The sequence below is a fragment of the Rhinoraja longicauda genome, unplaced genomic scaffold (genome assembly GCF_053455715.1).
Source record: "Rhinoraja longicauda isolate Sanriku21f unplaced genomic scaffold, sRhiLon1.1 Scf000806, whole genome shotgun sequence".
NCBI lineage: Eukaryota > Metazoa > Chordata > Chondrichthyes > Rajiformes > Arhynchobatidae > Rhinoraja > Rhinoraja longicauda.
In genome coordinates, this window is record NW_027602022.1 from 1 (window position 1) to 54,679 (window position 54,679).

The 54,679-nt window shown below is 42.6% G+C and overlaps 1 protein-coding gene across 1 annotated transcript; it reads right to left on the reverse strand.

The window, feature by feature from the left end:
* Window positions 1-9,426: 9,426 nt before the first annotated feature.
* Window positions 9,427-46,686, reverse strand: LOC144591289 (adenylate cyclase type 1-like). Its single transcript, XM_078395547.1, has 4 exons — window positions 46,549-46,686; window positions 39,811-39,929; window positions 25,081-25,192; window positions 9,427-9,660 (listed from the first exon to the last, which is right to left on the reverse strand). The coding sequence occupies exons 1-4, from the start codon at window positions 46,660-46,662 to the stop codon at window positions 9,610-9,612; spliced, it is 396 nt and encodes a 131-aa protein (XP_078251673.1). The 5' UTR covers window positions 46,663-46,686; the 3' UTR covers window positions 9,427-9,609.
* Window positions 46,687-54,679: the final 7,993 nt, after the last annotated feature.

Below are 54,679 nucleotides of genomic sequence, written 5' to 3' on the forward strand. Positions count from 1 at the left end.
TGCCAGGATTTATTGAGGATCTTGAAAGCATCCTTGGCAGCAAGGATAGTGATATTTCTGCGTCTGTGAGGCATCAGCTTGGGGATTTCTCAAGGTTCCTCAAGGAGGATGGTTCTGTGACCAAGAGCAATGTGAGGAAATAATTCCAACGTGTTTGCAAATTCACAGTAGTTACATTAAATTTAAATGGCAGTAGAGCGAGCTTTCGCAGATTTCAGCATTTACAAGTCCTGAGAGAGGGGAAATACGCGGTGTGTTTTCTGCAAGAGACACACACTGTTGTCGGTGACGAACCCACCTGGCGACTGGAGTGGGAAGGGGGGGTTTACATGAGCCACCTCAGCACAAACTCGAGCGGGGTGGCTTTTCTGTTGGCCCCGACTTTTCAGCCAGAGATCCTGAAGGTGCAGGAAGTGGTGCCAGGTCGTTTGCTCTATCTGGCTGTGAGTCTGGATGGCATGCCGTTGCATTTTATTAACGTGTATGCCCCCAGCAGTGGCACGATGCAGGCCTGCCTACTTCAGGAGGTGACTGCTCTGTTGAGCACTATTGAAAGAGGAGAGTGTGTCTTTCTGGGGGGAGATTTCAACTGCACACTTGAGGTGCGAGATCGTTCTGGTACTCAGTGTGCCCCTGCTGTAGCAAAGAAACTGAGAGGCTTGCTTGATTCCTTTGAGCTAGTGGATGCATGGCGGAACCTCCACCCTGACTCAAACGCATTCTCGCGGAGGTCTGAGGGGGGCGGTTCCCGCATTGATCGAATGTATATCTCCGGTGCGTTTGTCTCCCGTGTCTCAGCGGCCTCAATGCGGCTGGTGCCGTGCTCGGACCACTGTCTGGTGCGCGTGGACTTCAATCCGGGGCGCACGCGGGCTGGGTCTGCTTACTGGCATTTCAATAACAAGCTGCTGGAGGATCGGTGTTTCCGGGAGTCATTCAGACGGAGTTGGGTGAAGTGGAGAGAGAGGCAGGGGAGCTTTTCTTCACTTAGGCAGTGGTGGGATGTGGGGAAAGCTCACATCCGCCTCTTTTGTAAGGAATATACGTGGAGGTCGACCGGAAGGCGGGACTCAGCGGTTGAGAGGCTCGAGAGGGAGCTATCGGGGGCGGAGTCTCGCCTGGGTCGGATTGGTGAGGACTCCTGTGAATGGGGAGAGTTTCAGGGGAAGAAGGAAGCCTTGAGGAACCTGCTGCTTGAGCGGTCCCGAGGAGCTTACGTGAGGTCGCGGGTCCAAATGCTGCACGATTTGGACCGAGCGTCACCTTTCTTTTTCTCTCTGGAGAAGGGGCGGGGAGCCCGCAAACAGCTCGTGGAGCTGCTCGCGGATGATGGCTCCTCTGTCACAGATCCAGAGAGGATCAGTGCTTTAGTCCGGTCCTTTTATGGGACCCTGTTCTCCGCAGATGGTTGCAGCGGGGAGGCTCAGCGGGTCCTGTGGGAGGGTCTACCGACTGTAGATAGGGAAGTGTCCGATCTTCTGGATGACTCCTTATCACTGGAGGAGTTGACACGTGCCCTGCACCAGCTCAGGAGGGGCAAGTCCCCTGGGCTGGATGGGTTGACGGTAGAATTTGTTAGAGCCTTCTGGGATGTCCTGGGGGATGATTATATGAAGGTTCTGGGGAAGAGCCTGGCGACCGGGGAGATGCCCCTCTCGTGGCGCAGAGCAGTCGTTGTCCTGCTGCCCAAGAAGGGTGAACTCCGCCTGTTGAAGAACTGGCGCCCGGTCTCTCTCCTCTGTACAGAGTACAAAATCTTTGCACGGGCGATGGCAAATCGCCTAGGCTCTGTGCTGTCTCAACTGATTCACCCTGACCAGTCCTATACAGTCCCTGGTCGGTCCATTCAGGATAACATCCACCTGGTTAGGGACCTGATTCATCTATCTCAGGGCACTGGTCAGTCAGTAGCCTTCCTGTCTCTTGATCAGGAGAAGGCTTTTGACAGGGTAGACCACGACTACCTACTCGGGACGCTGCAAGCGTTCGGATTTGGACCGCATTTTGTAGCCAGGGTCCGGCTCTTGTACGCTGCAGCGGAGTGTCTTGTGAAGGTTAATGGGGTGTTGTTGGCTCCCATTCATTTTGGGAGGGGGGTTCGTCAGGGGTGCCCCATGTCCGGTCAGTTGTACTCGGTCTGTGTAGAGCCATTCCTGTGTCTTCTTCGGAGGAAGCTGACAGGCCTGGCTCTACCAGGTCCGGGGGTGGAAGTGGTTCTTTCAGCCTATGCCGATGATGTGCTCCTTACGTTCACTGACCCTGGTGACCTGCGGAGGATGCGTGACTGCCAGAGGACTTTCTCGGCTGCATCATCCGCCAGGATTAATTGGAGTAAATGCTCTGGACTATTAGTGGGTCAGTGGCAGGTAGACTCCCTGCCGGAGGAGATGGCGATGTATGCGTGGAGCACCACGCACCTCCTCTATCTGGGGGTGTACCTGAGTCCCACTGAGGATGCCTGGCCGGCGAACTGGCAGGAGCTGGAGATGAAAATCGTCGCCCGGCTGGGACGCTGGTCAGGCCTGCTTGGAGTCCTTTCCTTTCAGGGGAGGGTGCTGGTCATAAACCAGCTGGTGGCCTCCATGTTGTGGTACCGGCTGGCTACTCTTGTCCTGCCCTCCATCTTTTCAACTACTTTACAGAAGAAGCTGGTGGACTTCTTCTGGGGAAATAGGAAGCATTGGGTTACCGCAGCAGTCCTGAGTCTCCCGTTGGAGGAGGGCGGCCAGTCCTTGGTATGCGTGCGTACCCAGGTGGCGGCTCTCCGTCTCAGGACTCTGCGGAGGTATATGTACACGGAGAACCCCCCCAGGTGGCACGCTCTGGCCACGTATTTTTTTCGTCGGGGTTGTTGCCTACGGGGGGTTTCGTGGCTGCCGGTGGCGGGCATCAGTCGACCCGCCTTACGGGGTCTGCCTAGTTTCTATCGGGACGTGCTTAGAGTGAGGAATTTGGTTGTTTTCAGCCGACGTGTTGCTCCACAAAGGGAGGGGGACGTCGTGGCTGCGGGAGCAGCTGGTCCTCACCCTGTCATGGCGGGTGTCGAGGAGAGGCGTGTGCCTAGAGTAGTTCTGACTGAGCTTACCCCCGCTCCGTCAGATTTGCTCATCGGGCCTAGGCTCCGGGATCTCTCCCGGGCGCCGGCTCCGCACAACTTGAGCCGCCTTTCCGAGATGCCCAGCGTGCTGTTTCGTGATGCGAAGAGACGCACACTGTACAGAATGCTCCTGCACATTCTACACCTCCTTGTTTTCGTACACCGCCCTGATACATCTTGGCGGTCTGTGTTACCACCTGAAGACGGGGACGGTCCTCAGTGGGGGGCTCTCTATAAGGGAGTTGTTCCCCTTTACATCGGGGACCTGGGGTGGAGAGTGCTGCACAGAGCGGTGGTGTGTAATAAACTGTTGAGCCGGTTCACGGGCTCGCCGACCGCCTGTATTTTCTGCGGTGACGAAGAGACCGTGTTCCATGTCTATATGGAATGTGAGAGGTTACTGCCCCTGTACCAATATCTGAAGGGGTTGTTCCTCAAGTTCTGGTTACACTTTAGTCCTACGATTCTAGTGTTTGGACACAAGGCAGGGGGAGGGGAGGGTCTTTCGGGGGGGTGGGACCTCCCTGTCGGTTTGCTCTTGGGCCTGGCCAAGTTGGCCATTCGCGGGTCCAGGCAGCGGGCGGTCGATGGTCTTGCCAGAGTCGGCTGCCTTCCCCTTTTCCGGGCCTACGTCCGTGCGCGCGTGACCCTAGAGAGGGAACACGCGGAGACCACGGGGACTATGGAGGCCTTCCGTGGGCGCTGGTCACCGCGGGGGGTTGAGAGCATTGTAAATAATGAAGGCAACATTGTATTATAATGATTATTTGATGACTTGTAACCCCTGAATGTGGTTTTGATGTGATGTATCATGTGAATGTGCTGAATAAAGTCTTTGAAAATGAAAAGAAAAAAAAAAAAAAAAAAAAAAAAGAGAGAGAGAGAGAGAGAGAGAGAGAGAGAGAGAGAGAGAGAGAGAGAGAGAGAGAGAGAGAGAGAGGCAGTGAGACAGAGGCTGTGAGACAGAGGCTGTGAGACAGAGGCTGTGAGACAGAGGCTGTGAGACAGAGGCTGTGAGACAGAGGCTGTGAGACAGAGACTGACACAGAGACACATGGAGACGCAGAGACACAGTGACAGAGACATAGGGAGAGACATAGGGAGAGACATAGGGCGAGAGAGAGAGAGAGAGAGAGAGAGAGAGAGAGAGAGAGAGAGAGAGAGAGAGAGAGAGAGAGAGAGAGAGAGGAGAGGAGAGAGAGAGAGAGAGAGAGAGAGAGAGAGAGAGAGAGGGGTGACAGGGAGAGACGAGACAGAGAGAGAGGGGAGAGAGAGAGAGAGGGGAAGGAGACAGAGCAGAGAGAGAGAGAGACAGAAGAGAGAGAGAGACAGAGGAGAGAGGGGCAGAGAGAGAAGAGACAAGAGAGGCAGAGAGAGAGAGACAGAAGAGAGACACAGACAGAGAGACAGAGGAGAGACAGAGGAGAGACAGAGGGAGAGACAGAGGGAGAGACAGAGGGAGAGACAGAGGGAGAGACAGAGAGGAGAGAGACAGAGGGAGAGACAGAGGGAGAGACAGAGGGAGAGACAGAGGGAGAGACAGAGGGAGAGACAGAGGAGAGAGACAGAGGGAGAGACAGAGGGAGAGACAGAGGGAGAGACAGAGGAGAGACAGAGAGAGAGAGAGAGACAGAGAGAGAGGGAGAGACAGAGGGAGAGACAGAGGGAGAGACAGAGGGAGAGACAGAGGGAGAGAGAGGGAGAGACAGAGGGAGAGACAGAGGGAGAGACAGAGGGAGAGACAGAGGGAGAGACAGAGGGAGAGACAGAGGGAGAGACACAGAGAGAGAGACAGAGAGACAGAGGGAGAGACAGAGACAGAGAGAGAGACAGAGAGAGAGAGAGAGAGAGAGAAACAGAGAGACAGAGACAGATAGAGAGAGAGAGAGAGAGAGAGAGAGAGAGAGAGAGAGAGAGAGAGAGAGAGAGAGAGAGAGAGAGAGAGAGAGAGAGAGAGAGAGAGAGAGAGAGAGAGACAGCAAGAGAGACAGCGAGATTGAGATAGATTGAGGTAGGTTGAGGTAGGTTGAGATAGATAGAGAGTGAGAGTGAGAGAGATGGCAGAGGAAGGGACCAGCACAGTCATTAAATGCCCTAATCAAGGAACAATTGAACTTAAAGTAAGATGTGAAATGGTGAACAAAGTAAAAAGAATACCAGCTTTTCAAAATATTAGCGGGTATTAAAATATTAATGGCTAATTGAATACGCAAGTCACCGCCATAATTACATTCATCACAATCAGTCTTGTGGTTATGATTCAGACAGATGATCTCCAGGGATTCTGCTGAGGATGAATAAATGCCAGCTCTCTGAGGAAGACATCCACGATTCTCAGTTGTCAGCAGCACCCGGATCTTTTACATCCACATCACCGAGCAGACAAAAGTTTTATTTAACATTTTGTCATCGAGAGAATAGCTTCAAAATTGTGGGGTTTTCAGTGCATTGAAACAACATGTACAGATCAATGAAGTAAATATGAACAACAGGAATTAGAGCAGGAGTTGTCCCTATCTCCCCTTAAGCCTGCTCCAGCCAGCACACAACAAAATGTTGTCTTCAACATCATTCCCTTCCATCTTGTATACACTGGAATAGGCTTGTATACACTGGAATTTAGAAAGATGAGAGGTGATCTTATCGAAACGTATAAGATTATTAGGGTGTTGGACACGTTAGAGGCAGGAAACATGTTCCCAATGTTGGGGGAGTCCAGAACAAGGGGCCACAGTTTAAGCATAAGGGGTAGGCCATTTAGAACTGAGATGAGGAAAAACTTTTTCAGTCAGAGAGTTGTGAATCTGTGGAATTCTCTGCCTCAGAAGGCAGTGGAGGCCAATTCTCTGAATGCATTCAAGAGAGAGCTGGATAGAGCTCTTAAGGATAGCGGAATCAGGGGGTATGGGGAGAAGGCAGGAACGGGGTACTGATTGAGAATGATCAGCCATGATCACATTGAATGGTGGTGCTGGCTCGAAGGGCCGAATGGCCTCCTCCTGCACCTATTGTCTATTGTCTATTGTCTATCTTCACCTTTACCTTTTGATTCTTCTACAGACTAAATGTCTATCTGGGCCTTGAAAATATTCTATGATGCAGTCCCACAGCTTCCTTGGGAAGATAATTCCAAAGATTTACAATACAGAGACAAGACCCCCTCCCATCATTACTCCAGTATTTTGTGTCTTTCCATGTCCCCATCGATGCTAGTCCCACCTGCCTGTGTTTTGTCCATATCCCTCCAAACCTTTCCTATCCATGTCTAATTTATAAATGTTTTTTATACATACTATAAATGATTTTTATAGTCCCTGCCTCAACTACCTCCACTGGTGGCTTGTTCTGTGTACCCACAGCCCTCCGTGATAAATTGTGCTTTTTCCCCTCAAGATCCTATTAAAATCTTTCCCCTCTCACCTTAAACCTGGTTCTCAGCTTCTTGATTCCCCTGAAGTCTTAAAGACTCTGTGCATTCATGTATCTATTTCCTTCATGATTTTATACACTTCTATAAAATGTTTCACTGTACCTCGGTACCTGTGACAATAAACTAAACTCAATTCAAACCTCCCATTCGCTGCGTTCCAAGGAATAAAGTCCTATTCTGCCCAACGACAAAGATTCACCTGCACCTCCTCCAACCTCATCTATTGCATCCGCTGCTCTAGATATCAACTTATTTACATCGGCGAAACCAAGCGCAGGCTCGGCGATCGCTTCGCTGAACACCTGCGCTCGGTCCGCATTAATCAAACTGATCTCCCGGTGGCCGAGCACTTCAACACCCCCTCCCATTCCCAGTCTGACCTTTCTGTCATGGGCCTCCTCCAGTGCCATAGTGAGGCCCACCGGAAATTGGAGGAACAGCACCTCATATTTCGCCTGGGCAGTTTGCAGCCCGGTGGTATGAACATCGACTTCTCCAACTTTAGATAGTCCCTCTGTCCCTCCCGTCCCCTCCTCCTTCCCAGATCTCCCTCTATCTTCCTGTCTCCCTATATCCTTCCTTTGTCCCTCCCCCCTGACATCAGTCTGAAGAAGGGTCTCGACCCGAAACGTCACCCATTCCTTCTCTCCCGAGATGCTGCCTGACCTGCTGAGTTACTCCAGCATTTTGTGAATAAAAACCTTCGATTTGTACCAGCATCTGCAGTTATCTTCTTATACTACTTGTTGCTTCTCTTCCTGTAAGTCAAGTCTGCCTGGCAACATCCTCGTAAATCTTCTCTGCATTCTTTCCAGTTTAACAACATCCTTCATGCAGCAAGGTAACCAAGACGCTCCAGAGCAGCCTACCATGCGGAACCTTATGTCTGAAGACAGTCCCCAGGAATCTGAAGAACGGTCCTGACCCGAATCGTCACCAATCCTTTTTTCTCCAGAGATGCTGCCCAACCTCCTGAGGTACTCCAGCATTTTGTGTCTACCTTATCAGAAGACTTGCAGAAGTCCAATGTCTACAGCTTTGCCCTTGTCAAACATTTTGGTTACTTTTTTTAAAAACCCAATCAGATTTGTAAGACACGGTCGGCAACAAACGAAACCATGCTGACTATCTCTAATCAGCCCCTGTCTATTCAATCACATGTATATTGTCCCTCAAAATCCTCTTCCGTAATTTGCCTACCACAGGTTTTCAATTTGTTTTCTAATGACTTGTGTACCTGAATGCTTACTTTCTGTGTCTCATGAACAAGGACACCCAGCTCCTTTTACACCACAGCATTCACACATATAATCCATTTTAACTGCATTTTGCTTTCTCTCCCTCCTCACCAGGTGAATATGTTCTCAGTTTCTCATTAGTGTTTGGTTTAGAGATACAGCATGGAAACAAGGCCTTTGGCTCTTTGAGTCCATGCTAACCATCAATCACCCATTCACACTAGTCCCATGTGATCCCACATTCGCATCCACACACTAAACTCTGAGGGCGATTTACAGAGGCCAATTAACCTACAAACCCTCACGCCGTTGGTATGTGGTAGGAAACAAAAGCACCCAGAGAAAAGCACTAGTGACAGGGAGAACATGCAAATTCCACACAGACACCACCTGAGATCAGGATTGAACCTGGTCTCTGGTTCCACCAGCTGCACCACTCTGCCGTCATTTTCTCGTATTCTCATTATCACAATTGATACTCACTCACTAAAACTTTCGTCAATAAAAAAACATTTGAACTTTTAAGCCATTGTTGCTCCGAGGAGGCAATTTTCAGATGTTGTACTTGCTAAACTGGTTCCAGAATGGTCTAAGGCACACATATGCAACGTGGCTCATTACACAGGACACAATTCTGCAATTCTAATCTCAGATACTCTGCAATCCAAAATGATTCATCTTCCCTATTGTACAATTATAGCACTCATGAGTTGAAAGATGCTTGTTTTTTGAGCCAAGATAATGAAGACATTTAAATAATGTTCTTAATTCCTGAAAAAATTTGTTTTAGTTTTTGTTTTGACCCTGTTTTCTTCCTACTTTTCTTTCTGTCAGACTTTCTTCATGTTGCTTTGCCATGTTCTCTCCTGTATGTGACTATGGTGATTCTACATGAAGGTCAACACTTATATCCAGGCCAAACCACTGTGCTGCAGGGACTCAGTGTGTCAGGCTTCATCTGGGGAGGGAATAGACCAAATAGGCCTGGACAGAATCGATGTGGAGAGGATCCTATCACTAGTGGGAGAGTACAGGACCAGAGGCCAGAGCCTCAGAATAAAAGGACATACCTTTAAAAATTAGATGAGGAGGAATTTATTTAGTCAGAGGGTGGTGAATCTGTAGAATTCATTGCTACAGATGGCGGTGGAGGCCATGTCATTGGGTATTTGTAAAGCGAAGATTGACAGGATCTTGATTAGCAAGGGTGCCAAAGGTTATGGGGAGAAGGCAGGAGAATGGGTTTGAGAGGAAAAGATAGATCAGTCATGATTGAATGGCAGAGTAGACTCGATGGACCAAATAGCCAAATTCTACTCCTATGACTTATGAACTTATGAAGTAGATAGGTGACGATTTGCATCACAAACCATCTTCACACTGTTTAGCACTTTATGTTTTGCTCAAGATTCCGGTATCTATAGTCTCATGTGTCTCCACTTATATCCTGGCAGAAGTAATCATGCATTTCTATCTGCCACAGGCTGCATTGCTAAACACATCTGAGCCACTACAATCAGACAGAAGGGTGGCAATGGGGTAGCTTGGGTTCTTCACTAACAACATACCACTTCAAGATTCAAGATTCAAGATTCAAGATATCTTTATTTGTCATCCAAAACACAAGTTTTTTGGATGAAATGTAGTCACCCACAGTCCAATAATAAAAGCAATAAAACAAGCAAATTACACAACCCCAACCAACACACAAAAAAAAGAAACATCCATCACAGTGAGTCTCCTCTAGTCACCTCCTCACTGTGATGGAAGGCCAGAATGTCTTTTCCCTTCCCCTGCCGTCTTCTCCCGCGATCAGGCTGGTGTCGTTGCCTCACTTGACTCACTTAGATCATCTTGACACATGACGTGCAAGCATATGACAAAAGCCACGCTGCCTACACAAAATATGGAAAAGCAGATCATTTTCATCTGAAAACCACACTGCCAGAATAATCTGGAAGAAAAGCTTTGTAATGATTGCTGGGATAGGTGTCAACAGTCATGATTATCTGCTTGACTTTGCCACCATGTGGACTCGATCTTTCCCACCTTCAACAGGAACCCAAAGAAGAAGAAAAAAGAGAGGAACCAAGCTAGACAGGACCATAAAAAGTCATTTAACGGAAATACCGATAAATGGAACCTTAATTCCTCATTCACCAGTCCTCTTATACTTTAACTTCTCCCAAATGTAGACGACCAGAATGTCGTTTTTGCAAAAATAAAAGCAAACAATGAAAATCTGTGACAAATTTCAAACAAATCTGCACGTTCACTGCAGCACCTAAATATTGGGCAGTCACTGCTTGTTCTCCAAGGGTATATAGGTTGATTTGCCTGTAAATTGGTCTGGAAATTGTCCCTAGAGTGTAGGGAGTGGGTGAGGAAGTGGACTATCATAGAACTAGTGTAAACAGGTGGGGATGTACTCAGTGGACCGAAGGGCCTGTTTCCAAACTAAACTCAATCAAAAAGAGATCAGCCATCAAATACTTCATCAGGTCACATCCGATTGGCCCTTGCTACAAGCAGAAATAATTTAAACGAGTAACTAACACAATGTTGGCATGGTGCATAAATAAAAAGGCTTGGATTTATTTCATAGCTGGAATTTGGGGCCAAATGAACTTAACATCCTTAGGGTTCAATATCTTTGGGGATTAACTTCGGCAACGTTCCAGTCTCCATGGTCAGGAATCTTTTTACCTGTCAACTGTGTCAAAAGTTTGCAGTGCGCTCAGGAATGAAAGGGAAACCCTTACCTATGTATTTTGATTTAGTAGTTATATCACCTCTCTCATGTAATCTTCTTTGGCAAGCAGCAGAATAAATCCTCCACGAGACTGATACTTAAGTCACAAGTTGCCAAACAGATAAGTTAAACAGAAAATAGCCAAGTGCAGATAACACGGCAATGGCGCAGAATTGTAGTAGTTACAGCTATAATAACCTTCATCAAGAGATAATTCATGAAGTGTAACTGTTCATTCTTTTTATGAACTTTACTGTTTACAGGAGCTGGCTGGTAGATCTCCCCCTGGTTTAACATATACAAGGGTGATTTACCATGAAGGCATCCTGGCCTAATTAATCATAGCTAATGTTTTGCCTTTATTTAATGCAGCAGGGGGAAATAAACAAAGAACTACAGGCCGGTGAGCTTTGCATTAGTGTTGAGAAAGTCACTGGAGGAATTCTGAGAGGCAGAATCTATCTGCATTTGGAAAGGCAAGGACTGATTGGGAACAATCAGCATTACTTTGTGCATGGGAAATAGTGTGGCAGAAATTTGAGTTTTTGAAGAGGTGACTAAGAGGATTAACGAGGCCAAGACAGTGGACAATGTCTCAACGTAGGCTGCTCCAGAAGATTAGATTACATTTGATCCAGGGTGCACTAGGTTTTTAGATGTAGTTTTTTTAGAGATATAGCGTGGAAACAGTCCCTTTGGCCCACCGAGCCCATACCGACCATCGATCACCTGTACACTAGTTCTATGTTATCTCACTTTTTCATCCTGCACACTACGAGCAACTTACAGAAGCCAATTAACCTACAAACCTGCACATCTTTGGAATGTGGGAGAAAATGCATCACAGGGAGAACGTACAAACTCCACACAGACGACGCCCGTCGTCTCCGACACTGTGAGACAGCAGCTCTACCACTACACCACTGTGCCGCTCTTTTAATTAATATCCCCACTAATGTTATTGGATACAAAATTGCTTTGGTGGAAGAAAGCAGAGGTGGTAGTGAAGGTTTTTTTTCCAGATTAGATGCTTGTGACCAGTGGTGTGTTGCAAGGATCAGTACAGCGTCCCCTGTTATTCATCATCTATGATTTGAATGAGAAGTAGACGGCATGATTAATAAGTTGTCAGAAAACATTTGCGGAGGTTTACGAGAATGATCCCAGGAATGATTATGACGTTAACTTATGATGAGTGTTTGAAGACATTGGGCCTGTACTCGCTGGAGTTTAGAAAGATGAGGGGGGACCTCATTGGAACGTACCAAATAGTGAAAGGCCTGGATAGAGTGAATATGGAGAGGATGTTTCCACAGGTGGGAGACTAGAGGACCAGAGGGCATAGCCTCAGGTGAAAAGGACGTACCTTTAGAAAGGAGATAAGGAGGAATTTCTTTAGTCAAAGGACGATGAGTCTGTGGAATTTATTGCCACAGACAGCTGTGGAGGCCGTCAATAGATATTTTTCAGGCAGAGGTTGACAGATTTTTTATTAGTACGAGTGTCAAGGATTATGGGGCAAAGGCAGGAGAATTGGGTTGAGAGGGAAAGATAGATCAGCCATGGTTGATTGGTGGAGTAGACAATGGGCCAAATGGTCTAATTCTCCTCCTATAACTTATGAACTATGACATCAAAATCGGTGGTGTAGTAAACAGTGAGAAAGGTTGTCTTAGATCACATGACATAATTCAACTGGAAAATTGTGCAAATAGCAGAAGCAATTTAACTCAAACAAGTGTGACGAGATAAATTTGGGGGAAATATAACGGGCAGGACATACACAGTGAATGGCAGGGCCATGGCAAATTCAGTTTGAATTTGCTACCTATCGGCACAAGTACACAAGTATAGCCATGATCACATTGAATGGCAGTGCTGGCTCGAAGGGCCGAATGGTCTCCTCCTGTACCTATTTTCTATGTTTCTATGTTTCTATTACACAGTTCTCTGAAAATTGCAACACAGATAAACAGAGCAGTGAATAAATCCTATGGCATGCTTGGCTTCATGGACCGAGGCAAAGAGTTCAAGAGTTGGTATGTCCTATTACCAACTCTGTTGGGTAGACTTCACTTAGAGTATTGTGTGCAGTTCAGGTCATCAGGCCACATGGAAAGATGAGAATATGCTTGAGAGGGTGCTAAAGGATTCACAAGGATGTGGCCTGGTCTGGAAAGTTTTTGTAATAAAAAGTGGTTGGATAAGCTGAGGACACAAAGAATTGCAGATAGAAACATAGAAACATAGAAAATAGGTGCAGGAGTAGGCCAAATGGCCCTTCGAGCCAGCACTGCCATTCAATATGACCATGGCTGATCATCCAAAATCAGTACCTCGTTCCTGCTTTCTCCCCATATCCCTTGATTCTATTAGCCCCAAAAGCTAAATCTAACTCTTTCTTGAATACATCCAATGCCTTCACTGCCTTCTGTGGCAGAGAATTCCACAGATTCACAACTCTCTGGGTGAAAAAGTTTTTCATCATCCCATTCCTAAATGGCCTACCCCTTATTCTTAAACTGTGACCCCTGGTTCTGGACTCCCCCAACATCGGGAACATTTTTCCTGCATCTACCCTGCCCAATCCCTTAAGAAGTTTATATGTTTCTATAAGATCCTTCTAAATTCCAGTGAATACAAACCCAGTCGGTCCATTCTTTAACCCAGTCTGATAGTTTACAAAAAAAGACACAAAGAATTGTCTAATTTTATTGATTATTTCTAACAAGTTCTTTCTGATTTTAATGGTATTATTAATTTAATCTGTTTGCATTCGCCAATTGGATATTAGACTGACAACAAATACGTTCCTCTGGAAAAACATCTGATGTTTATAACTTTGAAGAGCAATGATCTGATGCTCTTATCAGGTGTGATATCATTGAGACATCTGGCCAAAGCAAAAGCCTTAATTATTCCAGATTATAGCTTTGAAACCTGGCACAGATGTAACAGTAATGCTTCACTTCCACACGACTAAATGTTTTGAAGTGAAAAGGAAAGGGAAACATGTTTTTCTTGCCCTTCTGCAGTGGCATTAAACATAGAACAGCAAACAGTACAGTACAGGAACAGGTCCATCTGCTCAAACATGAAGCCAAGATAAACTAATCACATCTGCCTGTATATAATCCAAACCCCTCCATACCCTGCATATCTTATCTTGCACCAAATGTTACTCACGTTATTCCCTTCATCGTGCATCTGTACACTGTGAATGGCTTGATTGTACTTATGTATCGTCTTTCCACTGACTGGTTAGCACGCAACAAAAGCTTTTCACTGTACCTCGGTACACGTGACAATGAACTAAACTCAAACTCAAAACTCAAATTCATGTGCCGATCTAAAAGCCTCTTAAACAGCAGTAAAGGACTGTCATAGCAGTTGCTAAAATATGACCAAAGGCATGTAAATAATTCAGACTCTTCCAAAAATCCATGATTTGTAATAATATTTAAGCACGTTCATTTTTAATCTTGACTGCATAAAATCTCTGGCAATATTCTGCATACCAGCTGAGATTTTGGATGAGTACCTTACTTAGATCCTGTGGTACAGAAGGGTGGAAGATAAACAGACCAAAGGTTAAAGCTTACTTGCGTTTTCATATTCTGCTCCCAGAACAGTAGACATTGAGCCAAATAGAAATTAATCCATTTGGGATTGACTGACCTTACATTCCTCCCTCAGTGCCCATACACAGGCATGCACAAGATATGTACCTGCAGGGCACATGTATTGTTAATTATAAAAGGAATGCATCTGACGAATGATCGTGATCTACCCAGGTTCCCCCATCATTAAAAATGTTGTGGGACAGATGAAGATCCTTAACAACATCTATTCCCTCCCCAGTTATTATTTTGCTCTAAATAAACTAAAAGAATCTTTTAGGATTCGCCTTTCTTTTTATCTTCCAATGACGTACAGGTATGTAGGTTAATTGACTGGGTAAATGTAAAAAATTATCTCTAGTGGGTGTAGGATAGTGTTAATGTGCGGGGATCGCTGGGCGGCGCGGACTTGGTGGGCCGAAAAAGGCCTGTTTCCGCGCTGTATATATATGATATGATATGATATGATAAGAAAACACAATCAACCATTATTATATGCTGATTTTAGTGGATTGCCAAGGATACCTGAATACTCGTCTAATGTAGCATTGGATATATTTCACGCACCCATGACAAATAGAAGGCAATAGTGGGAAATTAATATGCTTTGCTAATATTCTTATGATCCAAATTTTCCCCATCATTTCTTTCATTTTCAATGCAAAACCCGAGGGGATATATTTCAACGGTCTCTCATTTGCAAAGTGGAAGTAAGTGACTTAAAATAAGCTCTTTTATCATCTCTGTCAAATGTGTGCCTTCTTAATAGAAGGCACAACTCATTGGAATCAACTTATCAAAAGGAAACAGTATCAGAACAAATATTATGTAACATTGACACTCTCAGCTAAGTGTGCACCTGCTCTACGTGGGATGTAATCTCCAACAAATTTTATTCTCATTGGATACTGTCCATTTTTCTAAGAACAATTAAATGAAATCACCATTTACGACAGCTTTTACAACTTAATGTAAATTCATGGAGTTGTTTTTCTCTTGTTTATCCTAATCTATCGACATTTATAAACAATGGAATATAGTTCACACCAGAGTTCGAGGGGAATCCTAATAGAAGTCTAAAAAAAACATAGAGTCATAGAGTGATACAGTATGGAAACAGGCCCTTCGGCCCAACTTGCCCACACCAGCCAACATGTCCCAGCTACACCAGCCAACATGTCCATACCCCTTCAAACCTGTCCTATTAATGTACCTGTCTAACTGTTTCTTTAACATTGGGATACTCCCAGCCTCAACTACCTCCTCTGTCCTTTGGTCCTCGATTCCCCTACTCTGGGTGAGAGACTTTGTGCATCTACCCAATCTATTCCTGTCATGATTTTATACACCTCCATAAGATCACCCCTCATCCTCCTGCGTTCCAAGGAATTGGGTCCCAGCCTACCCAACCTCTCCCTATACCTCAGACTCTCTGGTCCTGGCAACATCCTCGTAAATCTTCTCTGTACCCGCTTCAGCTTGACAACATCTTTCCTATAACACGGTGCCCAGAACTGAACACAATACTCTAAATAAGATCTCACCAACGTCTTATACAACTGCCACATGACCTCCCAAATTCTAATGAAGGCCAATGTGCCAAACTACCTGCGACCACCTTATCTACCTGCGATTATGGGAGGCATAGGTAGGATAGGCACAGATCCTTTTCCCCAGGGTGGAAATGTCAAAGACCAGAGGGCAGACCTGTAAGGTGAGAGAGGCAAAGTTTAAAGATGCGCCGGGCAAGTTTTGTTACACAGATGGTGGTGGGTACCGAGGACACGGTCCCGAGGCCACAACCATGGGTTGTGGTGGAGGTAGGCAAGATAATGGTGTTCAAAAAGCTTTTAGATTGGCACATGGATATGCAGGGAGTGGAGGGATATGGATTATGTGAAGGCAGATGAGATTAGCTTATCTTGGTACCATGTTCAACCCAGACATTACGGGCTATAGGGTGTGTCTCTGCTCTGTTCTTTACATGTTCACATTCAAAAATTAAAATATGTAAAAGAACTCAAAATAATGTAAATAATTAAAAAACATTAAGCTAACTACAAAAACTTATCATTCCTATTTCCCCTCAGTCTCACACCCCATTTTGAAATAAATGTACTCATCAATGGTCAGGAATCTCAGCAAGATTGTGGCTCCAAGGATGCCACTCCTTTTGCATGGGGAATCTAGCAGTAAGGCATAAAGAACATTATGGCACCAGTAACTAGTGTATTCGTTTCGGATCTCTGCAGTTGTCTAGGCTTGGAAGCCTGAGCATTTTTTTGAGTTCTTAAAATACAGGTAGTTCTGCCATAATGTTTATTTCCTTAATGCTAATTGTATATCTGATATGACTGATAAATTTGTGAATACAATTTGTATTACCCAGGCCAAATGATTTATAAACAAATTTTGTTCTGGAACTAGAGGACCACTTAAAAATTACTTTGGAAATTGATAAGCAGAAAAAAGGTTGTCTTGAAAAGAAAGCAGACTAAAGGAAAAAAAATCTGCATGTAACATCCCCACAGTAATTGAATGCCATTGTCCCTTAAGCTGCTAGTTTCACTGCAAGCAATCATTGGAATTGGCAAGTGATCACAATTGACACTAGTTCAATGATACTCTATTAAACAAGGTAACATGCAGGCTTCAGTATTTTTAATTTGTTGTAACAAAAATAAATTATGGCTATTAAAAATACTTTTACTTTTGAAAATTCTGCAAGAAAAATAACTTTGTTTTGCAAAGCTGAAACTCTCGAGCTCCTTGCTGCTGGTTGAAAACAAAATTAATGCATCGACTGGGCACAGCACAAGTTTAATGTTGAGTAAAATCTCCCTCTATTCTGTTGCAACACCTACAACTCAATTCAAAATGATCCTAATCCTTGATGTTGTCTCTCCAGGTGGCATTTTTGTTTTATTGCACACAGTTCGAAATCCGATTGATTAGGATTATGAATGTTTAAAAATAGAATATGCAGTTCTATTTGAACCCATTGTTCACGATATATTCATACTGAAAATTAACGAGGGCTCTGAGTGGAAAAAAAATCTCCCGTGGTTCTGATGCTTGCTTTGTCGGCAGTTACAAGGGTTTTCTTTCACACCTGGTGAGTTAATTATTCTTCCCAATGCAAACATAAACTGTGCTTCTTCTGCTTGTAGTCAGAGAGACCAAAGCACATGGCATCATTATATACCCATTATATTATGTTCACACAAATGTGCCATCTTTTAAAAAACCGGGAAGCACTATTAAATCCAACTAAGTGATGCCTCTGAACTGATCCCAGTTGCACCAGAAGCTGATTAAAGGAGCTGATCTTTGTAAAAAGCAGGCCGTCTACTGAGATGAATGGCATTTTTCTTTCAGGTAGGCCAAATGTTCACAGCCATCCTCCTACGTATTCTAGCCCAATATCTTCCATCTATTTTAGTACCTTCAAATGTTTCTATAAACTATTTGCATGAACATCATTCCCATGTAGTGAGTCCAGAAACTTTATGTAAAACCACCATGTGCGATTTATTTTCTTGCTTATAACTTTGAGGTTCCCCCTGGAATTCAGATCAATCATCATTGGTGAACAACGATCCTGAAACAGCTATGTGAATCATTTTAATTGGATTGAAACGTCACCAAACTCAACTCAGTTTTCAGGGAGAAAACAAATCAGTAGCAGCTCAACACAAAGTGGTGGAGGAACTCAGTGGGTCAGGCGGCATCTGAAGAGGGAATGGCCAAGTGACATTTCAAATCAGGACCCTTCCCTGAAAAGCCTCCCATCCATTCCCTCTACAAATGCTGCCTAACCTGTTGAGTGTCTTCAGTACTTAGTGTTTTGCTCAGCATTACAGCATCTGCAGTTCTTTGTATCTCAGTAGCAACTTATCCTAGTCTCAATTTTATTTTATGTGTCTTTTTGAACATTAAGCTGAAGAAAACATCATTTTACATAGTTGCCACTTTTAACGTATAACCGTTCACACAGTTCTTTTGAGAGTGAGAGTGAACAAACACTGGCAGCAGACAAAAGAGGAGATATTAGAATGGTGACTAAAATTATTGTTAACAAGTTATGTTTTAATCAGATTTAGAGGAGATTGGGGCATCAGAAATAGAGATTTATGGACATTTAGGGAGGAAATTACAGAGCCTAGCACCAAATGCCTGAAGGCTTGGCAAACAGTACAATGATGGAGCAGTTGGAATGTCAGGAAATTGTTGGACCAAAGGGTCAGTGGATAAATGTTCCTTGTTCAGGACATTCAGCTGAACTTTAGATGAGTTCACATTTCTACAGGTTGGAAGACAGGAGGCCAGAAAAGCACTGGAATTCTGGAGCCTAGACTCATGAAATCACATATGAGGGTTTCACCCACTGAATCCATCTACACTTCACGCTGCCTCGGCAAGGCTGCCAGCATAATCAACAACGAGTCTCACCCCAGTTGCTTCCTCGTCTTCCCTCTCCCATCAGGCAAGAGGTACAAAAATGTGAAAATGCAATCTCCAAATTCAGGGACAGTTTCTTCCCAACTCTTTATTGGGCAACTGATATCTTTATCAACAACTAGAGAGCAGTCCTGACCTACCAGCTACCTCATTGGAGACCCTCAAACTATCTTTAATCAGACTTTGTGGGACTTTATCTTGCTCTCTACGTTATTCCCTTTATCAAGCATCTGTGCAGTGTGGATGGCTCGATTGTAATCATGTATAGTCTTTCCACTGACTGGATGGCAAGCAACAGAAAGCTTTTCACGGTACCTCAGTACACGTGGCAATAAACTAAACTGAACTAAACAGCAACAGATAACCAAAGAGCAGAGGCGGAGATGGAAGATTTCTGATCACAAATTCAGTTCGTGGTCAAACAGGGTGTTAAGGTTACAAATCAAAATGATGGCAATGATTTTTAGGGAGAAGAAAAAAAGATTAAATTCTTGCTAATTGTAAAGTTATGGAAAGTAATTGTTGATTGTAAAATCTTGATAATTTTAACATTGTAGCAAAGAAGAATATGAGTTAATCAATCATGCCATGTTATTATTAAATGTAATTCCACCCCACTTTCAGACATTGCATGAATAGAAAAATATACTGCAAATGCTAGTAATCTGAAATAAAATAGAAAATGCTAGAAACACCAAGCACGTCAAGCAGTATCTGAAAAAAGAGAAACCGAGTTTGCTTTTCAGGTCAGAGACCCTTTGTCAATAGACAATAGACAATAGGTGCAGGAGTAGGCCATTCGGCCCCTCGAGCCAGCGTGATTGGTGATTCAACGTGATCATGGCTGATCATTCTCAATCAGTAGCCCGTTCCTGCCTTCTCCCCATACCCCCTGACTCCACTATCCTTAAGAGCTCTATCTAGCTCTCTCTTGAATGCATTCAGAGAATTGGCCTCCACTGCCTTCTGAGGCAGAGAATTCCACAGATTCACAACTCTCTGACTAAAAAAGTTTTTCCTCATCTCCGTTCTAAATCGCCTACCCCTTATTCTTAAACTGTGGCCCCTTGTTCTGGACTCCCCCAACATTGGGAACATGTTTCCTGCCTCTAACGTGTCCAACCCCTTAATAGGAGGAGGGAGGGAGGGGGTGCAGGGGGGGAGAGAGGGAGGGGGAGGAGGGAGGATAAGGGGGGTTGAGTGGGATGGAGTGGGGGGGAGGGGAAGAGGGAAGGGGGATTGAGGGCGAGGGGGGAAGGGGGAGGGGAGGGGAGGGGGAGGAAGGGGGAGGAAGATGGGAGGGGGAGGGAGGAGAGGGGAGGGGAAGGAGGGGGAGGGGGACAGGGAGGGGTGAGTGGGGGGAAAGGGGAGGCGGAGGGGGGAGGAGAGTTTGCTGCACCAATGCAGGAGAGGTTTGGGCCCAATGGGTCCACTTGGTCTAGTAAAATATTATTTCTCACCACAGTTAGAAAGCAATCTGGAGGACACAGATCAAAACACAAAAATATAAATGCAACCATCACCTCATATTTTTGAGAAACAGTTTAATGGATAAAGTCAAATGAGGTATATAATTAAAAGAGACAAGGACCTAAATTGAAACTAAAGATAGACACAAAAAGCTGGAGTAATTCAGCGGGTCAGGCAGCATCTCTGGAGATGGTGACGTTTTCGATCAAAACCCTCCTTCAGACGTCACCAATTCCTTTTCACCAGAAATGCTGCCTGACCCCCCGAGTTACTCCAGCTTTTTGTGTCTATCTTCAATTTAAACCAGCATCTGCAGTTTCTTCCAACACCTAAATTGAAACTTTTGTACCCGCTTTGCAGATATAGAGTGGGCGTTACTAACTAATTCAGTAAATGTCTGCACCATATGGGGTGTTTGAGCCACTGCTAAATTGGACAGCCATTTACATTAATGACTTTGTTTGAAGTTAGTATGGGCCATATTTAATTTCAAAATAATGTTCTGGTGGCCCTATGGAGCAGAATCTGTTTGACAATAGACAATAGACAATAGGTGCAGGAGGAGGCCATTCGGCCCTTCGAGCCAGCACCGCCATTCAATGTGATCATGGCTGATCATTCTCAATCAGTACCCCGTTCCTGCCTTCTCCCCATACCCCCTGCTCTAAATGAAGCTTCCAACATCCTTAAAGAGGATTCAATTTTGAAGTATTTCAAGAAAGACTTAAAATTGTACTAAATGTTGTTTTACGTGGAGTCACAAAATTAAAACCTGTGAGAATTATTCACTGTAAAGCCTACAAGTGGTGATTTCATCAGTCATGGAATTAGAAAAAAACAAATTCTCATTTTGGCCTGCCTTGTGGAGTCAAAAAGATTTAAAATCAAATAATTACAAATTTGTTCAAAGTGGTTACTGTTTCAAAAAGACAATACTTCCTATACTTAAGAAAAATAAAAGTGTTACCTATTGAGGTGATTCTCCACTAAACAAAGGATGGAGTAAGTTGAAACATCGGCCTACACATGCTGGTGACATTGCAAGCAGTTCACAGATGGCAATAAACTATCCATAAAAACAAATAAGATGACCATTTGGAGCCCAACAGTTGTGAACAGCACTGCATGATCTAATTCACTTTAGTTTAGAGATGCAAGCCCTTCAGCCCACCGAGCCCATGCCTACTGTCGATCACCCATTCACCTTAATTCTTTGTTATCCCACTTTCTCATCCATGCCCTACACATTAGGGACAATTTTACAGAGGGCACATTACCTATGAAGTCACACATCTTTGGTGCTGCAGGACAGCAGCTTTAGCAGCTATGTCATTGTGCCGTCCCAGTTCCTGAGAACCTGAAAATCAGGAATCTCTACAATCTTATGAGACATAAAAGCAAACAAAATATTGTGCATGGGTATGGCACATGTCACCGGATGAAAACTATGTCAACATTTGGTGTACAAAACTTAAAATCTCACTACGCAGCTGCTTTGTGAGAGTACCTTCACCAGAAAGGTATCAGTGGTCCAAGAAGGCAGCTCAACACCATGTTCTCAGGGCCAAGAGGAGGGGCAAAATATACCAGCCTAGCCAGGGGTGTCAGGGGCTATGGGGCAAAGGCAGGAGAATGGGGTTGAAAGGGAAAGATAGATCAGCCATGATTGAATGGCGGAGTACACTCGATTAATTTATCAACTTGCTAGTAATCCCAGAAACAGAAAAATAAATAAAAAGCACTGCCACCCCGGCATCTATCGACATGCACTTCAAAACGATCCAGAATCCAATGCTTCTGAAGCACACTGCAATTTTGCAGAAACGGAAGGAAATAAACTCATGTTTTCTATCATTAAACTCTGAAAATATTGATTAATGGCTGCAGCTGGCCTTTATCAATCTACTTGACTTGCAATCTTATGCTATTAACTTGTCACCCAGCCAAGGAATTATTCAATATCACTTATTTAGTAGCCTTGGAAGATCTCAGCTATATTTTGATACACATTATCAGACTAATATGATTTACAGTCATGTGCTGAATTTCTTTTTAAACTGGTTGCTAATTTTGTTAAGTAAATCTGTCCATGGGTTCCTATTGTTTAACTGCTACACATTGCTGGCTGCATCAGTTCCTTTCTGATAACTGCTTGTGATGTTGCGATCAATAAATCTAATCAGTGTGTGACTTGTCTGTTTTCCCCCTTGATGATTTGGTGACAGTTCACACAGCCAGCAACATGTGGGCATCACAAATGCTGGTTGCAAAAGTAAATTGAAACTTCAATGGTATAATGATGTGTGTTGGACCAGACTGGACTTCATTCACATCTCAACCTAAAATCGGACTGTAAACTCACATTGGTTCAGTTTTGAGTAATAATACTCAAGTATTCATCTCAATCATAGAATATAGAACAGGACATCACAAAAACTGGCCCTTTGATCTGTGAAGCCTGTGTCAAACATGTTGCCAAATTAAACTAATCTCGACACATGATCCATATCCTTCCAGTTTTGAATCTCCATGTGCTTATCTAAAAGCCTCTTAAATTCTACTATTATGTCTACATCCACCACCGCCTCTGGCAGTGCTCTCCAGGCACCTACCACTCTCGATATAAAAAGACGTGCACTGCACATATCCAACTAACGTTCCACCCTATGACTTTAAAGTTATGCCCTCTAGTCTTTCTCCCCCGTGAAAAAGGTTCTGAGAAGATTCCCTTCTATGCTTCTCATAATTTCATAAATCTCTAATCTGTCTCCCCTCAGCCTCAGCCAGCTAGAGAAAACAAACCAAGTTTGTCCAACCTCGCCATATACTTAATACTCTCTAATCCAAGCAGCATTGTGGTAAAGCTCTTCTGCATTCTCTCCAAATCCTTTACATCCTATCTGTCATGTAATGAACAGAGGTACACACAGTAACCTTGGCATACATTGGATTGGATACCCAAAATCCAGTGTAATTATTGTACATCTAGTGGGCAGAAATAATGTAATGCATACACTTTCTAAATTTTATACCAGTTTAAAATCTCACAGGAAGTATTTAATCAATCAATACACCAGGGATGCAGAGATAAAGTTTTCATTTCTTACTGTGGTCCATAAGCAGTTTAAATCCAAGACTTACATCAACTAGTAATGTCCTTTGAAATTTATCTTTTCAACTTTTGAGTTTAGAGTTTAATCCATTGCTAAATTTCCCAATGGATTACATGCAGTTTTGCATGTACCAAGAAACAACCATGATTTGATGTTTAGTTCAATGATCAGGACCATGCCCCAATGAAGGAAGCATGCAAGAACGTCAGCGGTTGTAAGTGAAGCTCAGATTGACCACGATATACAGCAAGAACACCCTGTATAGTTTACTTTTGTTCCCATGTTAAAAGAAAGCAATTGGTGTCATAGAGTCATACAGAGCACAGAAACAGGCCATTCAGAACAACTCATCTATGCCGACCAAGATGCCCCATCTAAGCTAGCCCCATGTCAGCTGGCCTGTAAGTTAGTCCCGTCAACTACCTCCTTTGGCCCCTCATTCCATATACTCACTAGCCTCCGATTGAAAAAATATGTCTTTCAGGTTTGTATTAAATCTTGCCCCTTTCCCCTTAAACCCATTCCTTCAAGTTCTTGATTCCCCTCACCTGGATAAAAGACTCTGTGCATTCGCCCTATTTATTCCCCTCATGATTTTTCCCAGGGTGGAAATGTCTAAGGCTAACGGTGTGAGGGCTAAGGTTTAAAGGAGATGTGTGGGGCAAGTTTTTACTAATCAGAGAATGGTGGGTACCTGAAACGTGCTGCTGGCAGTGGTGGTGGCAGCAGATATCATAGTAGCATTTAACAGGCTTTTGGATAGGCACGTGGATATGCAGGGAATGGAGGAATATTAGTCACATGTAGGCAGTGGAGATTAGTTTAACTTGGCCTCATGTTTCACACAGACATTGTGGGCTGGAATGCTTGTCCCATGCTGTACTGTACTACGTTATACGTGTGGTATTTGTTGCAACACAGAACACACAACAATTTGTGCACAGTAAGCTCCTATATACATGAAGCAGATCAAAATCAGATTGCAGGATAGGTAATTGCTAGAGCACAGAAATAATTCCTTTGATCTTCTTGAAATTACTGTGATGAAATCTTTAATGCACAGTTGAAAGAGAAGATCCAGTCCTGGTTTAAGATCACCTTCCACAGCATCAACATAGATATGTGTGCTTAAGTCTTTCATATGGGATTTGATCCCACAATCTTTCGCCTCAAAAGTAAGGGTGTTACCAACTGAACTATAGTGCTTCCTAAAATATTTTTGAGCTTTTCGTTTTTCAAAATATACACACAATTTGAATGTGAGTGCTATGTTCCTCTAGTTGCTTCTGAGTAGCTGGACAAGGAGGAGGCTAAATGCAACTGGCACCTTAACATCTTAAATTACATGGAGGACAAATACACGAACAAAGCCACAACAATTCATTACATCTTCAGTCATGAACCTCCCTCAGCCCTTCCCAAGTTTACTTAACAGGATTTATGAAACTTTCATCGTTTAGTCTTTGAAAATGATCCATTGAAATACAATGAAAACTGGACAGTTGCCTGCATGAGGAACAGGTGGTAGGAAATGCTTTTCATGGCGCATTTACATTAAAAACATTGCCCATTAAGGTCCAGTTTAGATTTTGCACATTAACCGTTAATTTACACTAACTTTTAAATCCACTTATACCTATTTTTAATATGTATTTTGAAGTCAGATCGGTGGTCCCTCGATGTCAGTTGAAGTCTAAGTTATTGTCAACCATTGAGAATCTTTATTGAAAGGTCAGCAGAACAAATACACTGATATTTTCATTTTGGGAAACATTAATAATGTGCAATCTTACAAACGTGAAGAAGTGCAATACGTTAGGATCAACTCTTCATGACAAACCAATCCAGAGGAAAAGTAAACAAATGCCAAAGAAAGAAAATGTCAGAAAAAACACTTACCGTGGCCAGCTCGTCAAACTTGCCAAAGAGTTCATTTAAAAGCTTTACTAATTCTTGTGCGGTGCACTGCGATGCCAAACTTGTGAAGCCCACTATATCTGCAAACAGGATGCTGGGGAGAGGAGACAGAAATTGCATGTAAGTCCTATTTTATCAATTAAACACAGATAAATTCTAGGCATAAAAAAGTGAAAGTGATAAGCAGTGTGCTGACTGCACCAATGGCTTGCCATAACATAAATCCTTCAAACCATGATGTCTTGCCAGGGCCCCAAATATTATTCAAAAGAACAGGAGGGCAGCTGGCAGAACTCAGTGGGTCCGGCGGCATCTGTGTAGGGAAATGGACAGTCAAAGATTCAGGTGAAGACCCTTCATCGAGACTGAAAGAGTAGAGGGGACGTAGCCAAGAAAAAGAGGCATGAGGAAGAGTGGGGCAAGAGCTAGCAAACTGATGAATCTGCAAATCTTCATCACCAGTACTCGCCTATTATCTGCTGACTCTTGCTCCATCTTCCCGCCACCTTACACTGAGAATTAAGGAAATGCAGATGCTCCTTTATAAAAAAAGACACTAAGTGCTGGAGTAACTAGAGCAGCATCTCTGGAGAACAAGATCTCCATAGATACTGCCAGACCCACTAAGTTACTGCAGCACTTTGTGACTTTTTTTAATCTCTTTATACTGGCTACTTCCCCTCTACTCTTTCAATTCAGATGAAGGGTGCCATCCAAAACATTGACTATCCATTTCCCTCCACACCTACTGATTGACTTAGTGACTTCCTGCAGCTGGTCTTTTTTTACTACAGATTCCAGCTTTTGCAGTCTCCAGTGCCACACTAAATATTATTCTATGTACCAGAATGTTATAACATTGAAAATACCACTTGGTCACTACAGTTTTATTCCCCCATTAGACCGTCTGGAAGATGTTCCATCTGAAAATTACCTCTTGATGTATGTAAATGGCAAAAAAAAGTAAAGGGGAGTTGATGGGCTTGTGAGAGGCAACAAGTTGCAGAGCTATAAGGAAATTAATGGGTGAATGGAACTAATAAATTGCTCAGCTGGAATCTGGCAACAACTTGATAAACCAAATGTGCTCCTTCTATGTCATATTAAATAAAGTGACAAATAAGTAAGTACTAAAATGCACATTAAGATGGCACAACGTAGGAGCCCTTTCAATATGTCACAAGAAGGGCCATGATCTGAAACATTGCCTATATATTCCCTCCACAGATGCTGCCTGACTGCTGGGTTATTCCAGTGCTGTCTTGCAGATTGCAGCATTTGCAGTTAATAGCAAGCAAGATGTTCCATTGCACCTATTTCTCACTGTATTTATACACATGACAATATATCGACTTTACAAGACTCGACTCCTCATGCCCTGCTATGACTTCCTTGTCACAGAGGACTACCTAAAATGTGGCTTTACATAATAAATGTACAAGGCTGATTGGTTATGTACAAGGCTGATTGGTTTTCAAATAAAATTACATTAAGTAGCACATAAAAACAAGCACCATACGACATAATTTCCAGACCACATATTCCCAGTGACTTCCTTCAAGTTACCGATAAGGACTTTTGAGGAGGCATGAACTGAATGGCATGCAAAGGTTTTATGCCAATCACCGTGACAGAGGTCAGTTTGTGGTGAACCCAACCTGTGCCTTGCAGTCACCCCCACACAATACCCCATTTGCCACACAGGTCTATGTGTGCACAAAGCTCACGGATGCATTGAATACTCCCGCCAACTCCATGCCGCAGAGCAGCAAGTGGTAAATAGGCTACACTTCGCACAAATTGAATCCCTAACCATAGTCGGCCTGATGACTCTCTGTCTTCCGTCCAAGGACACTTTTCTTCCAAGTGATTTTGATAATAAACCAAGTAGTGAAAAAAAAAAAATTAAAAAATTAAAAAATATTTGTAAAAAAATTGATAATTATGTTGCTTAAAATATCTACAAAAGAATCACTTAACTTCACTTTTCTCTTTAGGTGAAGGGCAGCGACCTCCATTGGAATGAATGGAGCCACTCTTAAAGTGCCACGTATGGGTGGCATAAGGCGAAAAGGAAAGATGTCAAGCACATCTGAGTCCTACGTTCAGGTCATAACAGCAAAGTTGCTAAGTTTAACGGTGAGACCAGTGATAGAGCAGGAGGTTAGCCATTCATGTCTGGTCTCCCATGAGCTCCGCACTTCTGTACTGCAACATGTAGTCATTGAAATCTAAAAATGCACAAGCGTTTATACAGTGGTTTTCCACAAATCCACCAGTGTCTTTGGAGTGTGCGAGGAATCCGGAGCACCCAGAAAAACCCTGCGCGGTCACGGGGAGAACGTACAAACTCCTTACAGACAGCACCTGTGGTCAGGATCGAACCCAGATCTCTGGCGCTGTAAGGTAGCAACTCTACCACTGTGCCACCATGCCACCTCTGCTCTGTGCAATGTTCAAGGCAGTTACAAGAATTCAGGTAGGGTAGCTTCTTGACTTTGTAATCTAACTGCTGGAGCTTGTGTATATGACCAGAGGAAAAAAGACAGCATGGCTGAAATATCCAACAATCTTATATGGGAAGAATCTATCCATTCTAGATCAAGGGTGTCTTGTGACGCAGTTACTACTAAGTACAGAACAAACCATTTCTCCTTCAGAGTCACATGACAAAAAATAAACAATGTACATGATGCATTCCATTGTATCTCTGTACAGATACTTGTAAACTGAAGCGACATTTTGATCTGTTAAATTTATTCATTTTAATCTTAAATTAAGCAAAAAATGTAATCAGATTTCATGACGGACAGGGAAATTCCAAACAAGTTTCTCATCAGTAATTTGAAAGAATTACTGATTGCTAAACACTTATTTAGAAAATAATGCAAGGGTAATGGTTGATTCTGGAACAAGCTAAACACACAAGAACATGTGATAGAATATAGAATATTGAACAGTACAGTACAGGAACAGTCCCTATAGCCCACAAAGTCTGTGCTGAACATGATGCCAAATTAAAGTAAGCCTTTCTGCCTGCCTGCCTGATAATGGGATTTAGACATTAGACTAGAGATACAGCGTGGAAACAGGCCGTTCGACCCACCGAGTCCATACACAAGCACTATCCAACACAATAGGGACAATTTACATTTTTTTACCAATGCCAATTAACCTACAAACCTGTACATCTTTGGAGTGTGGAAGGAAACCAGAGCACCTGGAGAAAACCCAAAGGGAGAAGGTACAAACTCCTTACAGACAGCACCCGCAGTCAGGATCGAACCCGGGTCTCTGGCACCGTAAAGCAGCAACTCTATCACTGCGTCACTGTGCCACCCTATATAAGTGTTTTACAACTGGAGATCTGGTGCAATGTTGGTGCTATGCCCCAATTACGTACTAATACGAGTAGCCAGAAGTCCTTTAAACATCCCAGGAACATCACTATAACACAGGCAAATTGCAGATCCCATCCAATCACACAGTTCAGCTAAAGGACCTTACCAATTCTATTCAATATCACCACCACAGATAGGAAAGGAGAAGGGAGTCATTCTGGCAGAGATGTGTGGGATCCACAGCAGTCCCTATGGTTTCCAAGGGCTTGGTGAGGACTCCTGTACCTCCAAACACCACAAGTAGTACATTTCTGGAAAGTTCAACCTTCTTTTGTCAGTGGTCTGTTCAAACATCTGGATGAATATTGAAATCAGGCATGTGCCTATTACATAATGGCACATAACGTTTAGATTATTATTGTCATGTGTACCAAGGTACAGTGAAAAACTATTGTCTGCATGCTCTCCAGTCAATGACAAAACTATACATGATTACAATCAAGCCGTCCACAGTGCACCGAAAGAGACTTTGCATTGTTCAAATGTCATGTGGAAAATTGAACATAGAGCCCAATGTGTCCGCTGACATTAATGACCCGACTAATACAATAAACTTCCAGTTTTGCATTGTTGTGCTTTGGAAATATTTTGCTGCTGAGATAAAACCAAATGCAACGACCCTTTAAAATAATGTATGTAATTTCAAGATTTACTAATTACTTAATGTGTAATGTTACTCTAATATTTTAACTAATTAAAGTGTAATATTACTCTGATCAAGACTCCACTGAACACAGCGCTAAGTGCAAAACAGATGAATCCGCTACAGATTAGAGATACAATGGTTATGGTTTCTGCGTTCGAGAGCATAGGTTTACCAACAATATCTGACAACATTTCATTAATGCAATGAAGTCTCAGTTGCTTCCGTTTGTTTAATTGGAATCAACTTCAAAAGCAAATTGACATACTGTAACAGCTAAATAACAAGGATATCAGCAGCAGGATATGCTGTATGACACTTCAAGGAGCGTTTTAATATTCCCTTGAACACATTCATGCTGTTTACACATCTGGATCAGTCTGTGCCTAGAACTGAGCTGCCCAGTCCTCCAGAAACATTCCTAGTTGATTTACTGCAACTTCACACTGTGACAAAAAACATTGAATACATAGTTGAGATGGTTAGCATTTGAAATTAATTCAAATTTGTTTCATAGAAACATAAAAAATAGGTGCAGGAGCAGGTCATTCGGCCCTTCGAGCCAGCACCGCCATTCATTGTGATCATGGCTGATCGTCCACAATCAATAACCCGTGCCTGCCTTCTCCCCATATCTCTTGATTCCACTAGCCCCAAGAGCTCTATCTAACTTTCATTTGAGGCCCATAAATTGAACTGCTTTTTGCATGTAGATAATATATTCCAAATGTACTTCAAATAAAAGCCAGAGAGCCAGGGAGCCAGAGAGCCAGAGCCAGAGAGCCAGAGAGCCAGAGAGCCAGGGGGCCAGGGGGCCAGGGAGCCAGAAAGCCAGAGAGCCAGAGAACCAGAGAACCAGGGAGCCAGGGAGCCAGAGAGCCAGAGAGCCAGGGAGCCAGAGAGCCAGGGAGCCAGGGAGCCAGAGAGCCAGGGAGCCAGAGAGAGAGAGAGAGAGAGACAGCACCAAAGTGTGACAACTGTAAAATGCAAAGCTGAGCAGGTCAGGGAATGTCCAGGAGGTCAGGCAATGTTGGCAGTGAGAGAAAAAGTGAGCCTATGTAATTATAGACAGGCTATCTACAGCAGGATTCACCAGTTCAGGTGCAAACAGAAAAAAATGAGTTGCCTGAAGTCACTAAATTCAATAACGGATCCAGAAGGCAGCAAAAGACAGAAAATGGAGTGCTGTTCCTCAAAGCAAATGTTGGATCTCATTGTAGTTTCATTTTAGTTTAATTTATTGTCACATGTACCAAGTTACAGTGGAAAGCTTTTGTGGCGTGCTAACCAGTCAGCAGAAAGACAATATATGATTACAATCAAGCCATTTACAGTGTATAGATACATGATAAGGGAATAACGTTTAGTTCAAGGTAAAGCCAGCAAAGGCCGGTCAAGGATAGCCCGAGGGTCAACAAAGAGTTAGGTAGTAGTTCAGGACTGCTCTCTGGTTGTGGTAGGATAATTCAGTTGCCTGATAACAGCTAGGAAGAAACTGTCCCTGAATCTGGAGGTGTGGGTTTTCACACTTCTATACCTTTTGCCTGATGGGAGAGGGGAGAAGAGGGAGTGGCCAGGGTGCGACTCGTCCTTGATTATGCTGCTGGCCTTGCCGAGGCAGCATAAGGTATAAATGGAGTCAATAGAAGGGAGATTAGTTTGTGTGATGGTATGGGCTGTGTCCACAATTCGCTGCAATTTCTTGCGGTCTTGGATACTGTTCCCAAACCAAGCTGTGATGCTTCCTGATAACATGCTTTCTATGGTGCATTTGTAGAAGTTGGTGAGAGTTGTAGGGGACATGCCAAACTTCCTAAGCCTTCTAAAGAAGTAGACGTTGGTGTGCTTTCTTAGACGTTGCTTTAATATGGGTGGTCCAGGAGAACTTGTTGATGATATTGACTGTCAGGAATTTGAAGTTTTCAAACAACTCTACTTCGGCACCATCAATGCAGACTGGGGTATGTGTACTGCTTCACTTCCTGAAGTCGATCACTATCTCCTTTGTCTTGCTGACATTGAGAAAAAGGTTGGTGTCTTGACACCAGGACACGAGGTTCTCAATCTCCTTCCTGTACTCTGTCTCATCATTACTTGATATCCAGCCCACAATGGTGGCATCGTCTGCAAATTTGAAAATTGAATTAGATTTATACATGGTTGCGCAGTCGCGGGTGTACAAGGAGTAAAGGGGGCTGGGAACACATCCTTGCGGAGCCCTCGTGTTGAGGATTATGGTAGAAGATGATGGCATTGGCATCATCCGTGGTCCTGGTTTGTCAGTAGGCAAACTGCAGTGGGTCAAGGCCGCTGGGTAGACTGGATTTGGGAGAACGCAGCAACGGGGTACTAATTGAGAATGATCAGCCATGATCACATTGAATGGCGGTGCTGGCTCGAAGGGCCGAATGGCCTCCTCCTGCATCTATTGTCTATTGTCTAATATGTTCCATAACTATTACATTTTCAAAGCATTTCATGATGGTGGATGTCAAGGACACTGTACGGTAGTCGTTATGGTATGAGGTCTTGCTTTTCTTCGGCACTGGGATGATGGTGATGCTCGTGAAGCAGGTGGGCACCTCAGAACAGAGTGGGGAGAGATTAAAGATGTCCGCAAATACTCCCGCTAGCTGGTCCGTGCAGCTACCAAGCACACGGCCAAGAACTCCATCTGGGCCAGTTACTTTTCTTGGGTTTACCCTCGGGAAGGCCGGTCTAAACTCTGCTACAGTCACCCTGGGGAGAGGCACACTGGAGTCAGAAGGGCCAGGTGTCATAACCCTGTTGGCCTTTTGTTGGAAGCGAGCATAGAAAGCATTCAGTTCATCGGGTAGGGTCGCACTATCACCAATGATATGGCCTGACCTTGTTTTGCAGCCAGTTATCTTATTCAGACCTTGCCACATTCTCCGTGTGTCCGAGTGAAAATACTGGGACTCAAGTTTGTCCTGGTTTGTCTCTTGGCATCCTTAATAGCGTTGCAGAGATCATAGAAGGCCTTCTTGTACCGCTCGGGCTCGTTTGACGTATGCAGCAGACCTGGCCTTAACCTGTGAATGTACCTTGCAGTTCATCCATGGTTTCTGGTTGGGGAACCCTTGGATTGACTTTGTTGGCACACAGTCTTGCACGCACATGCTGATGAAGTCAGTCACGGCAGTGATGTACTCATTCAGGTTAGATTCAGGTAATCTCCGAATGTGGACGAGTCCACTGACTCGAACCAGTCGCGTCAGATGTCATCCATGTCCGTTGACCAGCAATTCACAACTCTCTGTAAAGGATCCTCCTGCTTAAATTTTTGTTTATAGATGAAGCACAGCTAGGTGATCAGATTTCCCGAAATGTGGTACAGCTACAGAGCTGTAGACATTTTTTATTGATGTGTAGCAGTGATCAAGGGTGTTATAACAGTACATGTATGCTTAGAATGTGCAGAAAAGAACTGCAGATGCTGGTTTAAACCGAAAATAGGCACAATAAGCTATAGTAACTCAGCGGGTCAGACAGCATCTCTGGAGAAAAGGAATAGGTGATGTTTTGGGTCAAGATACTGAAGCGTCACCTATTCGACCCGAAACGTCACCTATTCCTTTTCTCCAGAGATGCTATCTGACCCTTTAAGTTACTCCATTGTTTTGTGTCTATCTTATGTTTAGAATGTATTTCTTATTCTAGTTTTTGTGGATTTAAATATATTTTGTGGTATTTTGCAGAGTAGCTATCTTTTAGTTTTATTAGATATCTGTGAAAGGAATTATGTGTGTTCACCAAATGCAAGCAACAGGATGATCCATAACTTAAGCTGACTTTAAAATAATAGTTGGAAGCATTGATGCAGAGCTATCTATTTCCTAGTGCCCTTCCACACAGAAGAGCCTGGTTAATTTTCAGAGCTTCCTAATGGGGCTACAAACTGTTGCAACAAAGACAATGTCAGCATTCCCTTGGACTTGGACAATATTGCCCTCTTTAAAAATTCTCGTGGAAAATGTGCTGATAAAAAGCAATGAAACCTTGTGACAACTCTGCACGTATGTTTAATTTGAATTTTTGTCCAATATGCAAATGATCAAGGACTCTTTGAATGTTTCTCTCGCTCTCTCGTGAAAAACACATTTTATTTTGTATTGATGAAAAATAAACTGCTAGTGTGGGTTTACAGAACACCTAACCGGCAGTTATCACACTCCCACTCCCCATTAAATGTTTGTAAACGTGCCATTAATTCCAGCCTGTGAAGTAACTGCATGTATCACTGGGTTGATCACTTCATAATAAACCTAATTTATAACGGAAATGTTGTTGCCTCAATGCCAAGGCATTAACTGTAGATATCTCATGTTAAAGAAATTTAAATAGCAGAATTTCAAAATGACATTTCAAATAAGCAACAATATCTTGTGGTTAATTCTAATGCAATATTTCCAGGAAAAAATCACAAAATTGTGCAAAAATTTGGAATATATCCACCACCCTCTGTGAAAACGTCCCTTTAAATCTTTCCCTTCTCACCTTAAGCCTACGTCCTCTCTTTTAAATTCCCCTACCCTGGAAAAAAAGGCTGTGACAACCCATCTTATCTCCGTCTCCAACCACAGCTCAGGCACGTTCTCACATTTCAATGTTGAATTCAGATCTCAGCATCAGCTTACACATGTAGATTGTGACATTCAACTCCATTTTTCTGTTACATATCTAAGCCCCTTCCTTCACTGTCGCTGAATTATCTTGCCCAGTATTCAATGTTAGATAAATTGCAATATCAACAGGGAAGCCAAAAGCATTTCTTAACTTCCATCATTACATTTGTTCATTTGTCATTGATTCTACCCAGTCTGATCTAACGTTATTGCCAATATAACTAATACACAAATGAACTTCAAACTACACATCTTTGTCATCAGAGTAAGATCAACATCCACTTCTTCTTTAATATCCCCCAGTGTGTACGGTTTTATTGATTTTCAAAATTATGCAATGATACATTTAGTTTAGAAGTTCATAATTCATCGAAGCAGAGTTAGGCCATTTGGCCCATTGAGTACACTCTGCCATTCTATCATGGCTGATCTATCTTTCCCTCTCAATTCCATTTACCTGCCTTCTCCCCAAACCTTTGGCACCCAATGACTTGGCCTCCACAGCTGTCTGTGGCAATGAATTCCACAGGTTCACCAAACTCTGACTAAAGAAATCCTTATCTCCTTTCTAAAAGTACATCCTTTTATTCTGAGGATGTGTCCTCTGGTCCTAGACTCTTCTACTAGTGGAAACGTACTCTCCACATCCACTCTATCCAGACCTTCATTATTCAGTAAATTTCAATGAGATCCCCCCCTTCAAAACTCCAGCGAGTATAGACCCAGAAACATCAAATGCTCATCATATGTTAACCCAATCATCCCTGGGATCATTCTCATAAACCTCCTCCGGACCCTCCTCTCAACCTGCAAATTAACCTTTTGGGGAATCCTGCACCAGCACTCCCAAGTCCATTTAATAATAATAATAATAATGCATTACATTTATACAGCGCTTTTCAAACACTCAAAGACGCTTTACAGGGATTACTAGAACATAGAGAAGTGAATAAATAGATAAATAAGTAAACGAACAGAAAAAGGAGACAGAAGGTGAGGTGACGGTCAGTGGTTGAAGGCAGTGCTGAACAGGTGAGACTTCAGTGATGTTTTGAATGTGGTGAGTGAGGAGGAGTCTCTGACGGTTTGGGGTAGTGAGTTCCATAGGGTGGGAGCAGCGATGGAGAAAGCCCTGTCCCCCCAGGATCTGAGTTTGGTCCGGATGGGGGGGGACAGGAGGTTGGCAGCAGCAGAGCGGAGGGTACGGGTGGGAGTGTGCCTGTGGAGGAGGTCAGTCAGGTAGGATGGGGCCAGGTTATGGAGGGCTTTGTAGGTCATGAGGAGGATTTTGTACTGGATTCTCTGGGGGATGGGGAATTTGCACCTCCGATTCCTTAATCCTCTCTCCGTACAGAAAATAGTCTATGTCTTTATTCCTAGGCACCAAAGTGCATGACTGCACATTTTGCTACGCTGTATTCCATCAGCCACTTTGTTGCCCACTCTCCCAATCTGTCCAAGTCTTTCGGCTGCCTCCTTGCTTCCTCTACACTACCTGCCCTTCACCTATCATTGTATCATCAGCAAACTTGGCCATAAAGTCATCAGTTCCATCATCCAAATTATTTATATACAACAAGAAAAGTTGCGGACCCAACACCAACCCTTGCGGAACACCAAAGATCGACACAAAATCCTAGAGCAACTCATCGGGACACAGCATCTCTGGAGAGAAGGAATGGGTAACGTTTCGGGTTGAGACCCTTCTTCAGGCTGACGTCAGGGGGGAGGGAGGTAGATAGATAAGGAAGTGTGAAGGTGTGAAAACAGAGCAAAGGGAAGAGGAATCAAGGAAAATGTGGAATAGATCATTGTTAATTGGGAGAAGGTAACAACAAAGCAAACAGAGATAAAATATAATCAGAGACAGAAAGACTGGTCGGAGAACTGGGAACGGGGAGAGGATGGAGAGAGAGAGAAAGCAAGGGTTACTTGAAGTTAGAGAGGTCAATGTTCATACCGCTGGGGTGTAAGCTGCCCAAGCAAAATATGAGGTGCTGTTTGCGCTCCAATTTACGCTGGGCCTCACTGTGACAATGGAGGAGGCACAGGACAGAAAGGTCAATGTGGGAATGGAGGGGTTAAAGTGCTCAGCAACCGGGAGATCAGGTGGGTTCAGGCGGACTGAGCGTTGGTGTTCAGCTAAACTATCGCTGAGCCTGCACTTGGTCTCTCCGATATACAGGAGTCTACACCTGGAACAGCGGATACAGTAGATGAGGTTGGAGGAGGTGCAAGTGAACCTCTGCCTCACCTGAAAAGATTGTCGGGGTCCTTGGACGGAGTCGAGGGGGGTGGTATAGGGACAGGTATTGATTCAACACATTGCAGAACACCACTAGTCACAAACAACCAACCAGAAAATGAATAAATGAATGATACTTTACTCCCCCTATATTCCCACTCCTTTTGCCATTCAGCCAAACGTCTACCCATACTAGTATCTTCTCTCTCTCATGTCAAAGGTTTCAAACGTCTTTTATTGTCACATGTACCAATTAAGGTACAGTGATATGTGAATTACCACACAGCCATACGAAAAAAAAAGCAACAAGACACACAAATACATAAAAGTTAACATAAACATCCACCACAGCAGATTCCCCACATTCCTCACTGTGATGGAAGTCAAAAAAGTCCAGTCTTCTTCCTCTTTATTAATAGCCTCTCATTCTTGTTTAGCAGCCTCATGTGTGGCTTTATCAAAGGCCTTCTGAGAAACCAAGTAAATAACAACCACCCACTCACCTTTGTCTATCCTGCTATTCACCGCCTCAAAGAATTCCAACAGATTTGTCAGGCAAGATCTCCCCTTCAGAAAACCATGCTGACTTCAGCCTATTTTATGGTAGGCACAAAATGCTGGAGTAACTCAGCGGGTCAGGCAGCATCACGGGAGAGAAGAAATGGGTGACGTTTCGGGTCAAGACCCTTCTTCAGACTGATGTCAGGGGAGGGGGTGGAACAAAGGTAGGATGTAGTCAGAGACAGGAAGAATGGTGGGAGAACTGGGAAGGGGGAGGGGATAGAGAGGGGAAGCAGGGACTACCTGAAGTGGGAGAAGTCAATGTTCATAGCCTATTTTATCATGGCGTTTCTAAATACTCGGAAACCTCATCTTTAATAATGGACTCAAAAATCTTACCAATCACAGAAGTCAGGCTAAGCGGCCTATAGTTTCCCCTCTTTTCTCTCACACCCTTCTTGAACAGCGGAGTAATATTTCTAATTTTCCAGTCTGGGACCACCCTGACTCTAATGATTCTTGAAAGATCATTACTAATGCCTCCACAATCTCTAAATCTACATCCTTCAGAAATACTATTTCTGCCCAATGACTTTACCAATGATACTCACAATTAATCTTCAATCCTTAAGTATCTTAAAGGACATAAATCATAAAATATTTACAGATTTTACTATGATATTCGAGACTGTTTCATCCACTTGATCTAGTTGGCTGGAAAGCTTTGTGGCTTACATTTGACAAAATAGTCGCAGAGCAGTCTTCTTAAAATCTGAACAAGCTTCACGACATAGTCCAGTTCAAATTTTTAATTTCTGAAACCTCCTTCATGAATAATACAATAATTGACCATCATCACAGGCAATAATATGCAAAGTGTCCCAGATATTCAATTACAATGTAGTTGCTGACTAACGAGGGAGAGAATATTACAAATTAGTTCCATTCGAACAATATGCGAAATAACATTTGCTTTAACGCGCAAAATCAAATGTCCAAAAGCATGCTGAAATTCAAATATAAGGCAAATCAATGATCAATCTTTCCTAAAATATGACAGTGTCACTGAGAAAAGGAAGCATCCCATATTGTACCCAAATGCTCAAGGTGACTTGTTTGAGGATATATGTCACACATTGCTGCATAGATAATGGAGTTTACTGCAATGATATTACTGATGATAATTGACATAAGTAAATCCATCTTGTGTACACCACAGCAATGAAAGTAAAAATCCAATAATCTTTGAACGAATATAATACTCAGAAGGGGGCTAGCCGTGCACAGGGTTCAGATTCATTTGGAGAGACCATTTCTATCATTCAATGAGTGTCAGATCCTTCATTCTCAATTGGATGTCTCTGAATTTAATAAGGATCAAACTGCCTTGTTGAAGCTTATCTGAATCTTTTTCTTATGGATTTTGTGAAATATTGTTACATCAGAAATCGATTCCAAGAAAAGGCTAGTGATTACTAGTAAAGCACATTGAAATTGCTGCCCATCTGCTAAATAAAGACATTAATGTCTGTTGTAACTAGTCCTTTAGCAATACATAATAAATGCACAATGAACATTAATTTATGCAGAACACAATCAGCTATTGAACTCAGAATTGTTCCAATTGCAACAGATATCTCAAGCCCATCTTTCCTAACATTTATACCATATAAAAAACTGTATAAAGTGTGATACATGATGTTCCAAAAGGAAAGAGATAATAAATAATGTTTTATCACAAAAACATTCTTTCTACCTTTCTACAACCTATCCCAATGCCATCCATATTTCAGCTCATGTGCAACAGAATATCTTTCTGTGTCGTTGACCATCCAGACTTGACCATTCAAATGTCTTCCTGACCAGCCTCCCTGATTCTACCTTTCATAAATTTGAAGTCACATAAATAGCTCTGGCCTGTGAATATCAAAAACCCGTTCACTTATCTCCACCCGACTTGTTGATCTTTGTTGCTTCCTGAGTAAGTATTATTTCAATTTAAACCTTTGTCCAAATTCTCTAAGATCTCACCGATCTTCACCTTTCCAACCTTCCAAGCCTCAGAGATATCAGTACATGTCCATTTCTTATAGAGCGACATAGTGGTGCATTTAATGGATATGCTGCCTCACACCTAATCCTAATCTGCAATACTGTATGTGCAGAGATTGCACACCTCCCTGTACCTGCATTTATTTCCTTCAGATGCTAGTTTTCTCCAACATCCCAATCAGGTGAATAGAAGAATTGGAGTAATTAACAGGAATGTGGGGAAAATATATTCCACGGAAAATTAGTGGTGAAATCAGATTGGTCGATTAGCAAGCATGAGCCAAATGGCTCCCTTCCATGTTGTAAGTCGATATGGAAAATATTCATCCATAATTTACATTACTTTATCATTAGCAGCCACAAGGCTTTAAACTCTGGAATTCCCATCCATACCACTCCCCCCCCCCCCCCACCCCCCCTCTCCCCCCACCACCACCATTCTATTTGCCTCTTCCGATCTGATCATTTAGGAAACTTCTTTAAAACTAAATCTTTGGCTAAGATAGCAGCATAGTCATCGAGTCATTAAACTACACATCTTGTAAGCAGGCCCATTGGCCTCTTCATGACTTCTTCAAAAAAATCTACCAGTCTGTCCCAATAATTGTTTATGTGTCTCATTGTCATACATTGTTTGACAGCACTTCTCTGAACTCTCAGAGACATCTTGCTATGGTAAAATACAACTTGTTCTTGTTGCAGTTCCATATTAAACCAAAACATCATGGCTGTCGAAATGAATGTGCAGATGAGAGATTTGAAACTAATTTATTAAACTGTTCCTTTCAATAAACTCATCTGTTAGAAGTCAATATAATAGTTGTAGCCTTCAGTAATTTTAATGGGTTTTATTCACTGAAAAAGTGTGCTTCAGTAATCAATATTTTTAAAATAATTCTTATCACAGCAATATTAAACTGATGTTTAACAACTTCTTGCTTCCTCATCGTCATAGCCCTGGCAGGAATGTCACATTGAATGAGTCTTATGCCACAATACACAATTTAAAATATATAAAATGTTCATTTTTATTTGGCATGGCAGCTCTCCCATGCACTAATCTCCTCTGCATTATAAATGTACAACATATTGTTCTATGGTAACTTTGGACTTTGTACTTCAAGATATTTAAAGCATTTCATGTATCATTCACAAGTAATCGATCATAACACGACTGTACATGAATAATTAGTTGCAACATCTGAGTGAAAGATTCTAACGTACCTGACATTGTCGTGTCTTTGGATGTATATTTTATGAAATATCCTTTCTGGAGGTTTTAGGAAATCTTCCTTCATTTCCATTGCTACATTTCTGGGCAACAGGCTCATTAGAAGTCGTTCCTGTGGGGATAATTACAGATGAAATATAAATAAATAATCAATGTATCTGTGTATTTTATAGGAAGTTATTAGATGTTTAAGAAATTACTGAAACTATTTATACATCTATTTGGTTAACATAACTTATGCATTTCTGTGTTATCTAAAATGAATTAAAGTAACTTTATTCATTCAGACCTTAAGGTATTGCAAACACTGTCAGATTCCAGAGTAGCCTGCAAAATGACAATTTTAAAATAACATATTCAACAGGTCAAAGTCACATATAGTAAGGAATTAATATTTCTCTTTCCACAAGTGCTGCCTGACCTGCTGGACATTTCTGGTGTTATTTTAGGGGGGGGGGGTTTCAGCATCTGCAGGGGTTTTGTGTTTTTAAAGTATAGACAAGGTGAATTGTTACATTTAGAAAAGCAAACTTGTACACAGCAAATATCAATTGAAATTCATACATGTATGCTATGCTCTACCTATATTCCCAGCACCTGCAAAAATAGGGAAATTTTAACCCTGCCTGCGAATCTAATTTCCATTCAACAAATTGTGGTATAAATGCAATATAAAGTTGATTTGCAATAATTTATTAAAGTGGGTTAATTATTTATGCAACAAAATAGCTAATGTATTACTACGGAGATTTTGGTTACTTTCGTTATTGTAACGTGTACAGTGAAAAGCTTTTTGTTCCATGCTGTCCAGTCAGCAAAAAGACGATATATGATTACAATCAAGCTGTCCACAGTGTACAGATACAGTTAAAGGGAATAACGTTCATTGCAAGATAAAGTCCAGTAAAGTCCAACTAAGATAGTCTGAGGGTTTCCAATGAGGTAGATGGTAGCTCAGGACCACTCTCCAGTTGAAGATAGGATGCTCAGTTGCCTGATAACAGCTAGGAAGAAACTGTCCCTGAATCTGGTGGTATATGCATTTTCAAAATTCTGTACCTCGTGCCTGATGGGAGAGAGACGAAGAGGGAGGGAGACTCGTCCTTGGTTATGCTGGTGGCCTTGGATAAGCACTGGTACCTGGGAATAATGGATGCAGAGAAAGGTAACAGCAAAGCCATGGGAGAATTTGAAATCACGGATAAACATGTTATAATTGAGAATATAGGTGCCCAGTGCTCTTCTGTACCTCTTGCCTGATGGGAGAGGGGAGAAGAGGGTGAAGAGGTGAGACTCATGCTTGATTATGCTGGTAGCCTTGCCGGGGCAGCGTGAAATGTAAATGGAATCAATGGAAGGGAGGTTGGCCTGTGTGATGGTCTGGGCTGCATCAACAATGGATGCACATCTTAATATATTTCATATAATAATTCCAAGAGGAAAATGCCAGATGAAATGCTTGCAATGCAGAGAAGCATGTTCCTTTCTATGCTGAACAAGACCAATTTAAAGTAGAGTGCTACCTTTTACATTTAATTATCCTGTGAAGAATTACTCTACTAAAGCTACTTGACTGGGATTTCATTGAAAGAAATACACTCCCACAACCAGCAAGCAGACTCACTCTAAAAAAAAACATTTGTCTTTGAAATCACTTGAGTTATTCAATTTATCATTACACACAAAACCAAGTGAAATGTTCTTAGAAACCTGCCTACGAATAGGTCATATTGGAAGAAATGTTGAGAAATTGAGGAGCTGAACAGATATGCTCCGTAAGGATTTATTGCTGACTGGAATTAGCAGGAAAATCTTCACCCTTATTAAGCATTAGAGTCATAAAGACATACAGCTTGGAAACAGGCCCTTCACCCAACTCGGTCGCGTCGCCAAAATGCACAACCCCACCAGTTCCATTTGTCCATCCCTGACCCATATCATTCTAAACCTTTTCTATCCATGCATCAATCCAAATGCCTTGTAAATGTTGTTAATGTACCAGCCTCACTTACAGTGCCCTCCATCATGTTTGGGACAAACACCCATCATTTATTTATTTGCCTCTGTACTCCACAATTTGAGATTTGTAGTAGAAAAAAAATCACATGTGGTTAAAGTGCACATTGTCAGATTTTAATAAAGGCCATTTTTATACATTTTGGTTTCACCATGTACAAATTACAGCAGTGTTTCTAAATAGTTCTTCCATTTCAGGGCACCATAATGTTTGGGACACAGCAATATCATGTAAAGGAAAGTAGTCATGTTTAGTATTTTGTTGCATATCCTTTGCATGCAATGATTGCTTGAAGTCTGCAATTCATGGACATCACCAGTTGCTGGGTGTCTTCTTTGGTGATGCTCTGCCAGGCCTGTATTGCAGCCATCTTTAGCGTATGATTGTTTTGGGGGCTAGTCCCCTTCAGTTTTCTCTTCAGCACATAAAAGGCATGCTCAATTGGGTTCAGATTAGGTGATTGACTTGGCCACTCAAGAATTGACCATTTTTTAGCTTTGAGAAACTCCTTTGTTGCTTTAGCAGTATTTTTGGGATCATTGTCTTGCTGTAGAATGAACCATCGGCCAATGTGTTTTGAGGCATTTGTTTGAACTTGAGCAGATAGGATGCGTCTATACACTTCAGAATGCATTATGCTACTACCATCAGCAGTTGTACCATCAATGAAGATAAGTGAGCCAGTACCTTCAGTAGCCATACATGCCCAGGCTATAACACCCCCACCACCGTGTTTCAGCGATGAGGTGGTATGCTTTGGATCTTGGGCTGTTCCTTCTCCATACTTTGCTCTTGCCATCACTCTGATATAAGTTAATCTTCGTCTCATCTGTCCACAAGACATTTTTCCAGAACTGTGGTTGCTCTTTTAAGTACTTCTTGGCAATTTTGCACTCCTGCACTCCACGGAAAAAAAGTCCCAGCATGCCGAGCCTGTTCCTATAGCTCAATCATTCTTGTCTTGGCACCATCCTCGTAAAAATCGTTTCTACATTCTTTCTCGCTTAATGGCATCTTTGCTATAGTAGGGTGACCAAAACTGAACACATTACTCCAATGGCGGCCTCACCAACATATTGTACACCTGCATAGCACAATTCTATAAATTGTCCCTAGTGTAGGATGGAACTACTGTACAGGTGATTGTTGGTCGGCATGGACTTGGTGGGCTGAAGGGCCTGTTTCCACGCTGTATCTCTGGACTAAATCTGTAACAGCATCCAAACTTCTAGACTCAATCCCCTTAGTGATAAAGGCCAGCATGCCAAAATACTTCATCACCACCCTGTCCAGCTGTGACGCTACTTTCAAGGAACTATATACTTGTATTCCTAGAACCTTCTGCCCTACAACACTCCCCAGGCCCCAACCGCTCACTGTGAATGTCCTACCCTGGTTTGTCTTCTCAAAATGCAACATCTCACACTTATCTAATTTAAACACTATTTGCCATTTCTTGGCCCACATACCCAGCTGAACAAGATCAATAACCTCCTTCACTGTCTACAATTGCCATCTATATTAGTGTCATCTGCAATCTTACTAACCTTGTATGTTCTCATCCAAATTGTTGATATAGGAGACAACAATGGGTCCAGCACCAAACCCTGAGACACGCCACTAGTCACGGGCTCCAGTTCGAAAAACAACCTTCCAAAAATCACCCTCTGCTTCCAACCATCAAATCAATTATGTGTCTAATTAGCCAGTTCTCATTAGTGACTGGACTGCATAAAAAGACTCTTTACATTGAGAAAGCATTAAAGGGATGCTAATTAATGCAGGATAAAACATGAATGCAACAAATTATATTTTCAATTGCTTTTTTTGTCACTTCAAAGAAAATTTCTGAATTTGGGGGAAAATACCACATTACTTTTTGATTTGGTGTTCAACACTTTCCTTACATTAGAAATCCAAGTGCCAAAGTGTTGTAATTAATCATGTCCAAATGTTTAAAGTAAACTTTAAGTGACAAGGTTTTGGGCCCCATATCTGAGGAAGGATGTGCTGGTGTTGGAGAGGGTCCAGAGGAGGTTTACAAGAATGGTCCCAGGAATGATTGGGTTAACATATGATGAGCTTTTGATGTCACTGGGCCTGTACTCGCTGGAATTTAGAATGAGTGGGGACTGAATAGTGAAAGGCCTGGATAGCGTGGATGTGAAGAAGATGTTTTCACTAGAGGGAGAGTCTAGGACCAGAGGCCATAGCCTCAGAATAAAAGGAGGTACCTTTAGAAAAGAGATGAGGAGGAATTTCTTAAGTCAGAGGGTGGTGAATCTGTGGAATTCATTGCCATAGAAGGCTATGGAGGCCGTCAATAGATATTTTAAAAATGGAGAGTAATAGATTTAATTAATACAGGAGTCAGGGGTTATGGAGAGAAGGCAGGTGAATGGGGTTGAGAGGAAATGATGGTTCAGCCATGTTTGAATGATGGAGTAGAGTTGATGGGCCGGATGGCCTAATTCTGCTTCAAAACTTATGAATTTATGAACTTATGGCACAGGGATGGGTTGTCCAACCCTGAAGAAAAGAACCATCACGAATGAGTATATTTTTTCAGGAGTAAGCACAGTGAGGGGAAACAGAAACACGAGAGCTGCAAAAACAATGATTGATTGGAAGATTGAAAACAATCCCTTCAGTCCACCAAGTCCAAGCTCACCTGTTTCATCATAAAAGTATGAAGGTCATGGATATTTGTGTTTAGCATGGCCTTCAGTAAAATAATCAAACTGCAGAATCTTGTACATGCTCCATTTCCCTTATTTTGCTACATAATGTAATTTGGATTTTTTTTAAAGGAAGCTATTTTATTCATATGAATATTTTCATGTACATAATTTGAGATCATTTTATGTGCTGACTGCAGCAATTATCCAAATCAGCGTGCATCAAATGATGTAAGAAATAATTGCGGATGCTGGTTTAAATCGAAGGTAGACACAAAATGCTGGAGTAACTCAGCGGGACAGACAGCATCTCTGGAGCGAAGGAATGGGTGTCATTTCAAGTCGAGACCCTTCTTCAGACTGAAAGAGTACCTCAAATGATATTGCACTACATCTTACCAAATTTCTTTTTATTAGTGACACTGTTCTAATGAGTAAATCTTGTACTTAAATGGCATAAGATTAACTATAGATTATGGTGCCCAAGTGATTATTTGCTTGGCTCTTTTCCATTTGTCCACAGCACATTATATACTACTGCTGGAATATACCATTTTACACCAATTATACCATTCCTTTGAAAGGGCTAGTTCTGGAAAAATTAAATTATGTTTCAATTTATTGAATTAGACTTATTTCATTGTTTGAGACATGAAAGTCCATTTTATCAATGTCAATCTGAAGACTTTGCTTTACTTGCAATTGTGTTCATTTTCAGAAAAGTAACATTATAACAAAGGCATGTACAATTGTTTTATAATACTCCCTTTCAAGATAGATAGTCACAACAACTGACAACTCGGGAGACAGCTATCTGATTTAAAATGTCTGTGTTGACACCACATCTGAAGCAAATTAAACAATCCCAATATTCCATGGGTCTATCTGCTTCAAAATATTCATCTAATCGCATTTAATGAAGCGATCCCTCCCTGGTAGAATTGACAGCACTTGGTATAAAGAAATGTATTCTAATCACACTCCTCCTCTCTTTATATCAAAAACTATATTGGCAAACCAGTATCACTGTCTCGCTAAATGAATAATGTTCCCAGACCTTAGATCCCAGAAGTTAATAAAACAGTTTGAAATGCTGAGCAGTTAACACATCCCATTTACACCTTCCATAACATCATACAAAGACCCAATATTGCATCTTTTCTAAACCTAGAATAAAAGTGCCAATTATTAAATAAGAGATACATAACCAGACAGAATATGTGGGCAAGACTTAAATATTAGTTAATTGTGCAGAAATCAGATAAAATAATACTTGGGTTTGTAAACATTATTGGATACATGTTAAAATCCATACAAATTTATGTAATCCAGTGGTATTAAGACCAGAAAATTCAATGCTTTAATTCACACTCTCTCTCCATTGGGGCTTCCTATGAATTTTATTGAGTGCTCCAGAACCTTTCTCTTTATCACAGATTTTCAACTCTGTAGATGTTTACATTTATTTTACCTATAGAGAACATTTAAAACTTTGCAGACATTTTCCCATTTTGTTATTTCTTGTCGAGTATTACATGGCTTGGCTATCCAAAAACACCCATGGGAGGAGGAAAATAGAAGAGTCTGAATAACAGGACATCGTGTGCATTAGATTTTCCACAGCTAGAGGTTTGGATTAAATTTAACTGGCGCAGTTAAGAAGATACATTTCACCAGCAATGGAGTAATGACTATTACCAGGGTGTCTGCCATTTCCGAAGTGCAACTTTATTGATTCGATTAATCTAGTGGGATATTAAAGACATTATATATTCTTTCTCAATTCCATGCTATTTTATGACATTCATTTTTATTCATTTGTAGGTTTTATCAACTTAATTTATATATTTCTGCTATATCTTGGCATAGTCTTATCATATCTAATATAGTCTTATTTTCGCACGTTTGGCCCATATCCTTTTAAACATTGCCTATCCATTCTAAACCTTTCCTATCACGTATATCTAATCCACATCTTTTTTTCAGCATGATCTTCAGCTCCCCGTTTGAATGTATCTAGAACCCAACTTACTGACCTGTTTTTCGTTTTCATCCTCCAGACGGAGGCGTTCCTCGATGCAGTTCCTCGCCTGCAGGAAGGCTTTCCTCTGGGCTCTCTCCGTCAGGATCCTGACAAACACCCCGGACATATTCACGCTGGCAAACAGAACAGCATTGGCCACAAGCTACCGAGGGGGACACAAAACACTGAGTACAATCAATCCCTTCGCCTGGTTCGCGCTGTCACTGGTCGAGATATAGAAACCAACAAGCACATTGCATTTGTAAAGAACTGTTGCATTAATGAGTACAAGTGCCTTTTTTGGTGATTTATATATGCACGCCCAATATTATTACTGATGTGCAGGTGCGATGGGTTAACATGGGCTGTTAATAATGTTATAACAGGGCTTTTTCATCACACTTAATCCTTCTATTTTCATGAACACACAGTGTGTTTCAACCGGACACCTGTAATATATCTGTAATAGCGCCTCCTTTGTTGGAAGATTGTAAATGATTGAATAGCTGGGCAGTCATGTTCCGGTCAGCAGTGAGTTAACTTGTTATTCTGTGTCTGAGCTCAAGATATCACAAATTGGCAACGAGAGTGGGATCATCGATTCCCCAGCTTTACTTGTTGTGTAGATAAGGAATTCTACAGAGGCACGGAGAAGGTTGTATAACTTTTGGTGTCAAGGAAAGCTGGAAATCGGGTCACAAAGTTGAATTCTGTGAGACTGTTAAAAGAAAATTCTAAAATGGCGGTGCCCAGTGGATATATCAGAAGATTGGATGAGTTCCAGCAAAGCCGGGAAACGTTCAGTGCATACATCAAACGTTTAGAGATGTTTTTTGCTGCAAATAACATCACTGAAGTAGAAGCTTCTGATGCAGAATCAAGACGGTTGAATGAAGCAACTCAAACTAGGAAAAGAGCAATTTCTCTCACTGAAATGGGTCCCGATGTTTATGATACAGTAAATAACTTATTAGCTCCAGCCAAACCAAAGGACACACCTTTGAAGGATATTCTGAAGAAGTTAACAGAACGTTATGACCCTAAGCCCTTAGAGATAGCTGAAAGCTATCGTTTTGGAACAAGATGCCAACTTCCAGAGGAGGATATTAGTAATTTTATCGTGAGACTCAAGAGGTTATCAATTCATTGTAATTTTGGAAATCTCCAAGACCGGGCATTAAGAGACCGTTTCGTGTGCGGACTGAGATGTGAGCGGATCCGAAGTAAGCTGATGACGGTGTATGACCTGACTTTTGAAACAGCTTGTAAAACTGCTTTGTCAATGGATATGGCAGAAAGGGGTTCTAGAGAAGTCAGGACAACTTCTAGACAACCAGTGGAAGAGTTGAACAAGCTGCAGTCCAGCAAACTAAAGATAGATAAGTCGACAAAGACGTCAGAGAGTCATTATCCGTGGTAGGATAGCAAGACGACTGCAAAGTCATGCTATCGCTGTTTGGGCTCACATCTAGCACAGTCTTGTCCGTTCTTCAAGGCAGAGTGTTACTCGTATTACAAGATGGGATACCTAGCGAAGGCTTGTCGAAAGACTAAGCAGAAAAAAGGTTCAACAACAAGTAAGCTGCATTCTGTGGATCAACTGCAGGCAGAGGAAGAGTTTCTCGAGATATACACCATCTGCAGCAATGAGCTAGTAAACCGGAAGACAAAGAATGTGTCCGTGCAAGTCCAGTTAAATGGACCTCATGTTAGCATGGAAGTCGACACAGGAGCATCTGTGAGCGTGATTCCAGAATTTGTGTATCGGGAGAAGCTGAGTCAAATTCCATTGGAATCGAAGCGAATCAAGCTATGTGGTTACTCTGGAGAGAAGATTCCAGTGTTAGGATGTGTACATGTACCAGTTAGGTATAAGGAGCAACAGACGGAGTTGCCCCTCGTAGTTGTAAAGGGAGATAAACCAGCGTTGCTAGGTCAGAATTGGCTGCAGATCTTGAAGCTCAACTGGAACGAGATATTCCTCATTCGTGAAGAATTCAAGTGTCCGGAGGATGTAATCAAGCAACATCCGAAGGTGTTTAGCGACCAGGGAGAGCCAATCAAGGGGTACAAGGCGAAAGTATGCTTGAAGCAGGATGCCACACCAGTGCATTGCAAACCACGGTTTGTGCCGTATGCTCTTAAGGACAAGGTTGAGAAAGAACTGAAAAGACTTGAAGCTGAGAACATTGTCAGTAAGGTAGAAGGTAGTGAATGGGCAACACCCATTGTAGTTGTACCTAAACCTGATGGTAGTGTTAGACTTTGTGGGGATTATAAGGTGACCATAGACCAGGTACTTGAAGATAGCATACCAGATACCCTACCAACGGCAGAGGATTTGTTTAGTACCCTCACAGGTGGCCAAGTCTTCACAAAAATGGACTTGACAAATGCCTACTTGCAGCTAGGTGTAGATGACGAATCTAAATCCAAGCTAACTATTAGTACGCATTTGGGATTGTTTCAGTTCAATAGGCTTCCATTTGGTATATCATCAGCCCCAGGGATTTTTCAAGGGGTAATGACACAAATTCTAGAGGGAATTGAAGGTGTGGTGTGTTACTTGGATGATATCCTCATATCAGCCCATGACAGGCAGACACATGATGAAAGGTTGGAAGTGGTACTCAAACGACTTGAAACACACAGTGTAAGAGTGAAGGCACAGAAATGTGAGTTATTTCAGAACTCGGTAGAGTACCTGGGTCATAAGATAGACAAGGATGGTCTACACCCCACCAAGGGTAAAGTTGATGCGATCAAAAATGCGCCCACTCCCAGAAACATATCTGAAACCCGATCCTTTTTAGGATTAGTGCATTAATATGGGAAGTTTGTGCCAAATCTGTCCACCTGAAAGAGCTTATGAGAAAAGATGTACCATGGAAGTGGACACGTAAATGTGATCAAGCTTTCAAGTCATGTAAAGCTCAGTTGGCAGAGAGTTCAATGCTTGTTCATTACGATGTCAATAAGCCAATGAAGTTAGCATGTGATGCTTCACCATACGGTATTGTTGCTGTGATCTCTCACGTGTTAGAAAATGGAGAAGAAAGGCCAATAGCATTTGCGTCTAGAACACTCAATACCAGTGAGAGAAATTAAGCGCAAATAGAGCGAGAGGCTCTTGCATTGATTTTTGCCGTTAGGAGGTTTCACAAATACTTGTATGGTAGAAGGTTTGTAATCGAGACAGATCACCAGCCGTTGACAGTGATCCTAAATCCAAAAGCACACATACCAACTCTGGCAGCAGCCAGAATGCAAAGATGGACATTGATATTGTCTGCATACCAGCATGATATTCAGTGTAGGAAAATAACTGCAGATGCTGGTACAAATCGAAGGTATTTATTCACAAAATGCTGGAGTAACTCAGCAAGTCAGGCAGCATCTCAGGAGAGAAGGAATGGGTGACATTTCGGGTCGAGACCCTTCTTCAGACTGATGTCAGGGGGCGGGACAAAGGAAGGATATAGGTGGAGACAGGAACATAGAGGGAGAACTAGGAAGGGGGAGGGGAAGAGAGGGACAGAGGAATTATCTAAAGTTGGAGAAGTCAATGTTCATACCACTGGGCTGCAAGCTGCCCAGGCGAAATATGAGGTGCTGTTCCTCCATTTCCGGTGGACCTCACTATGGCACTGGAGGAGGCCCATGACAGAAAGGTCAGACTGGGAGTGGGAGGGGGAGTTGAAGTGCTCAGCCACCAGGTTGGTTAAGGCAGACTGAGCGAAGGTATTGAGCAAAACGATCGCGAGTCTGCGTTTGGTTTCGTCGATGTAAAGAAGTTGACATCTAGAGCAGCGGATACAATAGATGAGGTTGGAGGAGGTGCAGGTGAACCTCTGTCTCACCTGGAAAGACTGTTTGGGTCCTTGGATGGAGTTGAGGGGGGAGGTAAAGGGACAGGTGTTGCATCTCCTACGGTTGCAGAGGAAAGTGCCCGGGGATGGGGTGGTTTGGGTAGGAAGGGACAAGTGGACCAGGGAGTTATGATGGGAACGGTCTCTGCGGAACGCAGAAAGGGGAGGGGATGGGAAGATGTGGCCAGTGGTGGGGTCCCATTGGAGGTGAAGGAACTATTGGCGGATGATTTGTTGGATACTCTGGCTGGTGGGGTGGAAGGTGAGAACAAGGGGGATTCTGTCCTTGTTACGAATGGGGGGAGGGGGACCAAGAGCGGAGCTGCGGGATATAGAAGAGGTCCTAGTGAGAGCCTCATCTATAATGGAAGAGGGGAAGCCCCGTTTCCTGAAGAATGAGGACATCTCTGATGCCCTAAGTGAAACACCTCATCCCGGGCGCAGATGCAGTGTAGACGGAGGAATTGGGAGTAGGGGGATAGACTTTTTGCAGGAGACAGGGTGGGAAGATGTGTAGTCCAAATAGCTATGTGAGTCAGTGGGTTTATAGTGGCTGTCAGTCACTAGTCTGTCTCCTGTGATGGAGATGGTGAGGTCCAGAAATGGTAGGGAGATGTTGGAGATAGTCCAAGTACATTTAAGAGCAGGATGGAAATTGGTAGTGAAGTGTATGAAGTCAGTGAGTTCTGCAGGGGTACAAAAGGTAGCACCAATGCAGTCGTCGATGTATGATATTCAGTATCGTAAGGCAGCCGAGCACAGCAATGCTGATGCCATGTCTAGATTACCTTTGGAATCAGAGGTTACCCCAAACAGAGGACTTGTTTTACTTCTCTCATGTAGATGAGTTACCTATCACATCAGGGGGCATTCGGAAGGCTACTTGCACTGACAGATTTTTGTCAAGAGTGCAGGAATATTTTACAAATGGATGGCCAAACAAATTGCCGAATTCAGAGGCAGAACTGAATCCATTCTTTGTACGTAGGAACAAACTCACAGTAGACCAAGGTTGTGTCATGTGGGGAGCGAGAGTAGTAATACCTGAAAAATATGGAGTAAAATTGCTAGAAGATCTTCATGATCAGCATTTGGGAATGTGTCTAACAAAGAGTCTAGCTAGAAGCTATCTATGGTGGCCTGGTTTAGATAAGGACATAGAACAAACGGTGAAAGAGTGTAGCACATGTCAAGCAGTTGAAAAGAATCCACCCACGGTACCACTACAGCCATGGAAATGGCTGGTTAGAATGTGGCAAAGATTACACATTGACTTTGCAGAGTTAGATGGACAACAATTGTTCATTGTGATTGATAGTCACTCCAAGTGGGTTTGAGGTGTTTTAGATGAAAAAAAAACGACATCCAGCAAAACGATAGACATTTTGCGAGGGTTGTTTGCGTCCTATGGATTTCCAGAGGAAATTGTGTCTGATAACGGACCACAATTCTGTTCAGAAGAGTTTGCACAATTCATGAAAGGGAATGCTGTAAAACACACTAGAGTAGCTCCATACCATCCCGCTTCCAATGGAGCAGCAGAACGCACAGTGCAAATTGTGAAGCATACATTAGTCAAACAACTGCTCGATCTAAATCCAAAGAAAAGACAGTTGTTTTTGTTTCACAAACTGGCTAACTTTCTGATTACATATCGAAACACACCTCTCACCACTACTGGTCAAACACCAGCTGAACTGTTTTTGAAAAGAAAACCCAAAACAAGGATTTCACTGAGCCAAGGATTTCAAACTTGGCTCAAACAGTAGAAGAGAAACAGGAGAAACAAAAAGCATATCATGATGGAAGTAGGGTAAAGGAAATGAGTGTTGAGTTGAATCAGAAGGTAAAGGTGAAAAACCATCATCACAAGTGGGTGAAGTGGTTACCGGGAAGAGTAGTGAGAAAGTGCGGACCACGGACATACTTGGTCAAGATGTTTGGAAGTGAAAAGGTGAGAAAAGTACACATTGACTATGTCATGCCTATGCAAGCACAGGCAGGGTTGAAATCAGACCAATTAAACGAGTCAGATAATTGGGTTACCACTCAGGTACAGGTACCAGATGAACCTGAAATGGTACAAGAAGGTACACAAGTTAGTGAGAGTTTGAATCAGCCTGAAAATGGAGGTTCAAGTGGGGTTGACAGTCAAACAAAATTGACTGATGGACTGGAATCTGTGAATGTAGGTCAAAAGGAAGGCTTGACTCGATTCAAAATGAGTTTAAGTGGTTCTAAACAGTCAGAAACTTTTGGTCAGGGAAGATATCCAGAAAGGAGAAACCCAGTGGTTAGGTTAAATTTGTGAAGTTATTTCCTGAAATGCACATATCATATGCATGATGCCCTCATTTTATTCAGGTTATGTAAAAGTAAACTATCAGACAAAATTGTAATAATTTCATATCGTTGGTTATATTCAAAAACAAAATGTCCACCAGGAAATATTATTTTTATTAGGGTGGGTGGAAGAAGTTGTAATAGCGCCACCTTTGGTTGGAGGATTGTAAATGATTGAATAAACCACAGTACAGCTGGGTAGTCATGTTCCGGTCAGCAGTGAGTTAACTTGTTATTCTGTGTCTGAGATCAAGATATCACAATATCGAGTTTGAAGAAGGGTCCCGACCTGAAAGTATTCAATGCAGTTTTGTTCTCCTAATTTGAGGAAGGACATTATTGCTATTGAGGGAGTGCAGTGTAGGTTCACAAGGCTAATTCCCGGGATGGCGGGACTGCCATATGATGAAAGAATGGAATGACTGGGCTTGGATTCACTGGAATTTAGAAGGATGAGAGGGAATCTTATAGAAACATATAAAATTATTAAGGGATTTTACAAGCTAGATGCAGGAAACATGTTCCTGATGTTGGGGGAGTCCAGAACCAGGGGCCACAGTTTAAGAATAAGGGGTAGGCCATTTACAAATGAGATGAGGAAAAACTTTTTCACCCAAAGTTGTGAATTTGTAGAATTCTCTGCCTCAGTAGGCAGTGGAGGCTGATTCACTGGATGCATTCAAAAGAGAGTTAGAGAGAGCTCTTAGGGCTAGCGGAATCAAGGAATATGGGGAGAAGGCAAGAGCGGGGTACTGATTGTGGATGATCAGTCATGATCACATTGAACGGCCGTGCTGGCTCGAAGGGCCAAATGGCCTACTCCTGTACCTATTTTCTATGTTTCTATGAAAGGTCACCTATTTATGTTCTCTAGGGATGCTGTCTGAACCCGCTGAGTTACTCCAGTAATTTGTGTCTTCTTTTGTAAACCAGCATCTGCAGTTCCTTGTTTCTACCTGTGCTGTTTCCTTTGGGGAGTCCACACTGGTGACTTCGTTCCTTCTAACGGCCCGCCTACCGCTGTAGTCCAAGTATTCCTGACCTTTTGACCAAACTAGAACCATCCATCTTCCTTAATCTGCGATCTCTCGCCAAAATGTAGACACAAGAAACTGCAGATGTTGGTTTACAACAAAAAAGACACAACTTGCCAGAGCTACTCAGTATAAAGAAGGGTCCCGACCCGAAACATCGCATATCCATGTCCTCCAGAGATGTTGCCTGGACCGCTGAGTTACTCCAGCACATTGGGGGTTTTTTTTGTTAATCCCTCGTCGGCAACCGCCCTGAGATATTCTTAAAGATAGACACAAAATGCTGGAGTAATTTAGCGGGTAATTTAGTAATTTAGCATCGATGAAAAAAAGGAAGCATGACATTTCAGACTTAAAAAGGGTCCCGACCGTGAACGTCGCCTGTCCTTTATCCCCAGAGAAGCTGTCTGACCCGTTGAGTTACTCCAGCACTCTGTGTCTATCTTTGATATAACCCAGCATCTGCAGTTCTTTGCTTCTATATTCCGAGATATTCCCAGATTGGAGGTTGACTCGGATTTGCGGGAACGCGTCCTGCAATTTTGCAGGATATCGATATCATCCTGAATTTATAAGCCTTTGCAAATCACTTTAACGTTGATTTGCGGGACGGGGAGTCAGTAATTAGTAGCTGGAAGTGCACGAAAGATGTCCGGATCGTGCGCAGAGGGCAAGCAAATGGACAAGTTATAGGAGTAGAATTGGGCCAATCGGCCCAACGATCTACTCCGCCGTTCAATCATGGCTGATCTCTGCCACCTAATCCCATTTTCCTGCCTTCTCCCCATAACCCTTGACACCCTTACGAATCCGTTCTAATCAAGAACGTCTATCTCTGCCTTAAAAATATCCACTGACTTGGCCTCCACAGCCCTCTGTGGCAATGAGTTCCACAGAT

What these genes read in the sequence shown, in the direction of transcription:
- LOC144591289 (XM_078395547.1), bottom strand. Translation starts at nt 46,662, where the DNA reads ATGTCCGGGGTGTTTGTCAGGATCCTGACGGAGAGAGCCCAGAGGAAA. An exon ending in AGGATGAAAACGAAAAACAG is followed by an intron (nt 39,930 to 46,548) that starts GTCAGTAAGTTG and finishes TTATCCCCACAG; the next exon opens with GAACGACTTCTAATGAGCCT. An exon ending in AGTTTGACGAGCTGGCCACG is followed by an intron (nt 9,661 to 25,080) that starts GTAAGTGTTTTT and finishes TATTTTGTGTAG; the next exon opens with GCAGCGTGGCTTTTGTCATA.